Source organism: Callospermophilus lateralis, unplaced genomic scaffold (genome assembly GCF_048772815.1).
Source record: "Callospermophilus lateralis isolate mCalLat2 unplaced genomic scaffold, mCalLat2.hap1 Scaffold_74, whole genome shotgun sequence".
NCBI lineage: Eukaryota > Metazoa > Chordata > Mammalia > Rodentia > Sciuridae > Callospermophilus > Callospermophilus lateralis.
The window spans coordinates 4,282,436-4,354,524 of NW_027515420.1; the positions used below are offsets into that span (position 1 = coordinate 4,282,436).

General features: G+C 37.7%; 1 protein-coding gene across 1 annotated transcript; it reads right to left on the reverse strand.

The window, feature by feature from the left end:
• Window positions 1-208: 208 nt before the first annotated feature.
• Window positions 209-58,915, reverse strand: LOC143389910 (protein crumbs homolog 1-like). The gene is given in 11 exon segments (XM_076842640.1): window positions 209-487; window positions 34,385-34,511; window positions 38,101-38,229; window positions 40,737-41,181; window positions 41,184-41,642; window positions 46,955-47,120; window positions 48,655-49,162; window positions 49,257-49,296; window positions 54,578-55,246; window positions 55,249-55,533; window positions 58,825-58,915. Coding segments are annotated over 11 exon segments (3,198 nt in total).
• Window positions 58,916-72,089: the final 13,174 nt, after the last annotated feature.

Sequence of the window (72,089 nt, forward strand, 5' to 3'; positions counted from 1 at the left end):
TTGCAAAAGATACAGTGCTCTGGAAGATGTTTGTGCCATATATGAGGCTGAAATTAATGGTGCAGACATAGTTTAATGATTGGTTAATATAAAAAAACAATGGTGTCAAATCAAACCACTATGAAAATCTTTAAGGAGATCAAAATTATCCTTCTCACAGTTCCAGTGCAATCCAAGTTGAATTAGTTTCTCCAGGTATGTCCAAAAATCACTCAAGTCCAATCATCAGTTCACCGGGAGCCGACCCCTTTCTCAAAGGGGCACCATGCTTCTTAATCAACCTCTCCAACATGGGGGGCTGCCTCATGCTCCACATTTCCACTCGAGAGCCTTCCTTCTCTTGGCGGCAGGGGCTGTAGGTTCCCTGAGTTGCCCTTTTTTTGGAGGCAATAATAGAAGCAGCAACAGCCAGCAAGAGGATGAATAATAGGGCTAACGTCACTGAGCCAATGGCAGTGAAAATGTCGGAGATCAAGTCATCTGCCAACTGAAGGGATTGAGACAGTTAAGAAGTGAGTTCAAGAGCAATGTTAACTTAGGACAACAGAACTCCACTGGAGTGAAGAATAACAAGATCAAGTTGGTACCACTCAGTATTGTAAAAAGACCAAGGTGTTAAAAGACAGTTCTTATTCCTAGATCATGTGAAGATGACCATCTGTCTAGCATCTGATTCCTGTGGACAGAGAGTATGATGTGAACTATCTATTGTACTCAGTGTCTTAATCTTAGTGACTAAGGTCATTCATGTGACATCAAGGTCAAGAAATGAACACACGTGTGTGTGTGTGTGTGTGTGTGTGTGTGTATTTCTAAATTCATAGGATTGCATTATTTATGGTTTCTTTCCTCCCTTCCCCAAAGTTTGATTTTAGATTTAAAAAAAAATGTGGTTTTACAGTCTTTCTTGGGAAAGGAAGCAAATTAAATTAGTTGAGCCTTGTGGGAAGATCCCTAGAGAAGAGGGACTGAAACACTAGTCTCTCAGGCGATTTGGATTTGAAGTGACAGTTGAATGCTTGTAAAAAAGCGCATGAGTTCAATGCCAATCCCAAACATCTAGTAACAGAAAGCTGTAGGTGGAGCCCTGGCAGGAGGATCCGAATCCTGAGATCTCGTGGGTTTACAAGTCGCACATGGTTGGTTTAATGTTGATGCAGTGTGATTACAAAGCACTTCTTTAGAAAACCTGAATTCTATCAGTTTGGCAATAAGTACATGAAACTGTGATTGAGTTGCAGTGAAATAGTAAAGACAGGAAGCAGTCACTATTTGAATTTTAAGTGATTTTTTTTAGGAGAAATATTTCCAGCAGAGTAAATATAGGAGTAAATTCCCTTACCTTCCCACTTAGCTTTCTCTATGGTCCCTGTGCCATTGCCAAACCAATCTACCATTACAAACAGAAACTCCATTTTAAGATTCTATGCAGTTTAAATATCTTTGCTATCCTTAGTTTTCATTGTTGTTATTTAATTTTTTCCTGTTTTGGTTCAAATTATATAATGATATAATTAATATAATACAGTGATGTCTTTGTACTGTTGTTTTGGGTCTAATCACTGAATCTTGCTCATATTCATTAGTTTTTCTATTCATTCAACAATACTTACTATTTACTATGGGTATTACTAGAAAATAAAAATACGGAAATAAATTAAAGTTTGGAACTTGGAACTCAGATCCTAAGGATAGGAGAAAAAGAGGAAACACACCCACACATACAAATAATCATAGTGCACTGTAAATTTGTGTAATGATTGTGCATTAATTTGTATTGGGATATGGTGGAGTAAGAATAGAATGAAGCTTGTGATTGTTCTTTGAATTATGAGTGAAAGTTCAAGGATCATAAGCAGGAAATGCTATTTGGATGAAATCATTTGAATTTTTCAAAAGCCAGGGGATAGAAAAGTGCTTAGAATTTGTGAAACAGTAAGAAGCCAAAAATGACCAAAGAAAGGTATTGCCCATCATCTCCATGTTTGAATAGGGAAAGGATATAAATCATTGATAAAAGATAAAACTATAAAGGAGATAAATTTTGTCAAGGAATTTGAAACTACCTTAAAATCTGGTGTTTGTCCTCTAGTCATTTTTGGGCTATTGGAGATGTTTTGGAAAGGACAAGACATAATCAGATCTGGATTTTATTAATTTGTCTCTGATATTAGGATGAAGGATTGGAAACAATAAAAGTAGGTAAGAAATTAGAGGTAGAAAAGTTAGTTCATTTATCGGTCAAGATAAAGAATGACCTAGGTCTAAGGTTAGCCAAGAAGTGAGGGTTGAAGGGCAAGAGTGGATGAGGGGAATTTTGGAGGTAAATTTGGCATCACTCCACATCAGATTGTACGGGAGTTGGGGACAAGCATAGGAGAAGGATTAAGATGGCTGAGGATCCCATGTTAGATGAGTACATGGATGGGATGTCATTAGTTGGGAACAGGACATGGTAAAAGAAACAGGCCTGTGTAGGAAGACTATGAATTCACATTAGAAAAAGCTAGTTTCAAGCACCTAGCACATTCAGGGATATGGTGCTATTAGGTAATTAGAAATACTATAATCGCTTCCCTTCTCTTTTATATTGCTGTGAAAAATCCTGAGTCAGAACAACTTTTCATTTTCAGGTTATTGGAGCTTTAGGAGTAATACATGAAGAGTTTCACAGAATCCAGTAGTTTTTGACGGGGGAAAAACAATTTTAGAGAGCAAATTCCCATTCCATACTGCTTGGTCATGCTTTTGTGTGTAATTACATGTGTTATTGACAAAGATAACTCTGGTCTGGGAAAAATGAACAGAGTCATAGAGTTGGCCTTGAAGGATCAAAAGTCAGGGACACAGAAGGGCAGATGGAACCTGACCAGCAAAACCCTTGGTATTATCTCCAGACCTTTAGATAATGCACTCCTAAATCCCTGGTTGTTGATTTAATCTTAGTCTGTCCAGTAAATGGAGTCAACTTTGGGAGTACAGCTGTTATCCTGGATGAGTGAGCTGGGTGTGTCCACAGACAGACAGGCAGAAATGATTTGGCTTGCCTCTGTTTTCTAAACTTTTCTGCTCTCTTATTGTCTCATTAAGATGGAAACTGCTGACAGTGGGGAAATGAAGTCCAAATACATCCTCTCATTTGATGCATTGCACCTGGGAGGAAGAGGGGCTCTTGGGCATAGGCTCAGAGTCCCTGTGAGTGCCATGATTCAGGAGGCACCAGAGAGCTGATTTTTCACTTGTGATTTGTGAGGAACCAAGAACCTTGCCTAAAGAGGCTTTACTGTACTCAGATGTAATAAGAACACAAGCAAATTCAAGGGCTAGAATCTAGCTCCATCTCTGCCACTCGTTGCTGTCATTTAATGAAGTGGTTAAGGGTCCAGTCTATAGAGGGAGAGACCTGAGTTCAATTCATGATCCTGACACGTACTTGTGTGAATACACCAGCAACTTCTTTCATCCCTCAGAGAGTCATTTTCATCATCTATAAAATTAGATATTAATAACCACTTCAAGGGATGGGACTAAATGAAACAAGGTGATGTGAAATAGACAAAGCATGACTTAAAGGAAGTTCTCAAAACATAAAAATATTAGTAGCCATTAACACACCATTGACCATTCTCCCTTATTCTATTTATTTATAAAAGATAAACTAGAATTTCATTAGGATTTTGCAGTATGACCCAGTGAGCCAACCTATAAAGCCTAAATTGCAAGTTTAGGCCTCATAGTGTTTTTGATGAGACAGTTCCCTTAGCTGTATCAAGTAAGGCATGTCATTAAGCTCTGGAGTCAAGTGGAATGAGTAGGATTTTGAAAACCCTCTTGAAGATCCTCTACCTTTGAAGTCCCATGGTTGAAAGGCTCCTTTTGGTCTGCTATTCTTCAACCATGCTTAAAATATACAGCCATGGAGTGGATCTTTTGATAATTGAAAATACTGTGACATGTGAACTGAGAATGATGGGAGCCTCCAAGTGTGGGAGAAGACCTGTTTGGACGGGTGGTACTTCTAACGCTGTGCTTTTGACTAGCTTTTTCCTGAAAAGATATACCCCATATTAGCAATGACTACCATGTAAAATTATTTTTCTCAAGGATGACAGGCTTCAAACTATATTGAATTATTATTGTTAATTTCTTTTTTAAAAATATGACTCTTTAGCTGCTGAATAAATAAGTATTTCACTTTGGTTTTCCCCCAAAGTGGGTTCACTGAAATCTTGACTGGTTTAGGGCCTATCTATAACCCGAAGCCAATTTATGTTATGGCACTCTGAGGTGAAATTATCAGCATTTATTTTTAATCTTTTTAATTGACTACTGTATGTTGGAACCATTCACCAGTGCATCTTTTAATCCCAGAAAAGAGATTCTGTACTGTTTCTGCTGAAAGCAGACTGGAGACAGCATTTTTTGCTAAACAGACAAATGGGTTTGTATCTAGTTTTGTCAATTTTTAGTACATTTGCTCTCTATGTGTTGTTTTCCCATCTGTAAAATAGAAAAGAAATAATTCTCATGTCTCAGAATTGCTCTAAGATTCATAGCATTCGGCTGTGTGGAGAATGAGAACTTGGTCTATGCTGTTGCCCTTCTCTATTATTATTCAGTGAACTTTCCTGCTGGCTGCCCTTGCCCAGTGTGGATTTCAGGGCTCCTGACACCCACAACCCACACATTAATGAAGAGTTCATCTAATTCTGAAAATATAAAATGAGCTGACCTATCTGGAAAGAAAAACATATGGGCCCATTTCTATATCCTCAGCATCAAAAACTGCCTTTCATAATATTTAGGGCTGATGACAGTGTTCAGAAGACTGTGAAAAAAATAAACACATTGAAAGAAGGCCACCCCCGTCCCCAGTCAATATGAAGCATTACAAGACTGTTTGGGAAAATTGACCTCACGTTTCCCATTGCATGGAAGTGAAGATGTTAAAGCTTTGACTTAAAGTGAGAATCGATTCAAGAATTGAGGCCACTACCATTGAGGTCATTCTCTCATACCTGGTTTTATAAGATCAGCAGAAATGTGTTTGTGTTTAAAAACAGTGGTGATATTTGAGATTAAAATTGGCTCCTGGAAAACAGTGCAGTGGAGTGAATTTCTTCAAGTCCTTCACAAAATTCAGCTGTATGTCAGTTACAGAGGAATACGTGGAGACAGTTTAAGGTGGGAAGTTAGGATGTTGAATGCACAGGTGATTACAAGCTGCAGTCCAGCTTCTCTATATGAGTTTCTGAAACTAGTTTGTGTGTGTGTGTGATGTATGTGTGTGCGCCATTGTGTAGGTATTATGAGCATACACTGTGTGCTATTATAAAAATTAGTGATCAGTGGGAAAATTAAGCATGTTTTTAAAACACCACTTAGAATATTTATCTTGCATCTGCATATTTAAAACAAAATAAAGATAACTTTAACTCTCATCTCCCATTCAAAACAAAACAAAACAAAACAAAAGGAAAAGAATATTCCATATTTAATGTTGGAGAGCAGTTCTTGGGAATCACTATTCTAACAAGTAGAGCTTCAATTTTATGGATGGTGAAAACCTCCCATGCAGACCTGAGTCCTTGAACTGTATCTTATCAGTGAATTACTAGAAACAGCCATTTCCATAGTAATATTGAATATATGCCAGGACTCTGTTTTTAAAATTAATATCACTATGGCAGCTAATTTTTAACCATAAATACACTGTCCACTTCACAGTTATAAAGGATGCAAGTAAAGTATTGAGAAGCCAAGGAGAGGACGAGGGAGGGGTCCTGGGACAAAGAGGGGGCAATTCAGCCTGATGCTGTGTTTATAGACAGAAAGGCTTTGGAATGTGCAGGAGGAGGCTGTGGCAGAGCTACGTGCCTTTCCCTAGGAGCCCAGTCCAGCATCAGAGCACAGAGCAGCCAGGCATTTTCTCCTGGGCACTGCCCATCTCTTTATCTCACCACCCTGCTTCTCCCAGGAAACTTGAAAGCTCTCCCTGGGATTGCTTAGAACAATACAGTGGTGAACCCCAGTCTCTCTAAGGCTATGTACAACTGCAGTTGGCAGCATTTGAAACTCCTTACTGGAGAAAGAAGTAATCTGACATAAAGTCTGTCTCATGAACTCCCACCACATCATTATAATTCCTTAAAATCTTCTGATTGGGGGTCTTCAAGGACAGCCAGGAATGAAAAATCAGGCTGAGATGGGTTAATTCAGGCCACCACAGCTTGGAAGGTGTCGTCCTGGGAAACTTCCCATGTGATCGCCCTACGAAGCCCTGCTCAAGAGGCCAGAATAGCAACTGTGAAAATTTCCTGTCAAAACGCTGGAGGTAAATGAGATAAAGGAACTGCGCTAGCATAGAGATATACATTTGGAATTCTAGGTGCAATTAAACCATTAGCCTCTTTCATACTTTAACTCAAGCATGACACATTTCCTCTTATGACCTTTAAGGAAAAAGCTGAATTATATTGAGACTTGAGATGTGCTGTGAAATTCGGCACAAAGCGACACATTTGTTCTTGCATTTGATAAATGATTGTACGCGCGCTCTGTGTAAGCACCACGCTGGCTTGAGATCCAGTGTGAGCCCACGGGTTCCTGCCCTGCCAGCCCAGGCACTGGGTCTGAGTTCTCGCCTGATGCTTCACAGACGCCTTCTTGCTTTAGAACCCAGATTGCAGGCAGAAGCACACAAGCAGCTAGAAGCTTGGACACACTGCCTTCATATTTTTCCTCTCTGGAAGCAGGTGGTGTAAGCGATATTATTGTTTTCTTTGGAACCCAAGAACTCATGAATAAAAATTATCTCTCTTTCTCTCATACAAGAACCAAGTCCCAGCAGTCCAAACTCAGATTTCATTATGTTTTGTAAATTTATTATTGAAAGATAACAGCTAAGCATTTCTTCTGACCCTTTTGTCAGGGGTTTGCCAGATATTTTACACACAGAGACCACTTCGATTCCCCTGCTAACCCAACAAGGTAGATCATTCTATTTTGCATCACCTTCTCAGGGAGGCCTGCTCTGACCCCCCTCTTTAACTGCAGCCAGCTTTCTCTTCTGCACCCTGATATCTGTCTAGTTTACCCATCGACCCTTTCATCTGTAATGAAAGCTCCGTGAAGGCTGAGATGTTTGCCTTCCCTGTTCCCGCCTGTCTCCCCACCACCTGGAACAGTGTCTGTCCCACAGAGACACAGTGATTAACAACAGGGAACAGGGGAGGTGCTGTTTCTGAGGTACTGTTGAGGAACACTGGTATGGTAGATAAGAAAGGACACAACTGAGGGAGGCACCAAGCGGGCACAGAGATGGTTGGGTATTTTCCTCTTTGTGAAATTAGACATAATCTGTGTTTACCTTTTTTCTGCCCCTAATATCCTGGGCAGGTACATCACCTGGTGACCCAAGCAGGAACTGCTAGTGAAGATTAAGCAATAAAGTAGCAGCAGCCAGCTGTGATCTTCTACCTGCGAATCATTCTTTCCATGGGTTAGGTGAAACTCATGGACACACTCTTGGCCCATCTTGGTTTCAGAAAGTTCTGTGAATGTTCTTGCTTCCTTTCCCTTTTCTTCTTCTTTTTCTTTTTTTGTTTTATTTTGGAAAAGAGTCATTGCTAACCCAAGATTCTGAGTGTGTAAACTGCATGGTGCTGTGAGCTACTAAACACCTGGAGCTTTCAACCCTGATCCCTCATGTCTTCACTAGCCTGTGCCCAGACCCTTTCCCACTTGAGTCTTCCACCCACATTTCACATTTTTGCATCCCCACAGTCATAATCCTGGTCTAAGTCATTAGCAATCTTTTTCCTGAGGATTAAATAGGTCCTCCATCTACTTTCTCTTCCCCTAGAATCTACACCCTCCATCCAGCTCAACAAGAACAACAGTAGAGGAGGAAAGTGTATTCGGGGGCTCATGGCTTCAGAGGTCTCAGTCCACAGACAGCCAGCTCCATTCCTTGGGGCTTGAGGTGAGGCTGAACATCATGGCAGAAGAGTGTGGTGGAGGGAAGCAGCTCACATGATCAGGAAGCAGAGAGACTCCACTCACCAGATACAAAATATATACCCCAAGGCATGCCCCTAGGGACTCACCTTCTCCAACCACACAGTTAATCCCCATCAGGGTATTAATGCACTTATTAGGTTAAGGCTCTTATAACCCAATCATCTCACCTTTAAACCTTCTTGCACTGTCTCTCTCACACATGAGCTTCTGAGGGACACCTCATATCTAAACGATAACAAAAAAGGAAATGAAAGCCAAACCTTGATTACCAGACTTAGAAGTCCATGGAAACTAACCCAAACATATCAAACCAACATTTCTAATCTTTAAGCTGATCCTTTTTATTAATGAACTCCCATCTGGTTATTATCTGTCAGAGTCCATCTACCTCCATTCCAACAAAGCACCACTCTTTCCATTTCTCAGCGGGAATCACCTAATTCTGCCAATGTCACTTCTCCATCATGAAACATGCCATTTATTCAACCATACCTCTCTTCTTTTTAGAGCACTACTCAATCTTTCCTTCCTGTTTGCAAAGCACCCCCAAGGAAGTCTTTGTGACTCTACTCTCTCTAGTTCCTGATACAGCAATATCCAGCATCAGCAAGTAATTGGGAAGACCTATAGCCAAGGATGTATGACATGGAATGTACTCTTGAAGTGCTGCTACTGTTCTTTGTGAGTTAAGCCAAATTCTATCCTTTCTCTTTAGGACTGTAAGGAAAGAGTACCTGTTTATCTATTTACTCTGGAACTTTCCAATAATACAAAATGCCGAGCTTTGCACAAAGTGGCTAATCAATTGTTATTGACTCATACACTTGTAATGCTCATTGCTCTGTTAAATGCATTATTAATTTCCTTGCAGTCATGAGTCCTGTATAGCCCAGAAAATGTATTGGTGGTGAATTCATTCTTTTGCTTATTCATGCATTTATTCATTCAATAAATCTTTATTGAATGCCTTCAAAGTTTCAGACATTGAAGTTTCTGGAGGTCTGGAACTTGAAAGGAAGGTCATCGTCTTAAAAAAAATAACCTTTCTATTTAATAGTAGTGTGTATGGGTGGGGGCAGCTACAAACAACCATTGTCTTGTGGGCTGTGTTAGGTGGGAGGTGAGTAGTAGGAAGGACGGCAAGTGGAAGGAAGGAAGACCTCCTGGTGAACCTTGAGAGGAAGGTAGCTGCCGGGAGAATGAGGTAAAGAAGGGAAGGGTGACCAGGTACAGGGACACACGCCTGTAATCCTTGGGATTAGGGAGACTGAGGCAGGAGGATTCCAATTTTCAGGCCAGCCAGGGCAACTTATTGAGAATCTCTTAATAAATAAATAAGTAGGGCTGGGAAGGAGCATTAGGCAGATGACAACACCCATGGTCCCAATGCTTTAAGAGGAACAAGAAGCATGACAGCGGTACTGGTACATCTGCTTGTCTGGGCAGGATGAGCTGGTTACAGATGGAGAGGTGGAAGCAGGGAGTGGCAGCTCAACCTGGAAGGTGTTTAGGGAACCTGGGCAGGTAACCATGGAGACACTATCTCAGGAGGAGTTGGAAGTGAGGTGGAAGCCCATTTCATGTACATTCTCTGCTGGTTCTTTCCTAGTCCATTTGACCTGGACCAGTTAGAGGAAACACATCAACTTTATTATTTCGGTTCTTCTTCTGTGTACATGCCAAAAGTTCTCTACTAATCTTTCTTTTACAGCACAAGAAAGATTCGAGTTTCTTTATATCCCATCTCTTCCATAGTAGGTATATTTTGAGGAGGTGATTGAAAAATATGCAAATTTTTTTATACACAATTTCAAAAGGAAGAGAATATTTAATGAATTAAGAAGGCAGGGGGAAAGGCTGGGGTTGTGGCTCAGCAGTAGAGCGCTTGCCTAGCACAGGCGAGGCCCAGGGTTCAATCCTCAGCAGCACATAAAAATAAATAAATAAAATCAAGGTATTGTGTCCAAATACAACTAAAAAATAAATATTAAAAAAAAGGAGGCAGAGGGAATGTTTGAGGTTTCAAGATACTGAAACACAACAACTGATAACCAAATGCAATTGATTGAATACTGGATTAAAAATAATTCAAAAAAGGATGCTATTTGAACTATTGGAAAAGCCTGAATATGGAAAGTTTATGAAATGTTAGGTTCCTTGAATATGATAGTAGCATTGTAACTCTAGAAAGAAGTCTTCTTTCTTGGGATATGCTTACCAAAAAATTACATAGAAAAATGTTATGTTGTCTACAACCTACTTTGTAATGATTCAGCAAAAAATGTATGTAACTAACAAAACAGCAAAGATAGCAAAGTGTTTAAAACTTGGTTCATGTGGGTGAAGGGTAAATGTGTTCATTCTACCTTTCTTCTTGACTCTGTTCAGATTTGAGCCTTTATTCCAGAAAATATTTGGAAAATAGTATTTAAAAAATGATTTTTATAATGAAAAGTTTCTTTAGCCCCCAAAATATGCAGTTTTTGTTTCTCCCACTATCTGTTCCTTGGCTATTCTAGCCCTTTCTGATTTCTCTTTTCTCTATACTTTTATCACACAGTAAGTTTTATTCCCATTGATGGCCAAATCTATCCTTCCAGATACTAAGGTATGGGTCACATCAGATGACAGTTCCCCCACCTATTTGCCCTGAACCTTGACTACCAGTGCCAAGCAGCATCAGGCACTCACTGTGTGTTCGTGGGCTTTCTCATGATCTACTGGTATCACCATTTTTAACCTAAAACCCAAACCATGGCACTTTTTCATTCTGATTTCTTTCTTCTTTTCAACTTTCTTCAGCTGGTTAAAAGCTGTTATTCATTCATTCCCACATTACACAGGAAAAAGATGCCAAATCCCTGACATCCTTATGGCTTATCACATATTCCTTCGGCAAAGGTAATCTAGTGTGTGTCATTGTATTTATTGCCCCCAAATCAAAACCAGTTGCCAAAGTAATGAAGGTCTATTGGTTTGTGTTGACTTAATCCATGTCAGAGGAGCTTTAAAAGCATATAAGGATAATTTGACCAGTAAAAGAAAAGCCATAAAAATGATTAAAAAGCCAATAGATATGCTGAGAACACCAAGCTTATTTTACTGAGGATTTATGGTCAACTTATCAGAAAATTATTTGGTCCAAGTCTACATTCAAGTACTTCCCTCTGTAATTCAACAAAGATTCTAGTCTCTGAAAAAAACAGCCTCCTATAATGAGATACCCTAGTCACCCCTAACTTGCAGCACATGTAGTTTAATTTTCAACAGTTGTGAGACTGCAGTAAATTCAGTTTTTGAATCACTAGTCCCATTTATACCTCAGCCCTGCATTAAATTACCAGAGCATAAACTGCACTGGAGCAAAGCCAACTGTGTTGTCCCTTCTGACATACCTGCACAAGTGTTTATTTATCAAATTGAGCTTAAATACCAGACGAACCCCAGATGGTAGAAGTGCCAACTCCCACTGTGTCCCATCCAACAGAAGTGGATGCCAGGTCATCATGCCCCGCCATGTCATGCCAGCTTAGCCCCAGGCCCAATTCTGGAGGTTGTATTTTATCAACCAGACTCAAATTGGCTTCCCCTAGTGTAGGTGATAAAGTGTGGCATCAGGTCACCCATGTAAAATATATTACTTTAACTTTGACAGCTTGTCATTGAAGTCCTTGTTTATATAATCTATTGTGCCATTTACTCCATTCTTATTTTAAAAAGCAAACCTAGAAATAAAAACCCTTTCTTTTGCTGTTTTGTTGATGAATGTCTATTCCCTGCTCCTTCCCTTAAATAATCTCAGAAGCAGCCATTTCTATTGTCACTGTCAGTTTACATCAAATTATCAGGCTTCCAGTTTTAAACTCTGCCTCACGGAAGATGAAGCACACACAACATGCTTTAATGGGAAGCCTTTCACTGCACAGCCTTCTCCTTTCCAAAGAGTTGTAGACTCAGTATGTCTAAACAGAGAGGGATCTTGTGGAGCTATGGCTGGGGAGATCTGAAGTGAGCATTATCAGAATCTATGAGACAGCAGCAACCAAAATCATCAAGGTACCTGAAAACTAGCAAAGACCAAAACTTTCACACTGTGAGGATTTGTTGAAGTAATATTTACTTTTAGAGATACAAAAAAAAAGTCTTTCTGAAGTTGGGCTTTCAAATCCCAAATAAGCCATATGGGGAAAACTCTGTAAGTTTTAAAGATAGCAGGAGGGGAAAAAGCAAACAAACAAATAAACAAACAAACAAAACATTGTTTCACTTTCCTAGCCATTTACTAAGTACCCAAACACATGACAGGGGGAAAGATATGTTTATATTAGTACTAAGCATTTCTTCTTGGAGGAGACCAAAATAAATTCTACCAGCATTTTCCTACTAGCTTAAAAGTACTGCCAAACTAAAATTGCTCTTTCTCTATATAAAGATTTAGCACAGAATTTAAAAGCCATTATAAAATTAGTTCAGGCAATATACGCAAAATGGTTACTTTATATTTTGGGATTTCTAAGTCTATATAAAATATGTAAAGTAAATATGTATGCATAATGTCTTCACCTTCTTTAAAAAGAGGTTCTTGCCCGAGAAAGGATGGAAGGTAGAGGCATTAGGAAGTTTGATACTCTCCTAAAAAAAGGCTCACAGGGCAAATTACATAAAAACTCTTCTTTTCCATTGGCTGTTTTAATAAAATGAAAATCACATTCATTGCTTCCTACCCATTTCAGAGACTTATTTAAGAGGAAATTAGATGATCTGGCTAAAGTGCTTTATTATATTTTGGTTTTACAATTTATTAGTATTCTCAAAATACAAGGTTCTTTTTCTGGATAATCTCATCAATTTTGGTATTTTCTCATATTCTATGTCATACTGACATTTGAATTATTTACATTATTTTTTCTGAATTTTTGAAGTAATTGCTAAGATATTCCTCTTCCTAACTTTAATAATCTAAAACCTAGGAAAATTTTGTTTCCTTAACTCCCAAAGGAACTTAGAATTGAGAATTCAAATGATAAACTCAGCCTCTTCGATTTTGCGGTTCATCATGATTCCCTCTTCTTTTTTCCCACACCCCAGAATAACACTCCCTTCCCTGCCCCTTTAAAAAAAAAATTTCCCTTGGGTCTTTAACTTTTCTATTCAATCACCATTTAGATTACTTGTCCTCAGGGACATGGCTGTTAGGAGCCCCAGGAAAAAAATTGTGATTACTCACTGGTCTCAAAAAAATCCTCCCCAATCCTGTTTACAAGGATAGATGCCAATTCTCCAAACATGCTCCATGCTCATGTTCTTTTCAGGGTCATTCTGCTAGCACAGCACAGATTAAACACACAGCCTCGGTATTTTCAGTGTTGTGAGGAGACACATTTACATTCCGCTGACAGCACTGGGTGTAAAAGGAAGCCATCTGCTACGATTCAACATCTTCACAAGGAGTAGCTACAACTTCGCAGAGAAAAGCAGTCACTCATGAGAGGGCTCACTCCATCCAAGTACTCTTCTTTGTGGTGGTAGACCCCAGCAGAAATCAGCACCATCCTAAAAGGCATTTTTATTCCTAATGGTTCTTAGAAGTTGGTCTTTTTCACATGGTTTCATTGTTCTCTTAAAAGATGTTAGCTGATACTTTTAGGGCCCTTTTCCTAGTTTCAGGAACCCTAAATAAATATATTAATTTTGCTACAAAGATGACAACGAGGTCTTTGCTTATTTGTGCATTCTATCCAGGCAATTAATCTTTTCCAACATCTAGTTCATTTTCTACAAAGGAATCATTTCTGGAAAATCCTTTTTCTAAATTAAAAGGTGGTATATAGGGAAAAGAGAAAAGTCATTACAAACTGAAGACTGAGTATACTCCCAGCATTTTGATCACCCTGTTTTAATTATCACAACCATCTGAGGAGATAGTGATTATCTAAAAGAGGATTTAAGCAATTCATCCTAAGTCATCCAGCTAGTAAGCCACAGACTTGCCATCTAAATTGTTAGCCCTTGTTTGGTTTTGCCCTGGGACATGTGAAGTAGAGCACTGTATAGATGGAACCCCAAATCTACTCTGTAATTTCAATTGTCACCCTAAGTTGGCATATTTATTCATGGAGAGAAGAGAATCAGTGGTTATTTTATATTTCATGTCTCTTACTGTGTACAGTGCTTCTATAGCCAGTCGCATTTCCCTGCTTGTAGAAGTTTGTTTAATAACTTGAAGGCTTCACACGTGAGAACAAGCTTCAGTAAAGCATGCTGATGGGTAGGTGGGCTTCTTTGGTGAGTTCTAAGAGGGTGCCCAGCACACAGTGGGTGTCTGGGCAGTAAGCTGTCTCTACAGTGCCTGCCTGCGTAAATGCTGAAAAACTCATCAGGAGAACAAAGAAAAGGACCCATAATTCACAACTTTAAGTCCTGTGCTTTTAATACCCAGCATGTCTATCAAGAAATAAAATAACTAAACAATGTAGACAACCTGCCGGGGTTGCTGCTTGTATAAAACAGCCATGTGCTATGCTCGCTCCAGTTTTAACACAACATTAGCAGGCAATGATTAAGAAGGTAGCTATTTCAGTGCTTCACAGTGTCAGAAAACAAGGTATCGAGTCATCAACTCCCTTTTTAGGTGCAGCACTTTGATTGCAGCCATGTATTGCTTCCAACTGTAAATATTAACAGGGAAGCAAAGAGAGAGCTCTTCCATTGGCCATGGGCTGCCTGAGCTCAGCATATTATATGACACTTTGGCATTATTTGCTGAGATGTAGATAATTTTACTTCTTGTTAAAAAGTTTCTGTGTATTTTCACTCCATCAGCAGGTTCTTGAATCAATGCCTACAGGAGATTTGATTAACATCAGCATAATTTGACTTTGATGGAAAGTTTGAAATTTATTCATAATTAAAAACTATACATCCATTTCCCAATTTCCCAGTAATGGCAGCCAATTCTTTTGGGTATCATAGTATTTATACATGGTTCCCTAAAATGCATTGGTTTCTTTGTTCTGACTAACTCTAGGAGTTCATGTTTTTATAAGGATAAAGAAGAATATTTTGGGGGCAAACTAAAGAGACCTTTCATATTTGACTCCTGGAGTATTGGAGAACTGCAGAGTGATTTTTACTCCTTTTGAGACACTGACTTTTAAAATAATTTTTAATAAATGTAATATTAAAAAGGGACCTGAACATTATTTATAAGAAAATATACACATTTCACTACATAAAAAATTAAGTATTATTATTTATCAAGTATATAAAGTATACATGGACAGTGCCTGAATTCAATGAACGCCTGTTGAGGTGCTGGGGTTATGGCTCAGCAGTAGAGCGTTCTTCTTGCATGTGCAAAGCCCTGGGTTCAATCCTCAGCACCACATAAAAATAAATAAAAGTTATTGTGTACAACTACAAATAATAAATATTTTAAAAAAATAAATGCCTGTTGATAAGGATTGTGATACAGTATTTAAATGCACTTGTCTCATTGTGATGGCACATTACTGCATATAGAATGTCAGAAGAGAAAAGTTGTCCCATATTCCCATTTACAAAATCAAGTAAGACAGCAGTAACCATGTATAGTATGTTAAAAATCTAACTACTTTTATTTGTAAGGATATACTTTTAATCTTATGGAGCAAAAATTCGAATTGGCATGTTCTCTGCCATGAACTTTTGCAGTTCATAACATATCACATTTTTTAAACTTAAGATAAGATTTCAAGGCCTGCACTTTCCTATATACAGAAAGCTAGAGTCAAACAACATACCATTTCTATTTTCCCTTCATGTTGTTAGCTTCTGCGTTAATAAAGATCCAAATTGTTTTAAACTGAACTGACAAATTAGATGGCATTGTAAAACAAATGCGGAACTTCTCCATATGAGTGATGATCAGTCCTGACACACCTAGGTGATACTTGAAATGTTTTCCAGGCAGATATCTATAGACCTATGTGTCAGGCCTAATCTAGCCCTCTCTGAACCAAGAAAACTCAGTTGGAGTTTGTGGTTATGAATGCAGTCTGCAGGTATTGGAATGAGTAAATTAGTTTATAGTCTTCAAAAGGGAATGAAATCAAGGATGGTGTCTTTGTTATACTCTGTTCTGCCAACAGTACTACGTGAGTTACACTCAGGATACAACCTACTCTCTCTCGAAGAATATTTAATTCAAAGAGGTAGAGCTCCTTGCTCAAATGCTTTGCCATCATGTGACTACACGTCACCTTCATGGCCCTTGTAACCTATTCCCAGGCCCTTTACATCCCAGAGTGTCTCTTTCTAGAGGTGCACATATTTTTTCCACTGGAGGAGGAATGGCTTGTCCTCCCCAGTCATGTTGAAATCCTATGAAAGACTCACTTCTGTTTCAGGCAGAAAACTGATAATATGCAATTATGTACAGAAGCCAGATCTCTTCAGCTCACCTCACTAGGTGAATGTGAAGCTTAATGTCATTATTTTGGGTTCTGGAAATAAAATTTTAAATTGAGATGCTTATATTGGTTTCTATAATTTGAGAGCATTTATATTGGTAATTAAGTGGCAATATGGTTAAATCAGCCAAACAAACACAACCTTCAACCTCAAGAAGCTGCAAATTAAGATAATTTACATACTGCCAGCTGTGATTAACTCTAGCATTTATAGGATTTAATAGTAAAAATAAATAGATACAGATCCTGCTAAGGCCATACAGGAAATTTTACAATCTCTTTCCCATTTTCTTCCTCTTTTGCTCCTAGAATTGTTCTTAAAAAAATTCACACTTTCTTGGGCATTGTTGGTCTCATGGAAACCTTGTATTTTTGTGAACTATATGTAATTGTATCTATTTTTAAAAACTCATTTTAAATTTAAGAAATAGAAACACTTTTAAGAATTTCTGGTAAAAAAAAAATCTTTAAAGGTTTCATTTAACAAATTAGAAACCCAGAATTATATATTGGATTGGGAAAAATGAGGATTTAAGCTTGAATTTACTAAGTGACTTTCAATCAATCACTTAATTACTTCAAACCTTAGTTTTTGCATCTATAAAGTGGAAGTAATGGAACTACTGATAGTTAGGATTAAAGAGATACTGAATGGTGAATCCTTCCCATCACCACTAGAGCCCCAAGTCAGAGGGGATACATCTCCATGAAGGAAGAAACGCCATGGGAATCCTGCCCATCTGATTCCTGAGGTCGGGGGCAGTGTTCCTGTGCACTGGGCTAATGTCTTTCAGACAGTGAAGGTTCTGCTTTTATAATATCTGGCTTCGTTGGCTCTGAAAATAGATCCCACTAGTCATAGATATGTTCAGACTGCCCACCGTTCAGTATAGTACACATTTTGTATTGATCTACTCAATTGGGACATTTTCTAAAGTTAGTTTACATGGTTTCTCCATTTTATGTGCTTTAAGATAATGAACAATAACATTAGTCTATTTCACCAGAGACTGATGATCAAGGAAATTTGCTCAGGATTTTTTGTTTGGTTGTTTGTTTGTTTTAAAGGAAGGGAGATTTAAACCGATTATACTCAAACCTTCCCAGAATAAAACATGTCTTTAGTCCTTTGATAGAATTAGAGAAAGAGCACCACAGGCCTGGAAATGTTAATTAATGAATAAGAACATTAGAAGGAATTTGAATGATTTTTTTAAAGGGCTCAAAAAAATTATGTGTAGAGAAAACTTTTAATTAGACAAAATCAAAACCTGGGCTTCTTTAAATAATATGTATATTTAATAGGAGAGTTAACAGAGCAAATTTCTCCAAGTGTTTGCTCAAGAAAAACTTTTTGTCTGCATTGTATTATTAACACCGCCCCCCCACTCACTATAACAATGAACCATCTACATGGTTTGAGTTCCTTCATGGAAGAATAAGTCTAAGAATATGACTGAGGATTTATTATTGAAGATAAAAGCATCATTAAGGAAAGTTGCTACATTTTGACATAAAGTCTTGCTATGTTATGAATATTCTGTCTCCCTGAAATTCAAGATGATGGTATCACTACATAGGACCTTTGGAAGGTGTTCAGGTCACAAAGGTGGAGCCTTCAGGAATGTCCCTTCTATCATGTGAGAACACAGAAAAAAGACAAAATCTAAAAATGGGAAGCAGATTCTCATCAGATACCATACCCTCCAACACCTTGATCTCATATTTCTCAGCTTCCAGAACTGCAAGATAAAAATTTGTGCTGTTTATAAGCCACCCAATCAATGGAATAGTCTCATACAGATGCCTTCCAGTCAGTAAGTGGGAGCCAGCAATAATCACAAGCTGCAGGAAATAGTTTTGAGGAAACTATAGCTCAGGCCTAAATCACAGAATTCTGAAAGATTCTACTACTCTGCCTTAATTTTCACAGAAACTTGAGCAATTTAATCCATCCTCTAGCCCTCTGCTTTGTTTACCCACTTTATATCCCATTATGGCAGCATTCTTTGCCTGTTCCAGTCAGGCCTATCTAATCTCTGCTCTTTTCCCATATAAACTTTTTTTCCCACTATTACGTTTTTACTTGGGCCATTTTTTTCTCTTTTGAATGCTCTCCCAATTTCTGTCCTATAAATAATCTTCCTCATATTTCTTGGCCTTGTTTAATTCCCATATCCTCCACGAAAACTTCCCCTGTTGCAATAGCTTGTAGAGATCAGACTTCTGTGAATTTATGTGTGCTTTTACCCAATGACATAAATTAGGGATTGTTTTTGATATGTTTTTAGTTTCTTCTTCTTCTTTTTTTGTTCCCTACAATGAGATTACAGTGTCCTTGAAGTTATTATGGTAGGGATTATATATTGTATTTCTAACTTTCTGCTTATTTTCCTCCCTCTCTGCCTACATCCTACCCATCGCTGGAGGCATTGAAGAAACAAATGCGTAGATGAAATGGTCACTTTGGGAAGATGCTGGCATTCTTTTGGTTGCAGGGGACATGCGGAAGGCACTGTCTCCTACAGTTCTCTGCATTTCATGGGACCTATAAAAGGGCAGAACATTGGATTTCCTGCCTTGAGGTAGAGAATGTCAGCTTGTCCCACAGGGAGCAGTTACTGTACAGGAAGGTGGCTTAGAGGGAGGCTGAATTGGCAGGGAGGAGGTGGGAGTGCACAGTACAATCCCTGCTGCTCAGCTGAATTTGGAAAGGGGAGAACATTTGGAAAATGTTTTGTAAGTCTGGATTTTTTTCCCCTGATAACTAGATTTGTGAGAAATTATCAATTTTGGTCTTTGTAATGGTACATTGAGACCAAATGCAGTCGTCTCTAGCCCTGTCCCTGAGCTATTGTGGCCACACCAGCGCTTTTTCTACTCATGAGCTCTTCCAGATCTTTCCTGGATCCTGCTTTTTTTCTGGAACCACCTGCTCTTCCTTGGCATATTTTCCTCTGTCCTTGCTTGGGACCTTTTCAGCAATCTTGATTATCTTTTTGGGCCAGTGCCTGAGATTTCCTTTCTTCTCTCACATTTACAAGCCTTGTTGAGGAATCCCTAAGGAAGTCTATGGCTTTAATGATTGTTTTCCAGGTTTCCCTTTCTCTACCTTCACAAATGTAAAAAATGCAGTTATAGAAAGAACTAGTAATTGATCAAGGCAAAGAGGATTATTATGAACACAATATGGCACTTATATTGTTTCTTAAAAACATGAGTATTCTCAGCTCTTTCTGCAGACAGGAGCACAATTTGTAAATTTCTCCAGTGAAAATAATTTTAAAACAACACTTCAATGGCAAGGAAATAATCAAATAAAACATAAATGCAGGTCAAGAGAAAATGTATTTTCTGAAGAAAATTCCTATGCAGTCTTTAAGTCCTGAGTCAAATGTCCTCTGTGGGAAGATTTTTCTGTGCTCCCCACTCTTGTAAATATTGTACTTTTTTCATCTGTGCATACCACATACCACTCATTCATCCATTCCTTTATTCCTTCAGTAAATAATGAAGCTCTCCTCTGCCATGCATGATTGCCAGGAACTGAATTTATAAAAGATAAAGAAGATATTTTCTCCTGTCTCTTTGGTTTATGTTCTCACCAGTAAAATGGAAGAAGTTTTAAGACTTCTGTGAATAATGAATAAGATAATGTGCATAAGACCATAGAATAATTTCTGGCTCAGAGTGACAAATCAGCCTTCATTAATTAGTGTTATTATAAGATGTTGTGACAGAGGTGTATTTAATGTTCTGGGAACAAGACCTTCCAAATACTGATTGTGGTGGGGGAAGCCAGGAAGTCTTCATTGGAGAATTTTGAAAATGTATATTTGACTAGGCAAAGAAGAATGAAATGAGGAATTTAAAAAGAATCATGAGCAGCATATCCTTTAAAATATCTTTTCAAAGTTGCAACAGTGGTCAGTTCTTACTGACTTAGATGAGGTAAACTAAAAGGATGTGGTTTATAATGATTTAACCATAGTTATCCAACTTTGTAGGGAAATTACGCCACTTCTTCTAGATCACTAAAATTTTGAGCAGTCCTCTCTATTCTGACATCATATAATACTCTTCTAAAAGCAGAGGAAGTCTAATTGAATATTAGTTGGACAACTGCTATGAGAGTGTCCTTCATTACAGGTTATATCTTCATGGATCTAAACTGCTTCTGGGATTGGTTCAGGGAAGAGCTAATTTATATCAAATTTTAGTTCAATATGAATAAAAAGCTGTCTGTGAATTTGGTTCTTGGATAGAAATATTGGAGCGTGTGACATACAAGACACTATCACCAACAAAGAGGTTAGTAGGGACCAAATCTAATGTTAGGCATCATTTCATCTCTGTGACCAAAATATCTGACAAGAATAACTTAGAGAAGGAAATGTTTATTTGGGGCTCATGGTTTCAGAGGATCAGTACCTGGTGGGCTGACTCCATTTGTTTGGGCCCAAGATAAAGTAGTGCATTATGGTGGAAGGGTCTGGTGAAGGAAAACTCAGCCCCACAAATGCCAACTGGAAAGTAGAGAAAGAACACATCATCAGGGACAAAATGTAAACCCTCAAGTCTCGCCTCCAGTGATCTAATTCTTTCAGCCCCACCTTACCTGCCCACAGTTAATATCTAGTAAGACCATTTAAATTATTAGTTCATAAAATGGATTAATCTACCTATTATAGATCTCATTATATATTCCTTTCACCTCTGAGCATTCTGCATCAGTACAGGACACATTGGGGGACACCTCATATCCAAACCATAATACCTTGCCGTTTCCTTCTGTGAATTTGTTAGGGAAAATAGGTCCATTTTCTGTAATTAATATGCATTATCATTTTTCATCTTAAATTTAGTAACTTTGAAGAAACTGAACACACATACACACAAGCACACAAACGTACACACATGCCCATGCACAGACGATTCTAAAGTTAGAAATTGCTGTTTTGGCACTTACTTCAGAACCACTTCTTTGATTATGTCAGTTAATATTTATTATCTTCTTTATAACCAACATGATGTTGGCTATTAAAAATTTCAAAGGAAGATATTGGTCTTAGGATGTAATTTTTCCCTGAGTTTTAGATATCAACTAGAGTGATATTTGTCATTTACCAGACACTAATATATACTTTGCCACCTTGAATAAGAAATATAAAATATCGTTGTTTTCCTTTATAACACTATCTTATTATCATAATAGGATTATCAAAGGAATATAAAGGGAGTTAGATGAAAGAAACATGTATTCTCTTTACTTTAAATAAAATGTATTTACTTACAGAACTAAATTAAACTCAGCTAGACAATGGAGCCATCATAAATGTGCTTTCCAAATGATCAGGTAAATTTCAATGCAAATAGCCTATTTGTTTTTGGATATCATGTTTAACAGGATGCTTCTTTTTTGTAGACAACTAGTTTAGCAGATTTCAACAATTTACATAAAACAAATTTATGATTTAGTACTCACATTGTGAGAAAAAGGTAATAGCAAGACTAATTTTTTTATCTGTAAAAAGAAAAATTTTTAGTTACAAAGGTCAGGGAAATTATATATATGTATTAAGTCATAGATCTATAATCATATACATTATATAATATATAAAATATTTAATCATATACACTATATGAATGAATCATTCATATATTATATGAATAAATATTATGAGTCATGGAAGCTTTCAGTAGAAATAATATTAAAACAATCACCAACTTCAAGTGACCTTGATATTTTAAGTTTTTTAAATATTAAATTTTGCTATGTATCTAGTTTTCTTTATGCCAAATCGTGTATTCTCACCAAAAGGATTCAGCAATGGGTTTAATGAGATACAGCCTCATTCATATAAGCAATGTTACTTAAGAGATGCATATTACATAAAAATTTATACACTCCATTCTTGAAAATTAAAATTAAGAGAAACTGAATTCATGTCATATTGTACTAGACAACAGCATGTTTCAGTTTTATACTAGCAGTTTCAAGTTTGGTTGATTACAACTCTATTTTTGATAGATAGAACCAAATGCCAAAAGTTCTCAACAATAAACAATAAGGGAAATAAGTAAATTAAAACTAACAAGAGGCAATCAATTTTATGGTTTGCTTTGAATGATTTGACCAATTAATTGATTTGTAAAGTGTATACTTGATTTCTTGAACTATCTATGATAGACTTTAACTGCGTTTTAAGGAGAACAGAAGTGTACCACATAAAACAATTAATTTTACAGTATGGATAATAGGGTATGTCCCAGTTAGCCCAAAACAATATCAGTTTAAGCTGTTTTCCTAGTTCCCTTTCACTTTTAAAGTATCTCAGTCTGCATAACCAATAATATGGTCATCCTTGACATAACCAATGTACATCATTATGGGTACATTGCAAATATCAGCATGATTTACGAAAATGGACAATTCTATGCATGGAGGTATGTCTGATTCTCTTAAGTTCTTTGAAAGCAGGAACATCCTTTGTGTGTATTTTTGTTGCTTATCTTGCCTATCTCAGAGCCTTGCCTACAGTAGGACCTCAATAAATGGTGGAAGAGTGAATAAATGCACTATTTTAAAAATGTGTTTCTTTAAGTCCAGTAGTGTATGTAGCAAGACAATCATCATTTCAGGGAGATCTCGGTAGAGGAGTTGATTTGACAAGTGACAAAAATGCTGTAGAATATGGTTAGCTAGTCACCTCAGTGGCAAACACCAACCTGGTTATTTTCTATACTTGTTTATGGAATAACAAGAAAAAATTCCATTTGTTACACCCACCATTCAGGAGTCTCACTATATTTTCTCTTTGTGTTCTATTTTGAACACATAAAGAAATGCGTTGTGAAGGTGAAAATCTATGGTACATGATTTCTGTGAAGTCTGTGGCAATGGACTCACATTAAGAAATGAAGGACATTAATTATACTTGGTGAAGCAGAAATCATAATAATGTGTGAAAAGAGGAAAGGAAAACAAGTTAGTGAAGTAAATCAGACCTGACTTCAGTGCCTGATAATGCATCAAAATAACACTTAAGAACTCATTTTATTATATCTATTTTTTCTCCATTTAAAATGTTTATAATACTCTATTAAGTAATTTTTTTAACTGTGGTGAGAACACTCAACAGGACAGCTACCTTCCTAATGAATTTCCAAATGCACTATAAGGCATTGTTAACTACAGGCACAGTGTGTACACAGATGTCTAGAACTTATTTATCTTGTATAACTGAAATTTTACATTCATTTAACAGCAACTCCCAATTTCCTCCTCTGCCCAGCCTCTGGCAACCACCATTCTACTCTCTGCTCCATAAAACTGACTATTTTAGACATCTATCTATAAATAAAATCATACAGTATTTGTCTTTCTTTTTTTCAAATAGAGAGAGAGAGAGGAGAGAGAGAATTTATAAATATTTATTGTTCAGTTTTCGGTGGACACAACATCTTTATTTATTTATTTATTTTTAATGTGGTGCTAAGGATCGAACCCAGTGTCCTGCTCATGCCAGGCGAGCTCCTTACCACTTGAGCCACATCCACAGCCCAGTATTTGTCTTTCTGTAATAGTGAATTTCACTTTGTGTAATGATTTTACATTAGTAAACTTTTTACTTAGTGAATTTCACTTAGCTTAATCCATGTTGTAGCAGGTGTCAGAATTTCATTTTTTTTTACATTTGAATAGTATTCCATTGTATGTGTCTACCATTTTCTTTTTTTTTTTTTAATCCATTCATCCTTCCAAGGACATTTAGGTTGTTTCTATATCTTGACTTGCATTGATAATGCTGTAAGGAACATGGAAGTCTAGAAATGTCTTCGAATCCTGATTTCAATTATTTTGGAGATATACCCAGAAGCAGGATTACTGAATCCTATAATCATTCGGTTTTAATATTTTGAGGAAGTTTCATTCTCTTTTTCCATAGTGGCTGCACTGTTATATACTCTCCACAGCAGTGCACAGGATTCCCACTTGTCTGCATTCTCACTAGCCCTTGTTATCTTGTTTTGTTGAGAATAGCCATATAAACATGTGTGGGGTGATAGCTCATTGTGGTTTTGTCTTGCATTTCCCTAATGATCGGTAATGTTGAACATCTTTTCATATATGTGTTGGCCATTTTTATGTCTGCTCTGGAGAAATATCTAGTGCTATATTTATTCCCTTCTGAATGCTAATTAGTAGAAAGTCAGCGAGAAGTGACAGTGCTTTTTTATATTATAATTTGAAGAGAAAGTCATTCTGTGTGCCTCCTTCCTGCAGGCCAAATTCAGAGCACAAAGAAATTGCCATCAGAGTAAGACTGTTGTGCCATTGGCCAGTGCTCGGTTTGCAACAGAAGCCTGAGGAAGTGGGCCAGTCGGCTCTGTCCTTGACATTAGCCTTTACAATTAAGCATAACTCTAACCCTCTCAGAAACCATTTATGACTCTGTCATTCATAAATGACTCCAAATCCTTGCTGCATTTATTTTTATTTTCTGCTTTACTATCTTGGGTTAATTAGTTCTATAAGGTTATTATTTTTTTAATGTTGTGAAGAAGATGTTCTTGTTACTTGCTATGTTTAGGTAGATCTCAGTGAATGCCTGTATCCTGGAATTTGGGAGCTTACCAAACAGGTTCCCTCAATCATACCATCCATTAATTTCCAGGTGTGTTCAGGCCCTTCACTGAGCTCAGGTGAAGAGGAACTTTGTCATTAGATGCCCACTCCTCAAATCCCCTATATCCGATGATTCTAGTTGCCCTCCTCTATATCATCTTTACTTGTTATTTCATTTTAGAAATATGGCAACTACTCCAATAGGACCAAAGCTTTAAGGTTGAATGGAGAGGAATAAGTAAATCATCATCAAGCCATTTTTGGTAATAATTCAAATTTGGGCCACAAGACAGGAACCCCTACTAATTATTCCATATCCCTTTCCTGGGTCCCAACTGACAGATCCTGACCATTTCTTTAGCATTACATTTAGAAATAGAAAACTTGATTCAACCCCAGGACTGTCACTTCCTAGATGATTGACCTTGACCAAATAAGGGAAACTTTTCAAATTTCCATTTCTTCACTTTTAAAATAAAGATAAAAATATCGGTCAGAATTTTTGTGAAAGAAAGAAAATCCTGAAGTTGTAAAATTGATAGACCTTCTTTAATTGAAAAAGAATACAGTGTAGGCGTGGCTTGCTTTTCCCAGTTTCAATAGTATCATCTATTTCTTTTGTACCTTTCACAATAATTATTTTCGGGGTACCAATTGAAGTAATTTTATAATTTTTTTGCCCTTCTGAATGCCAAATGAGAAAGTTCAGAGCAAAGCATATTTTCTTTCATTTTTTTATTAAAAATAAACAAACAAGTTGATAGGAGTAATTTTTTTGCACTCAATCTATTGGATTTGTTATTAAAGATAGTGGTGCATACTGGAAAGACATGGCTTGGAATCAAGCACTCCTAAGTTCTAAATTGTGCTAAGATTTAGATATCTACTTTCTGTGTTAACATTGGGCCAATATCTAACCCTTCTAAATGTCAATGTCCAAAATAAATGTCAATGACAAAAATGTCAAAAATACATTATGTGTTTATCTCATAAGGGTGCTGTGAATATTAACATAACTATAATGGAAGTTCCCTTCAGATCATATATCTTTTCATTTTTTCTATTACAAAATCAAGCCAGACTCAGCTTTTCCTCCTACAACTTCTTAAGATCTTAGGACTGAACAATGATGATTCACATTTGTCATGATACTGCCTTAGAGTAGTACCTTTAACATCCTCAGAATAAGACTATAATTTTGATGAATACAGGTCTGATGTTGATTCAGTTTTAGGTATTTTTGTTCTTTAAAATTCAAAATACCTGTAGAGAAATTGCCAGACTGTAGGGTACTCTAAGAATCTCATTCAGAATCTTCATTGCAAGTGGGAAAGGAATTTGCTCTTTCAGCTTTGGACTATGGAAATGATATTGAACTGAATACTTTAACAGCTTAAGTAAAGCACCGCCTGCCCCACCTTACATTCTTCATCTTTTATAAACAGAAGTTGAATTGGATCATTCCTGAAACCCTTTTAAATATTTAATTCACTGTGCTGTGTTAGTAACCCAAAATTTAGGGGAAGCAGCCTCCTGGCACATATAGGTACTTATTATATAACAGGTTGTACCATATGAAATGGTCATTTTTGTGGATCTTAAATATTAAACACACACAACCTCGTATAATTTAGTCTAATATTTCAGTGCCATGTACTTCATTGTGATGGTTGAAAGACCATTAACCTAATCTTCCAATAGGGATTGCCCTGTAATTTAAAATGGAATATGTTTCCAACATCCTTTTAACATATGACTTAAAAAAAGAAACACCATCCAAATAAACTTTCCAGATTGCTCTTTTTTTTTTCTGGCTACATGTCTTGATTCTATTGCATAGCCTGTCTAAAAATGATTGATGGTGGAGCAAAGCAGACCTCCAGGTTTGCTCAGAAAAGCTTGTGTACCCATGTGAAACCCATGACAAGACATCCAGGCCCAGCCTATTTTTGCTCTGAATGATAGAGTTACCTTTCAAATGGTAATTGGAACAGAGTTAATGGTGTTAGGTTTTCAATTTCCAAGAAACCAGCATAATAAATCAGTGCATCAAGAAATACATTCTTAGGAAAATTTCTCATTTTTTAAACATTGCTTCACTATAACATGGTCTAATATATTAACGATCTGAAAATCCCAGAAGTACCTTTCACAGTCCTTCATTTCTCCAAAATATCAGGTGAGCTTAGTCAATTATTTAGCCCTCAATACTGCACTTTATTTAACTAAAAAACACAGATTTTATTTCTCAAACTAGCTCTAATTCTGCTGTCATGGGTAATATATATAGATACCACAATCTTAAGAAATTTTATAGGTACAAAGTGCATTAGTTGTGCTTACTCAGCTAATCATGGATGTTTAAGAATTGTCAGATCCACGCATCTTTCTCAATCACTATACAAGTATTCTCTGTGCTATTTCTGACATATTCTCTTGGAAGGTTTCCAGGGACAGGAGTTCACTTTGGTGCAGATCAATTCTTAACATTATTGAATAGTTCTAATGTTAGCTGACTTTCCCTTAGGCTGACTTAAAATCATTCTAAAATTTTTATCCTTTTGTCTTTTATTTCTACTCTCTGTGTTTATATTAAATGAATAAACTTCTAACTTCTCACAATAACCACTGAAATATGTGAAGGAAGTTTTATGTTTTCCTTGCCATCTCTTTCTAGAGAAAACCTTCCTTTATCCTTACACTGTTTCTAAAATGCCTGTTTTTAGGTCCTGGCAGTTACCTTCAAACTTTTCCTTTAAAAATAAATTCACAAATAAAACCTTGTCTTCTGAAGCGACCTGGCCAATGCAGAAGTCAGAAGGAAAATTGCATCTTTTGTTCTGGGACCAAATACCTATGTTAACACAGTCTGAAATGGCCTACATAAAATCACAGCTTCCACTTTTGATAACCAAGTTTCTCCTTTTAAACCAACCTCTTGCTAAATAACAACTATAAAACTGGATAGAATAACAAAACTGCAATTAAAGAGTGCTGGTGAGTAATCAAAAATATGCATTAAACTATGTGACAATGGAACTTAGAAATGAGGAGGCTACTGGGTGATTTTGTTTGTTTGTTTGTTTTCCCCAACCTGTTTTCTGAATGCAGTCCCAAATCAACACCAAGCTGATTAATTAAATCCAGGAGTGAACTTTGCAACCTTAGGCTTAAAGAACCAGGGAAAAGAGGTAGGTTTCACCATAGCAGCTGGAAAGGGAAGAGGAAAATTCTGGAAAGGACAGTGCTAGAGAGGTGGAGCCCCCAAATTCACAAAATGACTTCTGCTCAGATTTTTAGCTATATCCTGAAAGGTGCACAGGTAAAGGAGACTCCAAGCAGTCTGGCTAAAGGTGGAAGAACTGAGTGATTTCAGCTATGGCATCAATAGGTGGCACCACTATAAGAATGGGGGTTTCATTTAGCTAATTGATCACTCACTAAAACAAAATGCTTCTTAAAGGAATGGAAAAGAATTCATAGTTTCTATATAATCTATAATAACACATGATCTATACTGCCCAAGGTACAATCCAAAGTTACCAGAAAAAGAAACAGAAAAATGAAATCCCTTGTTCAAGAGGAAATTTAATCAGTGGGGGCCAATCTCATGATGACCCAGGTGTTGAAATGAGCAAATAAGATTTTAAAACAGCTATTAGAATTCTGCTGATATAATGAAAGAAAAAAAATTGAGACTGACATAACCACTACTCTTTTGACATTATTATACCACTAGGAATAAGTGCTATTTTATATTATCAAAGATAATGCAACTGAGTAATAAGTATATCATGATAACCTTTATCCTATATAAATCAAGCATTTACCCTTGCTAAAATCAACATATGAAGGTAAGAAACTAATACAGTTACTTCTCAAGATCCTCCTGGTTCTGTAAAGTGATAATTCTTTCACCAGCATTTGTAGAGCCATGTCAGTTTGTGTTAGACGGTCCTTGCATATTATTGAGAAGCGTTTTCTGTGTTTAGATGATTAGATTACCAACAATGAGCACTAGAAGAGAGGTACAAAGTGACAAGAGAGAGAGAGAAATAAAATTGTGAACAACTTCTAGGGAAGTCAGGGAGAAGATCCTGGAGGAGTCATATTAGATCCATAATTTCAAGAAACAGAGTGTGTTGCCAGGAAGAAAAGAAGGAAATGGGAAGCTAGTAAGGTACCAGTGGGTAAAGGAGGAGCTGTGGAAAGCTTGAGGGAGGTGAGAGTTTCCACACAGCTGGAGAGGGGAGTCGTGAGAGAATGGATAAGAAATGAGGCTGGTGAGGCAGCTGGGGTTATATTTATGAAGGGCTTATACCGAAATTGGATGCGGAGCCCAAATTTACAGTATCCAGATGTTGTGGGAATCCCCAAGCAGGCACTAGACTGACGAACCTCTTGTCTGCCCAGGAAAAGACCAAAGCGAAGACCCCAGCCAGGAACATTTCCACAACTCAGAGAGTACACAAACTCCCACAGCGGGGGAAAATCCTCTAAAAGTTGTGTTCACCCACAAAAAATAGAATCTACAGAGGAAAATCTGTTGTGAAGAAAATTCCACAGAAACAAAAACAGGAAGATGAGCATTCTGAGAGTCTGAAATATTAGAAAAATCTGAAAGAGATTATTAAACAAGTTCTTAGTATTTTGAAGAAAAAGAACAGAAATCATAGTGAAAAGAAATAGGGCAGGATGAAAGAAAAAGTTGATTTGTAAAATGACAAACTATCCAGCAGTTTAAAAGATAATTGAATTTAAAAAGCTATCAATGGATTCTACAGAGTGGAAAATAGATCTAAGGGGAAGAGAGATGTCAAAAAAACATGGAGGAGAGAGCACACAGAGAGTGATAAAGAGAATATAGGGATGATGTGACAAATAGATGACTCTGAAGGTGGACTCTGTGGTCACCTTTTCCTAGTCTCTATTGAGACTCTCTCTGTGTGTGGACATGTCCTGTGATGCTTCTAACCAGAAGCTTTGTCAGAATGTGACAAAGCCAAGGGATATTTGTGATTACATGAGCATGATTACATGACTACATTTTATTAGACTGTCTTGCTGGACTCTCTCCCTTTTTGACTTTGAGAAAGCAAGGAGCCATGTTGGGGAGCCCCATGAGGCCAGGAACTGTGTGGGCTGTCTCTGAGCCATAGTCCCAAGACAACTGATGTCCTCTGTCCTTCAGTTGTAAGGAATTGAACTCCACCAACCAACTATGGGAACTTGGAAGTGGATTTCTCTTCTATGGAGCCTCAAATGAGATTACATCCCCAGTTGATAACTGCTATTGATAAGCTCCTAAGCATAGGACCCAGGTGAGCCATGCCTGGACTGACTCCTGCACACAGACACTGTATGATAATAAACCTATAGTTTTAAGTTTGAAAAGATATTGTTATACAGTAGTACATAAATAATACAAATGGGTTGTACATATGGACCCATGGAGATAGAGAAGATAAAAGTCAATATATCTGTAACATGAAACTCAAATTTATATGCTCAGTTCAGATTTGTTTCTTGAACTACAGAATGAAATTTCCATACTGATTGATTAATAGATATCCCAGAAAACCTTACATTTTTTCATTTCTCAATAAGTGAATATTTAAAATATAATATTCATCAAATGTAACTCATTTTCCCTTATCATCCGACACCTTCTTTTAAACAATCACAAGGGATTACCACTTCAGACTTGGTTAATTTCTCCTCTTCCCTATAACACCTTCAACTGTGGAAGGTAAAGCAAAGTCTCCTTTCATTTTGTCTGTGTCATACACAACCTCTTAACTATGTTTTTCTGGGTCTAGTCTTTTTTTTTTCCTTTTTGATCCATCCTCTACACAGCAGCCCAGGGGATTTTTTAAAGTGCTAGTAAGATTATGTATTTTTTTTCTGTTTGAAACCTTTGAAAGACTTCCCATTGTTCTTCAGATGAAAAGCCAACTTCTCCACCATGGAGTGTAAGGACTCTCTTCAACTCAGTTCTATGGCCCCAGTCTTACCATGTCCCCATCTCTTTGTGCTCTTGTCACACTGTCCAACCTTGACCTGAAACACTCTTGGCTGTTCCTTCTCTCCTTTCAGAGCCTGGCTTCTGTTTAACCTTTGAATCTCAGCTTAGGTTTGGGGAAACGTTCCTTGACCTTCCACATCCATCTTTAAAATTAGGTGAAATGCTCCTCCTCTGCACACTCTTCCTGCTGGTGCTCAACTCCACCTCAGCACAGCCCTGGGACCTGCCCCTCTGTCTTCCTACATTCCCTGTGAGAGCTTTAGCTTGTTGTGAGCAAGCTTGGCATCTAATTCATAGTCATATTCCCAGCACCTAGCCTTGGGCCCTGCACGTATTATTCATTTAGCATGTGTTGAATAAATCAGAAAACTGGGGCTGGGGATGTGGCTCCAGCGGTAGCGCGCTCGCCGGGTTCGATCCTCAGCACCACATACAAACAAAGATGTTGTGTCCGCCGAAAACTGGAAAATAAATATTAAAATTCTGTCTCTCTCTCTTAAAAAAACTGGAAAGCTAACTTAGAGAAGTGAAACAATTCATAGTAGTGATACTATTAGCAGTTGAGTAAAATTCTTCACTGTTTTCCTACTTAAATTACCATACTCAAATTTTATTTGGCACCATTTCTAAAAAGTTTCAATTAAACATTAAAAAATCACAGCTGAATAGCTACTATCTCAAACCCACACATTGCAAAAGGATCTTTCAGCAAAACTTAGTGAAGAGTTTATAAGGTAAGAGATTTTGATTTACCTTGTGTTTAAATAAAAAACATGATTTTTTAAAAAATCATGTATTTAAAAATGGCTTATCACAGTTTTTGGCACAGAATAAGTTGTGTAATAGTGTTAATTAGATTTTGTTGTCTCTCCTGGCTACTAAAACACCAATTTCTTCAAATTTGCCTATTCTGTTTCTCTTTATTTCAAAATAGAGGGTAACAAAACCCAATCACTATGCACACACACACACACAAAGGAGGAAGTGTGGCCCAAACCAGTAATATATTTTTACTTAGTCCAGTTGTTAAATCTGAAAAATGAGGAAAATAAAATTAGTTTTTATGCAGATAAATGCAAGTTATGTTTTAGAAGTTTGGTCCAGAGTAGTGTTTGAGAACTTCTGTTACTTAGGTGAGATGTCTCCTCCTAAAAGCTAGGTTGAACTAAGGCTAGGTTTATCAGGGACAATATAAATTAATAGTCAGAACAATTAGGGTTGCAATCAGTAATAGATTGCCAACTAGATGATTACTTGCCAGAGAGGGAAAGTGCAGGGACTTGACCTTGATGCCACAGTGTTTATTTGCAGGGACAGGTGGAAAAAGAGATCATGTTCCAGGAGATTGGGACTAGTGCTTATGTGTTCCTTATGTGGATTATGTGTGTGTACGCATGCACATTTGCACACATGGACCTGCCTTGTGGATATCTGACCATGCAAGGCACAGTTAAAGAAAACAAGACAGTCTCATCAGAGGGAGAGAAATAGAAGGTGCAGGAGAAAAGGCTTTATTTTTCTATGCAAATGTGTAAAAGCCATAGTCACACACAACACAGTTGAAACTACAGAAAAATAAAGAGAAAAGATAGTATGTTTTTAAAGTCAGATATTGCATGACAAGAACACATTTGGAAAACATAAAGCAGTTGACAATTACAGTGACAATAGAGGCTTCAGAATTGCACAAAGAGATTGTGAGTTAATATTTCTTAGATATATTTTTGGTAGGAAAAAATTACATTTGGAATGGCCTATGAGTTTATAATTACAGATATGTCTAGGAGGGAGTAAATGTGAAAACCACGTGTGTGGCCTTTAGCTATATTTTATCTAATGTTTATTGCAAATATTTAGAAATGCAAATGTTGGGGGAAAGCTTTCCCCATGTCTCTTGCCACAAAATCTGGGATGTGAAAGAAATGGATGCATATAAAGAATTGATTTCAAAATTATATACTTTTGGTTTGAAGTGATTGCTGGTACTCCATCGAATATTTGCTGGATAAATATTCAATTACTATTGTAAAATAAAATGTAATGTGTTTTGCTTTTAGATCACACTATTTTGTTCTCCTGATTGTCTGAACATATATTTAGGTTTACCTTGGTCATTTCCAGAGAAAAACAATGTTCTTAAAATAATTAGAATATTGGATATCATCCAATGAATAAATTATGCTTACATATTCAAACCAGGGAAGCTCCCAAAGACATTGACACATTCACAAGATGACATTTAGTAGATTATTGTTATTTTACTTGTGTTCTGAATTAATTCATAAGATCCAGTATTTTTCCTTTCAATGAACACAAACAAAGCCTCCTTTGGATAGATATATGTACACAAATATATTTAGCATAAGTGATAAAATGTCAGTGAAAATTTGATAGAAATGCCAACTAAGGCAGAAATTTATCAACAATCAATTTTTTGCATGGATAAAAGGGAAAGTATTGCAAAAAAATAAAGAGAGAAAATGTTATCTGTTATTTTATGGTAAAAGAGAAGGTCTTAAAAATCAGAAATTACACTAGCAAAATATAATTTAAATATTAATACCAGAGCATTCACTTTGTATAATTTTAGGGATATAATTCTCTGCTTTTCCTTTATACATTTATCACTTATCAGAGAACTGGCAACAATTCATTTGAATGGCTTTGAATGAAAACATACATGATATAAAAGAGTTTAGAGTAGTTTTCAAATTTTTGTGTCATAAATAATAGATGAGAATAAAGAACATGTGTGAAAATAGAATTATAGTGAATAGAGGAACTGAGAGCAGGAAAGTATGTCTGTAAAAAATGGAGTGGGGAGAAAATGGTTTCTTAAACCACTCAAATACGGAAGTATTAAAAAATGATAATATATTTATTTGTAATAAATACATTCAATACTTCTACTTGTGTTAAGACTTTTTTTTTCATTTCTTAAAGCTAGAATAGGAAAATATTTTATACAAAACCAAAGTACTTGTGATATGCTTAATATAGGCCTTGAATTTATTTCCATTTTTAAGATGGTTTTTACTTAAATTTTTTTTTTTCTTATTTAGAGGTCTAAAGTGAATCAAGGCATGTCCTGAAACTCCAGGGCTTTTACACTGGGGAATGTTGAAATGAGGGCTAGTAATCCTCCTGTTCGCCCCACTCCACAACCGGCTCATCGTTCATGTGCAGATTGAGGTAGGAAAGAAGCTGAAAGAGGTTCTGCCACAGTAAGAGGGACACATAAAAGGACAGGCCGCTTACGTCCAGCTTGCAGCGCTCCCCAGCGAAGGCGACATCTCAGAGGCACTGGAATTTGTCGAGTAGGTCCTGGCACAGGCCTCCGTTGAAGCAGGGATTGGAGGAGCACTCATCAATGTCCTTTTCACACCTTTGAAAATAAACAGAAAGAGCAGAGACTCAGGACATGGTTTAATAAATGGGCTGTGAAATGGGGAACGCAACAGTTCGCCTCATCTACCCAGGACCGCACAATCTTATCTGCCCATTCCCACACAATTTATATATATATATATATATTGGATAATATGGGAAATGTTTCTTCAAACTCCTTCGGTCAGCTGTGGTTTTAATAGAAATTATCTGTGCACACGTATGGGGGCAAACAAATGCACACGCTGGATTAATTAGAATGGGAAAACAGGTGCGACTATTTAGAAACCAAGGGAACATGGGCCATGCATAGAACAGTTTCTCCCTTAAGAGCACTAGTGGGTTTGCCACCTTATAAATGCTCAGTTTATTAGGTGCACTTAGAAGTCAGGAGGTGAGGCTGCACTTTGCCAACCTAGAGTCTGCAGAGCAGACCTACATTTTAGCTGTCAGGATTCTAGTACACCGGCACCCTCAGGTGAGCCACCCAACAGACACAACAAAACAGTGAACTCTGAGAGATTTTAAATTACACTGAAATTCCATTTTTTTTAAATTGAGCAAAAGTGGGTAATTAGATTATTTCACTTGCTAATAAATCTGTTTTTTTTCAAAAGCTAAGCATAATTTTAGTTGATCCAATAAAATGCCTTTCAAAGGCAAATTTTTCAAAAGAAATTTCAACATCAATTCTAAAGTAAATTGAAATTTTCCTCTTTTCTGGACACCACCACCACCACCACCACCACCACCACTACTACTACTACTACTGCTATTACTATTCTTCTTCACCCCCCTCCTCCTCCTCCCTCTCTTTCTCCTCCTCCTCTTCCTCCTCCTCCTCCTCTTCCCCTCCTCCTTTTTATTTACCTTAATCTCCACCAACATTTTTTGTCTTTTAGTTCTTTTAACTCACCAAATAAAACCATAAAAATTGTTTGTATTCATGGTATTTGATATATGTGTACATTGTATGTTTAAGTTAGGTTAAACATTTCTCTCTCCTCAAAAACGATTCATCTCTTTCTGACAAAAACTTTGAAATTCCTTTCTTCTAGGTTTTTGAAATATACAGTACATTATTGTTACCTATGGTCAGCAACTTGTTCTTCTTTATATTCATTGATTAATTCACCAACTACTCATTCAGTCATTCAGTAGGTTTTATCATGTGCCAAACACTGCTCAGGCCTTCAAATAGAGCAGTGACTGAAACATCTGTATTACTGTAGGAAATTCATATAAAATTTCATCTTCAAGAATTACAGCAGAGCAGCTTATAATGTTGAAGTTTGATGTAAACAATTTTTAATGTCCTCTACCTTCCAAAACATAGAACTTCCATGTAATCAACTCACAGTATAGAAAAATGAAGATTTCTTCCAAGAAAAACAGTTCCTTATCCCATTGAACACCAAGCATAGCTGAGACATTTTGTTTTCCTTTTTTGGCTTAACCTACTGGGCTGGAAGGAGTCTTTTCTGATTAGATCTGAGCAAAACTTGACAATTCACAGGAGCTTGCCAAGCACTCTCTGTCCTGGGTGGGCCAACATGTTCACATCATCCATCATCCAACCTGCCAGGATGACACTATAAAGTTGGAGGTTTCTCTCCAGGCAAGAGAGAAGGCAGTGTATTAGAGGGCAGTTCTTCAATATCCTTGGGTGTCCCAAAAGTCTCATTTCCCTAGTCCTTGGGAGATTGTCCCAAGTTTTCTAGTCTTCCTCTAGCTACTCTTTCTCACCTATTTATATTTTGAGCTAAACAGTGAATAACACATACACATGTATAACAAGCAACACTGAAGCTTTAATTGAAAGAATTTATAGATGGAAAGTCTAAATAAATCCACTGGTATCCAAAGGATTAACTAATGATGAATTAAGTCTTTGAAAGTACTGAGTCTACCTGAGATTTGCTATTTTAGAAATCATGCTGTGCCAGACAATATTATTCAGATGAGAAGTTTATTCAGAGAGAAAGGAAAGTTATGAGCTTTCTTTTTCATATTTCAAATCAACAACTTAAATTTCAATGCAAAATATAATTCAAAAATAAATAAATACATTTAAGAGGCACGGTCAATATTTGTTATACATAGGGGCAAGGTGTAACAGAAAAATAATCCAAGATTTCAGATGAGCTCTGTGCATTGTGACATCAACAGAAGTGGTGTAATTAGGCCAGGAAGTGATCAGCACTTAAAGGTGTTTTTTCAAAATTTAGGACAAGGAAATAATTTTGAAAAAATAAATAAATAAACCTTTTGGAAGACATATGGAATTGGAAATCATCTGGACCATTTCTGAATTGATAACTGCATGAAATAGATTTGTGAAATGGAAAGTGTGACTTTAGTCTATCTCTTTCCACACCTATACACTCGGACTGCCTATGCCACCTAGAACATTCCGAAGGGTAATATGCTCCCTGTTTGTTTTGTAAAAATGGCAAAAGAGCTGTATCTGTGTGATGCCAAAAGAGTCAGCTGAGAAACCAAAAATTCAAATTAATCCAAAGTGTAATTGGAGCAGGGACATTCCTATTATTTTACTATCTGTTCTTCTGGGAAATTTTAGTTACAATCTCTTTGTTAGTTATGTTGCTCTGTGTAGAAAGTTTGACCAGAACGACCTTATCCTGGATGGAACATGAGATTGGGGAGTAATTTTTCCATTTACTTTTAATTGTGGTGAGCAAAAATTTATTCATACAATTATGCCAACATATCCAATAAATGATTGGAGGCTTCCAAGGCAGCTCAACCTTACCGCTACATACATTTGAATGGACACCTGATTTGTCACTTAACCTGTCAGTCTTACCTTGTGCATATGCAAAATAAGAACAGTAAAACCTACCTTGGAGAGCTCTAAGAATGAAGGATGATATCATAAGGTTCATGACACACAATGATAAACAAATGCTTGACTATTTCTCTATAATGTTGATAACCTATAGAGTTCTGGTTTGCAACTGCTTGGGGGACACAGGTTCCTTTGGGAATCTGATACATGTTATGAAGAACTTGCTTTCTCCCTTGATCTCACCCTCAGCCAGTCACACACATATGCAAATTTCCCTGCATTTTCAGCAGGTCACAGATTGTCTAAAGTCAGTGACTGTCCCTGTAGAAAGTGAGGAAGAACTGAAGGCATTGCTCTGGGAAAGACAGAATCAGATGGGTAAGGTGTACATACTTTTTGGATTGTTGGTAATTCTAAGAGGCAGTCTTTCAGGTGCATGTCATTTTACTTCAATAGCAACCATATTTGCATTGTGTATTAGAGTGAGTGGGAAAACTATGAATCCAGATGTACTTATAAGAAAGAAAAATAGCACATTATACATTTTTAATAAAACATATTTCTCTATTCAAAGTTCTGGCTAATAAAATGTTCTCTACTTTGACCTACACTGCAAATTTACTTCTTTTTTATTGCTCAACTCTGCCTTAGACCTATATTTCAGCATAGATATTCCTATGGGAACTAAGATGAAAAATTAGAGGAGAAAATGAACTCCAAGTAATCCCACTGTTCTTTAGCCCAGATTTCTCTTCCAGAATGTTCAAAGGTGACTTACCATTCTCCGGTAAAACCTGGCCAGCACATACATTTTAATTCAGTCTGAAACTCTGTGCAATTGCTTCCATTGTAGCAAGTGAGATTTGTATGTTCATTCCCACAGACTGTTGAGGGTAATCTTCTGTATCTAGAAAGAGAAAAGTAACAGCCACAGCTGTTCATCTTGTTTATTTTATTCAAGAAAACTTTTTTGAAGAGTTCACATATGAAGTCATTGTCAAGCTAATTAGGTACCCAGTCTGGAGGCTTTCTAAGTGCTGAATTGTGCTGCATTATACCAGCACCACTTTCTCCAGTAAAAAAATTCCTACTGGAGGGTAGTGTAGCAAACCTGGCTATCCATCTTCTATTCTACACAGTTTTTATTCGGGAGATAAGATCTATGCCATGGGGTGGCAATAAATTCAGAGTTGGAAAGGAACTTGCTACAGTTAGATTTGCCACCGCTCTGCTAATAAATCAACAAAGGCCATAGGAAAATTGCGTCTCTATAAAGGCCAGGAAAGCAAGGACAGCACTGTGGTACCCAAACACTCATACAATTTTTCTGTTGGCTTTCAGAGCTGAACTCCAGTTGCCCTGCCAAGACTTGCTGCTCTCTCTCCAATAATTCATAGCTTTGCAGAATGCAAGCCAAGTGCTGTCCAGGAGGTTTGTATATAGCACTCATGGCAACTGCATGTGGATTCAGCCTGAAACTCTCTTCTGCAACAACAAAACTGCACGTGCTAAAGAATTCTTATAAAAGGCAGAGCAAATTGTTAAAAGCTAAGCTGAACATCATGGCTAGACAAAACCCTAGTTTCAAAGGACTGATGTTCAAAAAGATTTTAAGAATGTTGCTTAGGTCCTTTGGCCCACTGTGTATGTGCTTGGTATCAGATACAGAATAAATATTCAGGAACTGTAAAATGTATTCCTTTTTGTCCTGTCATGTTTGTTGCAGCTAATGTGGAGAAACTAGACTAGATGATAGTAAGAATGTCTCATCACAAGAGCTAATCACTTCTACTTTTAAAAGAAGATATAAGAACATTTCAAAAGAGTCAAAGATGTCAACCAGCTTTGAAAGAAGTCAATTAGCAATGCAAATATGAAGCTCTGTATACATCTTAGGTTTAATAAACAATTTCTGAATCTCATTAGAAGGTACTTTTGAAAAGTTTATACATTAAGAACTTGACTTTGATGAATTAGGCAAAAAAAAAAAAAGTTCTAGAGAATAGTTACTAGGGCAAATGTACTTTACTTACCCAAATTCACTGTGGAATGCTACTGATTTTGATCCTGAATAATGGCAAATAAGTGGATGAGCTCACGGAAGTAACATCTAACTGGCATGTTAACACTTAGCAGCTATCACTTTGCTATAATATGCTCTGAACAATAATAAATGTTACAAAGATACATCCACATTTTATGGAGATGGATACATGTTATGTCTGCTATAAGATTTATGTAATTAAGGTACCAGCTCTGAATTAGTGTAATGTCTCCAATGTCTACAGGCTGCCAACCCACTCCAGGTGTTCTTGCTAAAGTCCTGGAATGTATTACTTGTTAATAATAACCCTCTCACCTACCCATAATGACTCAATTATTTAGTAAATTTAAAGCAGAATAAGTTGTAAAAACAATAATGGCTTCTACATACATGGAAATATTGAAGCAATGCGACTTAGTAGGAAAATATTCTTTCTTATCTTTGTTTACACAGCATGAAATAGTAGTGGTTGCTAGAACTAAAATACTGCTTTTGTAGTTTCAGAAAAAAATTGATAAATACTTTGAAATGGGCAAGAGATCAGTGATTATCTTCAGTGGAATACTGGATGTTATATAAAGGATCTCTAGAACAATCTGATTCTATAGTAGTAGATGTCTTAAGATTTTCTTTACTAAGCAATATTACAATTCTGTAAATTGTAGAAAATTATATTAATACAGAAGAATCTTGCTATTGACATGCAAGTGAATTTGTAGCAATACAACTGATTGTCATACTTCAGGAAAGATTTTCTCAGATCCTAATTTTGTTCTCCTGTGGAATAGTAAACAGTTTTGCATTTATTAGTAGATCCACTTCATCATTTCTATTTTTTGTATACATCTATATTCTGTATATTGTCCTTTGGACTGCTTTTAATGTCTCCCTAGTTTCTGCATTAATTAATAACTAATAAAATCATCAAAACATGTTCATTTTATGTTTGAAAATAATAAATTCAATTTTTTGAAATGATAATGTAGCCTTTTCAGGATTTTATGAGATTTATCCGGTGAAGTAACCCTGGGCATTATTTTGTTATTAGACATCCTGCCTTCCTTTACAACCCTGAAACTCAGTTTTTGTATTTATTGTAAATATATTTGTTTCTTGTGACCATGGGCTGCAAGATCCTGGAGTTATAGTTCATGAGACATATTCTAACAAAGGTGGCTGAGGAAACACTGTCTGGTTGAAACACTACCATTAATACTTATAGGTCATCCCATCAAGATAAATCCCATCTTTAGATGATCAAATTGTTTGAAATGACCAAAACTTTTCCCGTTCAGCACAGTGTATATGCAGGCCTTGAGAAGAGAGATTCCAGTTTGATAAGAACCAAGCTTCATGGACATTATGCTCACCTGCAAAATTTTCCCGTAAAGTTTTCAAAACAGAGGCAAGAATAGCCATTAGACTCACTAATGCAGGTGGCCCCATTTGCACATTGGTGATTCTGGCAATTTTCTATCTCCATTTCACAGTTCACACCTGTGTATCCAGGCTCACATCTGCAGTGGTAGGCTGCGACTCTGTCAGAGCAGTTGCCATGGATACAGGGGTCTGAAAAGCATTCATCAATGTTGAGTTCACAGTGTGTCCATGACCATCCCAAGGGACAGGAACAGTGATACGAGCTATAGATGTCTTCACAATTTCCTCCATGCAAACAGGGATTGGAGTTGCAGACATTTAATTGTAAACAGCCAGTAGCCACTGAATTTGTAGAGATTTTAAGAAACTGCTCTTCCTGAGGTTTATTAGTGAAACCATGAGCATTTTCAAAGTAAGAGAGATAAATCCCTCCTATTCTATTGTACTTAGACACCCCTGCAGGCCCTTCCTATTGTTAAGAGCTCTGTCACCCACATAAATGTCTGTATTGTCCTTCAAAAAGTTGAGGTTTCCAGTAATGATTGCACTGGTCACGAAAGGTGTTTGATTGTCCACTTCCATTTGCCACCTGGAGGCCTGGGCCAGTGGATCTATCATGGAAAGAGCCACTTGGTGCCATGTGCCATCATTCACTGACTGCAGACTTGTAAGATGTAGCACATAAAAGCTGTTGACACTTTACAATTGAAAGAATAATCTGGACTCTTGAATTCTAATATTAAGAAACTCAGGCTCTTTTTCTGCATGCAATATTATCACATTTGCATCTTTTGTTCTGAATCCAAATGTGATATAGGTGAGTTCTCGGGTAATGTTCCCATTACTTCTGAACAATATTTTACTGCTTTGTCCGATAAAAACAGCATTTGCAATACCTAAAGAGAGAAGACAACACTAATTAGCAACTTTATTCAGTCTATAATATGTGCTTAATTACCTGCATCAATAGTAGTGATCATCATGTTAATGATATCATGTGTTGATTGTTTGACATGGTGGGTACTGTGCTAGTTGTGTTTTTTTAATTATTTCTAATAAAAAACTCTTGACTACAAGTATGGTTATTATCTTCATTTTACTAAAGAAGGAATAGAGACTAACAGAAGCTAAGAAGTCTGCTTATGTTTATTAATTAATAGATAATAAAGCCACAACATAAAACATGGATGGTCTAATACCAAAACGCAAACCAGACTTTTCTTTTTCATTGATATTCTAATGCATGCCAATTTTTATTTTCCACTAGAACCCCCAAATAAGGCACTGATGATCCATTTCATATGCAAAGAAATTGAGCACCAAGAAATTACAAATCCAGCTATAGCAACACAGAAGTCCAATAGTAGAGACTGGTTTCTTATGAAGCTGACCAACAGGGAGGAAAAGGTAGTATTCCTGCTGGGTGCAAAGGTACACGCCTCTAATCCCAGCTACTCAGGAGGTCGAGAAAGGAGGATCACAAATTCAAGGCCAGCTCAGGCAATTTAGCAAGACCCTGTCTCAAAATAAGCTTTTAAAAACTTTAGAGCACCCCTGGGTTCAATCCCTAGGACCCCCGGCCCACAACACACAGACATGTGCATTCCCAATGACTGGGTTACCTAACCTGGTAAAAATCCAAACTACCCACTCTCCACCTATCACCAAATATTTTTGTGTGACTAGGAAAAAAATACACAGCCAAATCAACCACCTTTACCTCATCATGTCCATGTACTATCTGGAAGCAGAGCAGTTTGGGGTAATCATTGCATTTTTCTATTAAAAGGTTGTTAAATCTATAAGATTATTAAATTACAACTTGTTCTCTGGAAATGTTTGAACTTATCTCAGTCTCCTGTTTGCATTCTTGAGCAAATAGGAGAAAAAGTGCCCCATCTTTCCACCAAGTCTGAAACTTCACAGTCCCCAGATGCACTCTGCTTCTCATCCTGTTAAAATGGATGCACTTTCCATGACCCTGTGCAAGGCCAACCTGGTCAGCAATGTGTTGGGTCCCGTTTATTTTCATCCCTTTTAGGTACTGTTCAGACATGCACCCTCTTTTCTATCATGCTCATTATTTTCTTTCCCTTTTCATTTCCTGTCTCTACAAATATGCTGCAGTTGTTTCAATCTTAAAAAATAGACACAAGCATGAGGCCCTGAAGAACTATCCCGACTCCCCGACCCTACTTCTTCCTTTGCTTTTCCCCTCCCCATCAATACTCTTCTAATGGTTTCCTATTCTCAAGGTCTCCACTTTCTTATCTACCATTTTCTCTTTAGTACATGCTACTCAGGTTCTGTTCCAATCACCTCACTAAAACCACTCTTGTTAAGGTCACAGTGACCTCCACGTTATCCAATCCAGTAGTCAATTTGCCATTTTCATTTTTTTCCCACTTTTCAGTAGCTATTGACCTTGAAACACTGTCATTACTCAATGTGCGAGGCAATATACCCAACCACTGTCATCTTTCATATAGACTAATTACTTATTAGGGTCCCTATTTCTGTGATGCTGAGGGTGAATCCAACCACCACTCCTTAGCCCAAGACCTCTATTAGTTGCCATCATATCTAGAAAGCCTAAGTCTTAAACAATACTCACAGGAGGGTTTTTTTTTTTATGCTGCTGAGGATTGAACCCAGTACCTCGCACGTGCTTGGTGAGTGCTCTACCGCTGAGCCACAACCCCAGCTCCTCACAGGAATTTATGTGATATGACCCCTGATTAACTTCCCAATTCCAATTCCTTCCACTCTCTTCCCTATTCACATATCCTGCCACTCACTGAAGACAGCAAGCTTCTCCCTGACTCAGATCTTTTATACTTGCTATTACTTAAACCTGGAATATTCTCCCCTAGGCCTTCCTGTACGTGGCTCCTCCTCAGCGTTGATAGCTGCTCAAATGTCACCTCCTCTGGGAAGCCTTCCCTGACTATCCAATTTAAAACAACTTTTGCCCTGTGTTCACTCTCTGTTTCACTCTGGGTTTTATTTTCTTCATAACTCCAATTACATTTGAAGTTTAAAATTGTATACTTGTTCCTTGACTGTCTTTCTGTTCTATTGCATGGGCTTTTTGAGATCAGAGATCTCTGTCTAGAACTTTGCCTAACACACAATAGGTGCTCAGGAAACTTTAGTAAATGAGTAATCGATGAAAATAACTTTCTCCTTTATTTTGGAAATGACATGATTATAAATCACAGCAAGAGAAAATTAAAGTGTATCATTCAAGTTTTATTATTTGACTAAATTAAAATCTCATTTGATTTCATTGTTTTTGATTGTTGAGGTTTTTTTTTTTTTCCTCCAACCAGGTTTTTGGGTAAGAATTAAGGAGGGAAAGAGCAATGAGTGACTCATATTTTAAAGTAAATGTTAAAATAACAAATCTCTGAAATCACTTCTTGAGATATAGGTAAAAACCACAATGCACATGACATTTTTCCTTTGACTTTTCTTTGGGGTACTTTGCCATAATAAACACACCTGTATCAAAGGTGAGTTGTAAATTTTTAAATCTTGGTTTAATCCTAGTGGGACACAGATACAGATGATTAAAGATCTAAAGGCCAAACTTAGAGTAATGTATGAGCCATGCTCTCAAGAGTATGTTGTTCTGTTACACTTAATCTTCTCAATATATTTTATTTGAAAAGAAAATACAATACGGTCATAAGATCACACAAAATTTAAAGTATACAAAGAAGCAAAAATGAATCCATGGTTCATATCTGTCAATTATGAAACTGATATACAATTCCTATTGTAAACCTCCTATTGATTTCCATTTCTGTCTGCACTAAGATAAGTCATACTTCGAAAAGAAGGCTGTTGGGATATTTTGGGGATGTTGGAGCCAGCTTCTTTTCCTTTTGTAGTAGTCATGGTACAGCAGTGAAGATTCACTTGTTTCTGATACACATGTGGGCCAGTCCAAACTGCTTTGGGTATATACTGTTCTTGGGCTGCCACTGATTTTTGAAATCCTACTCTTTTCATTCCCCCTGTGGAAATGTTCCAAGTGATTTGAACGCTGTTGTAGAACACAGCTGGGACTAACAATATTAATATTTCTATCAAAAGAGTAACAATAAAATTAATAGTTCATTTTCATTCATCATCGTTTTCAACAAGCATGTCAGAGATAGAAGAATGGAAAATGTTGCACTTAAAATCTGTGCTGAGCTAGGAGTGTCGCTCAGTAGTACAGACTTGACTAGTATGCACAAGGCCCTGCTGGATCTAATCACCAACTCTGCATAAATAAATAAATAAATAAATAAAGTTCTGTGTTGGTTAGAAACCATTTTACTTTCTATCAACTCATCATGCTTCTATTTGTATGTAGTAGGTATTTCCTAAAAATGAGTTATAAATATACACATTCCTCTAGAAAATTTCCTCAAGTATATCTACAGTTTACCATGTATCATATATATCTTTTAAAATATAGAAACATAAAAATAAATGTATTCTCTTGTCTTCAGTTATGTCAGGCATAGTCTAAATGAAATGTCGGAACTGACCTTCAGCCACTCTCACATCTAGTTCCATTCCATTATTTTAGTGCAGTGTTTTTAAATATATTTTATGTATATTTTTATTGTAAGAAGATAATATACTTAATATATAGAGCAGTTAAGTGAATAACTGATTTGCAGAAAAATAAGTAAATTCATTCATTTAACAAATATTTATGACAACCTACTATGATGTTTGGCACTCTTCTAAGGGCCAACAGTGACTTAAATAACTACATAGAAAAATTTCTTGCACTGTGAAACTTATTTTCTACTGAGGAAAGAGGTAATCAACAAATAAACAAAATAAACACATACATGTATATCAAAATACTCAAGAACAGGTCAGGGGCAGTGATGCACACCTGTGATCCCAGTGGCTCTGAATGCTGAGGCAGGGGGATTGCAAGTTTGAGGTCAGCCTTAGCAACTTATGGAGGCCCTAAACAACTTAGTGAGAACTTCTCTCAAAATAAAATATAAAAAGGGCTGTTTCTCAGTCACACAGTTCCCCTGGGTTCAGTACCACGCCCCACAAAAATATCAAGGAATAGTAAGAGATATAAAGAAAAAAACAGGTAGGAAGACCCTGGCATCCAAATTTGAATGAAATGGTGGAGAGAAACTGTGAAGCTCTGGGCTGAGAGAGTGGAAGAGGTTTATGGGGCCTGAGTGATGAGGTAAAAGATTGGAGTGAGACAGCAGAAGTATTTTGAGCACAAATCTTCAGAGGTTTGTTTTGTTTTTCTCAAAAGAAAAGGAAGTAGAGAAATGGGAAGCCACAGGTGGGAATTTGGTCTGTGCGTTATTGGGGAAGGGAGGTCATGGGATATATTTTGTAATGAGGAAATTTGATGGAATGTTTATCTGCTAATGGAAAAACTGTTGATGTTGGAGAGTAAGAGAGAAATTCTAGGAGCAAAATCTTTAGCAGCAGAATCTTTGGATAAGGGGAAGGGATTCAAATTCAATTTAAGCAGAGGATGGGCTATATCTTGGTCTGTGCGCTATTTGAAGTAAGAGAGGAGACAGCACAGAAATGACACTGTGGTTACTTTGTGAAAACGTCAAAAAATCCTAAGTGTGGTGTTCAAATCATTAACATTTGAGAAGTTGTGCTCTGTAGCACTGAAAGGGGCAGGGGAACCCTTCACATAAAGGGATGCAGTCCTGGCCAGTATCACCGGGTACCTAATGTGTTTGATTATATACATAAGAATATGCAATCATCACAAAGAAACCTATAGATTTCGGTACCCCTATTTCACAGGCAAGGAGGCTTTATATCATGGAGATCATATGAATTACCTGAAGTTAAAACGGCAGTGAGCTAACACCAGCATGTTTATTCTGTATTTCTAATAATGAGGAAGGACAGTATCACCCGGTTAACTCTTTAGACATCAGCTTTAAATGACCACGGACTCAGATTTGGTATTGGTATTGCTACATTCTCCATTTCCCACCCAGACACACAGGCAGGATAAAACAAGAGACTAATCTGGATTTTTATACTACTCATATCAGGTTAATTATACTACTCACAGAAGGGTGAACAACCATCCACTTATTTAATAAGTTGACCATGTCTGTTTATTTTTTTTTTCCTATCAGAACAACTTAAACGTGCCAAATTAATTGGAAGGATAAAAGTCCTGAGCTCTACGTACATTCGAATCCTTTGGGCACCAACCGGCACTGGGCACTGGGAGGGCAAGGGCTGAGTTCACACCACCGAACTTCTTCACAGGCTTTCCCAGCTGTATATGCAGGGCAGGAGCAGGAGAAGTCGTCCCACAGGGAATAACAAATGCCTCTGTTTTGACAGGGATTGGTCTGAGCAGGGGTAAAAAAATCATCAAAATCATTGGCAATTAGATGTGGAAATGTTAAAGGTGACAACATATATCTGTTATTTTAAAATGCCAATTTCCCTATATTTTCAGATTTTAAACATTTAACATGGATTTTAAGTATATGGAATAAAACTGAATGCTACCATTGCCCACTGTTTTCTAAAAGAGCATCAAGGAAAGATAGCAATAGAGAGAGGGGATGGGGAAAGAGAAAGGGGGAAAGAGAGAATGGGAAAGAAAAAGAGGAAATATAAAATCAATGTATAATACAAGGATGCTTGTTGAAATGTAACAACGCTTTCTGTATTTTACAAATTATCCCATATTTTCACATGCAGTAATTATTTGCAATAAGAATTATTACTCTTATTTTTACAGATGAGGGTCTTTCTGTTGTGGAAATGAAAATGAAGCTTGGTAACTAGATCCTCTGGGTCCCAATTCAATGCCATCCCTCACCATTTGCTCTGCCTCTGAATCAGAGACTCATTGTTCTTAATTCAGGTCTTACAAGTTCACTCACAAAGTATTCAAAATAAAAATATTTTAAAAGAAAATTTTTTAGAGCCTGACTGTGTGTATCCCAGGACAACTATTAGCAAACCATTCAGGATAGTTACATAACTTTATTTTTATTTTTATCTCTTATTTTTTTTTTTAGGGCTGAGGATTGAACCCAGGGCCTCACCCATGCAAAGCACATATTCTACCACTGAGCCACACCCTCAGATTGTTACATAAAATTTAGTTTCTTTATAAATAGTATAAAAGGGGATAATAATATCTGGTTTATACAGTAATCCTTCAACAGAATTAATGGATTAATCTATGTAAAATAGTGCCTGGCACATTAGAAGTGCTCCTATAGTAAATTCATAATGATTTCTCTGTGTATATTTAGGACTAAGGCTAGTCTGTGACCATAGTTGGAGATCAGTAAACATGTAACACACATCAATATGCTTCCTTCTTTTCCTCTGAAAGCTCATGCAGAGCTGACAGTTTCATATAGTTAATGTAGCCCTTAGAAGAGCATATAAAGTACATAATATAAAGCATGGGTTCTGAGAAATTTCAGAGGAATTCAAATTTAAAAAAAAAAACTCTCAGATTTTTTTTCTTGCTTAAGTAATAAACGTTCAAAACAGCAATAGCTTGGTATTTAAGATAAAGTTAATTGACTCTTTCAAAAGAGTTAGTTCAGTTAAGCCTATAGAGTGCCATAAGAGTTTAAGAATTAGAATATTAATATTCTTAAGAAATTTGATTGATGTGGGGTAGGAAATATGTAACTGAAGTTATTATCATTGTTAAATATATCATGATGCCAATAAGTCCACTAAAATTTATCAGAAATCATGCAGTCTGTTGGGAACATAGATATTTAACAGGTCTATTGCTGATGGGCCAGTAACATTGTTGTCAGGTACAAAGGAAGGTTTTATTAAATTGCATGTTAATAAAATAAAAAAATTAGCATACAAAATGTTCAGAGGTGGTACAAATAACCCTACCTTGCAGATGGTGTCTCCCAGACAGCCTTGAGTCACATTGACAAGAACTGGACTGTGGGATGCACTGTTTGTGGAATTTGGAAAGAATTTCAGATTTTGGTAATTTAATCTTACATCCTGGATACAGCCTGTGAAGAAGCCACCATAAATTTCAGTCTCTTTCTTGTCAGGTAGGCCACCAATGTAAATGACATCTCCTCTTTGGATTTTCCATGTGGCAGCAGAAATAAATCCAAGGTTTTGTGAAGATTGATACAATTCAATTTTATTTGGCTTGATTTTCAAAGTCACTAAGTGGACATTTCCATCACTAAGAACAAATTCTACTGTGAATTTGGGAGAGCTTGGAGTCAGCAGTGCTAATCTTCCATGCTCTAGCCAGACACGAATGTATTGGTAAGTGCTGTTTTTCAAAGTTAGAAGTAAGCCTGACGGATGATTTGTTCGGACAAACATGGAGAGGCTGAAGTTCTGTCCATAACTCCTGTCAAGATTAAAGACATCAAATGTATGAAAGATGATATATCATGAGCTCTGTAATGTTTTGAACAATCAATAAAAAATAAATAAAACAGGAAAAAAATAGATTAAAGACAGCATATCCAGTGGAGTCATCCTGGCCAAATCTGCCTGCCACATACTCTTTGATGTCAAAATAGAAGAGGAGAAACAAAGAGGAAACATCTTGAGACTCAAAAGGAAGAAGGTACAGAAGGGGAAAATTTTATATCTACACACACATACACATTTTTTATGTTCAGGACAGACTTACTGAATAGACTAACAATTTGGCCTCATTTTCTGTAATTCTGAGTTTACTTTTTCCTGAAAACAACTGCATTTGAGTCTGTAGTTCATAAATGAGGCCATCGAACACAAAAGAGAAAAAGCTAAAGAATCTCCCCTTCACTGTCTAAAATGCTGGGGCTTAGTGGTGAAATGTCAGACACTACATTACATTCCATCTTGGAAGAAATTTGAGATTTTTAAGCATATTGTTCAGGCAGGCTTCATCTTTGCTATTTGTAGGCATGCTGGAGCCAATGAATTATTAAACCTAATTTTTTTTTTTGTAAAGGACAAAAATCAAGAATTTGATTAGTAAATACTCTGGGATGATACCCCACATAATGAGGCAGGACAGAGGATCAAAGGAAGAGGAAGACTCTTCCTTCGGTGTCCTGCTTTGGAGGAGAAAAGGAGAGAGAAAAGGGAGCAAAGATGAATATTGACCCCTTTAGGCCTTTCTTATGGTTGAAGGAGTTAGAAATGCGCAAAAGAGGCAATATCAGTGATGCACTCCACCTCAAGAAAACTCAAGACGTGTAAAAATGAAACCTGCATTTAAAAACATCGGTGAGGTAGTAGGAGCAAATATTCCTATCCTTATCAAATTTATATACTAGTAGGGATAAACATACATGGCACAGATAAGAAAGCCAGCTGTGTAGCATGTCAGCACACTAGAGATCATTTAGTATAAAACAAGTCATAGAGAAATAGAATGGGAAGATTTGAGAATAGGGATGGGATTGTAATTTTAAATGGAATAATAAGGAAAGAACTCTCTAAGAAGTAATATTTGAGCAAAAACCCAAAGAGAGGGACATTACTGCAGTAATTCAAGAGAGGAATAATGATACCTTGAATCAGGAGGTGGTGAGAAGTAGTAGGAGTTTTAAAATACTTTAAAAGTAGAACAAATAGAATTTTCTAAATCAAGTACATCTTCAAGATTTTGGACCAGCAACTAGAAGCCTGGAATTTCTATTTGTAATGATGGGGAAGAAAACTGGAAGAACTGATTTGGGAGGAAAATTGGAGTCCACATAAAATTAAAGATGCCTTATTAGATATCTACAAGGAAATGACCACTAGGTAGTTGCCACAGAAATTCAGGGGAGATGTTCTGGGATAACTATAATAATTTGGTATTTTTCATCGTACATGAAGGATTTAAAGACAGAAGACTGAATGGTACCATCACAAAAGTAAATATATAGGGAGTAAAAGAAGTGGTACAGGGACTGAGCCTGTCGGTTCCAGACATTTGGAGGCAAAGGAGATGACAGAAGAGGAATCAGTAAGATAAGGGAATCCAGTTAGACTGATACCCTGTAAGCCCACTAAGGAGTATGTGTTACTCAACTGTGTTTGCTGTTGTTAAAAGGTCAAGTGAGAGGAAGACTAAGAAATGCCCATTACATCTTGCTACCTAGAAATCAATGCTGAACTTGACAAGAGCACTGTCTTAAAAATATTGCTGTCTTTGGGTTTTTGCATCCCTGTCCTAGAAGAAAAGCACATCTGAAGTGTTTAAATGTCATCATATGGTTTAACTGAAGTTTCACCAAAAGTTAGATGTATTTTAGTTCAGCTGAGCTTTAGTGAAACTTGCTTAGGCAGCCATCTGTTTGAAGACCTCCTGCATAACAGGCTGTATTTTCAGAACTCTGACTTGATTTCCTATGGAACATTGCAGTTTGAATCTTCATTTGGAGACTACCTGCTCCAGGCAACTACAGATAGCTTTCAAAGTGTACTGTTGGATAAAATAACCTCTTTGAAAAGGTTAACATCTCCGAATACACTGCAGCACTTTCATATATGATAAAAATGCTTAATAAGATTTGGCTCTTGAAGCTTAAGGATTGAGGATACACACAAAATCATTCAATCTCAGAGGTCCCTGCTGATCAATCTAGGATCCCTGCAGTATCATTTTGCAGACCTCAACTAAAAGACAGAATACAGATTTGTTCCCCCCCCCATACACCTTGAGAAGCTTGACTCTTTAGTAATCTTATTCTTCAGAATCATATACAGTTAGTCAGCATGTATGATGTGCTGCAAGATTTTAGAAATACCTGAAGCCAAATTTGATTTCTCGGTGGAAATGGAAGGGATAATTCTCATACATGTTGGTGATATATGTCCTGAAGATCAGTGGTAACATATGCTGATGAAAAATAAATTTTGAAATGCTTTAATGATTGATGGAACACAAGATAAAATTTAAGGAGAATAAATAAAAGGCGCTTAGATCAAAAAGTGCCTCATAGGTTTTTGGGAGAGAAATAGGATTCTATGACATTGTGAATGACAGTGACTCCAAGTGAGATACTCATGTGATGTAAGTACAAGAAAAGTGGCAGAGCATCAGTCTAATGTTAGGCTGCAACATAGAAGCATGTTATCCAGAATAAGGGAGGTTGAGGTCTTGTGTCACCTTGTATCATCAAGCACATCTGTCACATTTTAGGAAGAAGACAGACAAGCAGGTTTACCACCAAGAAGCAGGTGACGACATGTCTGAAGATCATGCCATATGGAAACTTTAGAAGAAACTAGGATGTGTAGCATGATAGATGTGAAAGGTTTGATATTTCTAGATGCTCTTCTTCAAGTATTTAAGCATCCTTAGGAAGAAGAGGTGTTAAGAGTTATATGAGCATATCTTCAGGAATTATAACATGACCAATAAATGAAAGCTTTGGGGAAATCACATTTCCTTTAGACACAAGGACAGAACTGTTCAGGGAAATTTTGACAAGAAAGAATGAGTGAATTCACCATTCCTGAAGGTATTTAAGCAGAGTTTTGGGTCAATACACTTGGCAGGCACAACAGTGTAAAAAAAACAAACAAACAAATCCAATCATGGCATGAAATTTCTTCTATATATGTGAATTTGTAATTCTAGAAGGATAAGATTCTCAAAGTATAGGTGTATAATTGAAGATAAATATAAATTGTTTTTATAAATTAAATATTCTCCCAAAGGAAAGATATAGGTGGTGCATTTATTCTGAAGAATATCTTGGAAACTCTGTGTTCTTACACACAATCGACCCAAGGTAAGCTGGGACCACCTTACAGACAGTTTTGGGTCTAAGCTTAGGGAAACCCTTCAGAGTTCAGGCCAATTTTAAAAAGATTGACTTTAAGATATTACATATCCCTATGCTTTTTGTATTTAGTAAGTCAATAAAATTCTCTATCAGGTGTGCTTAATATTTGCAGTGTGTAACAAGGTTGGGAAATGTTTTCCAAACATCATGATTTGGGTGAAGTTTGTGTCTTTCTGCTTGTTAGTACCTATCCTCCCTCTTGAATACACACGTAACAAAGAAAGTCCTTTTTTTCCAAAAAAATATTTCTTTTACAAATGAAATTTAAAACAAATTTCTGATATTCAATTAATGGTAAAATTCTAAGAGCATTTACAAACATACAATTGCCAAAAGATGTGTAATTACTGCATTTAAGCATCTTTTGTAAAAGGAATATGCTCCACACAAAACATTTCTCATAGACAACAGCCAACATAGAATATTTTAGTTTTATGACTAAAGGTGATAAGAAAAATGTAATTTTTCTTAAACTTATCCCAAGTATTCAAAAAAGAAAAGATTTTACAGAACTTGTTATAATCTCTTGAAGCCAAACATTCTCACGGGGATTGAACAGTTTTAAATATTGTAAGGATATAAGGATATGGGGGAAGTAGAGGGACTATAAGCAATTCAGGAACTTGGCTTAAAAAGTTCATAATTTTCCAAGTTGGAAAAAAATGCACTAAAGAAAACCAGAGCCCACTGAATTGGCATCTCTTGAATCTATCTGCTGGGACAGTGAGCATCGCCATGGTCAGCATTAACCTCGAGGGTCACTGCATCTGGAAGTCAGTCAAAGTGAGTCAGCATCTGTTTGTTATTTTGTATATGTACTAAAAATATTGCCTTGGGTCAATTAAATTTTTCTTCAAAAAGTGAACCATCTCCTCAGCATAATTTCCCCTTTTCTCCTTTAAAAAAACAAAAAACAAAAACATCACGAAACAACTAGCCATTCTGTTTAAAATATTACATAGTGTGAGTAGATGCCATTCCTCATTGTCAAACAGTTCCATGATTTGTAATGAATATTGTGGGCAGGGGGAAACCCGTGAATAGTTTCTAATAATTCTTAGCCATTTGAACATTGAGTAGGGTGTGGGCTAAGACTGGTTTTAATTTTATTTCATAAAAAGCAGAGAAGACTATTTACCAGATGTTGTCCTACTTGAAGTTACTCTAAAATCTTGGAGTAAATTACAGCTGAATTTCAAAGCGGTCTGTTACAATTACCTCTCAGACTTTTTCAATGCATGATAATAATAATAAAAAGAAACAGGTATGTATTGATCACTATCAACAGCAATTTTTTACATGATGCTGGAAATAAAGGATTTTGAAATTTATTTAAAACCATGATTTGCTAGAAAGATCAGATCAACTTGTTTATGGCATCTACCAAGTTTTACTATTGTTACTTTTCACTCCCCCCCATCCCCACTGACTCTCTCTCTTCCTTCCTTCCTTTCTTTCTTTCCCTCTGTAAGACCTCTATCTGTTTTTTCCAATGCAGTTCTGGCAAAATTTGTTTTTGTCACTTTGCATGAAATTAGTGTTCTGTTAAAGTGCTAAACTTATGCATGATTTTGGAGCAAGTATGAATTGCATAGAAAGAAGATTGAGGAAGTGAATATTTACTGGGACTCTACTAAGCACAACAGACTATGCTAATAGGTGGCACTGACTAGTTTTGTGAATAAAGTCCTTTTACAAATGAGATTTACAACAAATTTCTGATATGCAACTAATGGTAAAATTCTAAGAGCAGGTACAAACAGCAAAATTAAAACCCATTTGAATAGGAGCTATTTGCTTATTGTTTATTTTTCTGACTGAGAGAAACTCAGGTCTCCTCTGAATCCACTCAAAATGAACACACAGCCCTGCACTCTTCTGTTTTCTCATTAGTGGGCAAACAGCAGCGTAAGTTTTGAGGTTCATTATACTTCATATCAGTAATAGCAAGGCTGTCCTTGTGATTGCTCTGCTCTGGGGCACAGCATTCCTAGGCACCTATCCCCTTTCACCTCTCAGACAGTTGGGACCTTCATAGGGCCTGTAGCAGTCACACTGGTAGCTGAGCCACAAGTTGATGCAGCGTCCTCTATTCTGACAAGGTTGACTCTCACACCAATCCTTCCTCACACAGCCTGCCTTGACATTTAACGACAAGCCAGATGAAATGTTCTCCCAGGTAATGGGATTCAAATCAAATTTAATGTCTGGGAGACAGCCTACAAACGAAGGTGTGGATGGGATATTATAGATGTTAAGCAGAGTGACTGCATTGCTGGCTGATCCCACTGGTAAACCACCCAAAAAAGAGTTTTGAAAACCACATATTTATTGAGTCCTTTCAAATGGAGAAGGAGCTTTAGTGATGCATTTCTCTGTACAAGAGCTGCTGGCTAAGGTAAGGGTCACAGTCTCTGCAAATATTACCTCCACTGAATGCCACTCTCCATTGCTGGTGCTGTGGGAAATGTACAGAAGCACTTTTGACTGATTATGAACTTGAATTGATAAGTGAATGTAGCCACTTAGCAACTCCATCTTTACAAATGTGTCCCTGTTCCCTTGGAAAGGTAGAAGTGATGTTGGCTGAACAGTCTGAAACCTGAAGGCTATGTTACAAACTGAGTCCTTGGTTGTATGTGGACCACTTGTGACCCATAGAAAGCCATTGCCCTCAAATAAAGTGTGGTGAGAGTTTCACACAATGATCCAGTATATCCAGGTAGACATAGGCAGCTGAATCCATGTTGGTCATTTTGGAAGTGAGGTATGCAGACTCCATTGTTTAGACATTGGTGATGGGTGCAGCCCAGGAGAATGTCAGAACAGTTCTCTCCTCCATAAAATGTTCCAGAAGGGTTGTCAAATGGGCAATGGCAAGTATAATTCCCAGGTAAATTCTCACAAGTACCACCATTTTGGCAAGGGTTTGATGAACATTCATTGATGTCTTCTTCACAATGAATTCCTGTTAAATAATAAACAATAGGTTAGAAATAGGTATATTCAATATGATTATATGACTGCTTTGATTCTACACCATGTACAGTCAGAAGAATGAGAAGTTATACTCCATATATGTTTGCTGTATCAAAATGCATTCTATTGTCATGTATAACTAATTAGAGCAAATTTAAAAAATAGATATATTCAGATTAGAAATAGAAATTTCACATAACTTTCATGTATAATCTCCCAGTTTAGAGAAATCTGAAATTCAAAACTGTAAAGGAATAAAATATAGTTCTTGAGGAAGACTAAGATCAATTTGACCATTCCATGTACATTGTAATTAGAAGAGCATTCATGATACACTTTGAATTCTTTCTGTAGAAATAGATCATTTGTTGATTACAGTGATTGATTCAAACTACCACTGTCAGATATACATTGAGCACTAAATACCATAAAAATAAAAAAGGGAAAATATTGCTCTTGGAACTAATCCTACATATAAATGATTAATTTGTGGATGTTTTTTGCAATTTATAGTAGTTAAATAATAAGTTTATCCATTTATTTCACTCTATCCTATTTGGAAATAGTGATGTTTCCTTCTATCTTGTTTGTGTGCCAGATAACTCCTAAAACCAAAATTTGAAAAATACAAAGACCTGGACATCTCACACTATGGAGCTCTTAAGTGGATGGAAGTTCCCATTTCCTCCTTCCCAACAATTCTAGAATAAAACAAGGCATCTATCCCATATCAAGCCCCTGCTTAAAATTTTTACTTAGTTTTCCTTTAGTCTTTCCTAACTCCAAGACAAAGAAAGACATCCAGTTAAATAATTATTCGAATTTATTTAATCAATGTAATAGGAAGAAATATAATACCATTTAAGAATTATGATGAATTCAAATGAACAAATAATGAAAACAAAATTTGATATATGTGGAACACTTTATGATTTCTTCAATACCTTCCTCCACAATTGTCTGAGGTGCTCAAGGCAGATATTCCTAGTTCATTTTCACAGAAGAAATGGAAGTTTAGGAAGAAGAAAGTCTAAATACCAAAGCTAATTTATAATGTGACCCTAAACTATGTTTTAAAAAATCTAAAGTGATATTGTTTTTTATTTGACAACTTAGTGCACTCTTCTTTACTGTTGTCACCAGTACATATACTGCAAATAATGTGTAAATCATACAAATCAATTGAAGGGGGGAAAATATATTTTACCCAAAAGAGAGTAAGACTGAAATCTTTAATAGGCACAAGGCTTCTTGATGGAAAAATCCTTTTCTAACCAAAGGATCCTGATGCATTAAGCAGCTCTGCCTTTTCTCATACATGAATTATTAAGTCATGCCATCATGTTTTTACATGTAAAGAATAAACATCACACTCAGATTAAAGAGCTTTGGCAATAAAGTTCCCAATTAACATAATATCTGAATATATGTTTTAAAAAATTTAATCAAAAGGCTGTTAGATATGGTGTTAGATATGAGTTCCAGTTAGGCTATATGATCTTGAACAAGATACATTTAGTTTCTGTGTCTTAACTTCCTCATCTACAAAATGGGGTGAATAAGAGTGTTTCTTTGTATCGTGGGGTTTTTTAACCGATGAAGTAAGTGAAAACATATACAATACTCATATCATCATTTGGATATAAGTTCTCAGAGAGTGTCGGCCATTACTAAAAGATAATAAACAAAAGAATTAACCCTCTACTGACAACATTTGAATAGTGCTGTGATCATTGAAAGAGACAATCTAAAATGTGTGGCCTAGGTAGTACCCCTCAATTGCACAATTTTACATAATGAGAGATTTACACGGATAGCATGTTAGTGTAGAATCTCATTGGATTGTGAGTTCTGTCATGCAAGGGAAAATTACTGTTTTATTCATCAATGTATGTCTAAAACACAGCTTAGTGGTTGGCTTGTATTTGGCATTGTTTGATTAGGTTTTTGAATGAATTAATCAATAATGACCGTCCTTAAGTAATAAACACATTTAATCTGATCCAAACTCCAAAATGCTCTTCTTGTGTATACTCCTGGATATAGGTAGACAATGCTAATCTTGGAGTATCTGATGCCATTGATGTACCATACATTTAGAAACTTGATTGTATTCTATTATACTTATATGTTACTGTACTTGAATTACTTCTATATAGTCCTTGTTAATTAAAAAAATTAAGCTCTGTGAAAATAGTAAATGCACTATAAACTAAAATTTCTGACAATGCCTTCACAGTGCTAAGGGCACATGATTTAAAATGTTTGATGAATAGAACAGAGTTGAACTGAACCAATTTGTTACTTAATCATTCTTAATACAGAGAACTGACAAAGGTATGACACGTAAAGCTAAATCCTAAAGGAGTGTTCTAATGCAAGTTTAATTTTACTGACTTTATAAATAAGTTAAACTTTTATATTAGAAGATATTTTCTTAAATTTGATTTTCCCAGGATTTAAAAATAATTAATCAACAGTATTTAATTAAGAGGAATATTGAACAATTTGTGATGTGAAGTACAACCAAGCAAAATACTATTATTTTTCTCTCACTCCATTGTTAATATATCTAATAGGGGAAAGATGTGCCTTGCTTCTGGATAATATCTCCAGGAGACTGCATGATTTTTCTGCTCACTCTTAGATAACAGAGTCATGATCATTTAAAACAACAACAAACAAACAAAAAAACAAATGGTAATTAAAATGGCCAGTCACATATAATTATAAAAGTCTCAATGCAATTCACACTAACCTAAATCTCTTTTTCTGATAGGCCAAACTTAGGCTGTCTAAAAGAAAGACCTGAAAAATTTCTTCCCTCTGTTTCTGTTCCTTTACTGTCTCTATCTCCAAACTTCTAAGTGTTCTGACCCTTAGAGGACTAGCATTTGTGGGAGGGAAGAGAATTCAGGGAGTAGAGTTTGCTGAAGGGGAAGACTGGAGTTTGTTTAAGGGGAAGAGGATACAGGGAGCTTTTACCTGACAAGAGCTAATGTAGCATGATTCATGTCCACTGAGCCTAGAAGGTCCTTAAAGTTTATATTTGCTCTAGGGTCATTTCTGAGTTCCTTGGAGCCTCTTCTGCTCTGTTCCTGTAGGGACCTGTGAAGAAGGGAGACCTGGCCTTTCCGATGACTAGCTGTTCTCACAGCTCCCTTCTCCCTCCCCCAGTATGTATTGGTTTACAGACATTGACTCCTTTTTCACAACTCTCTCTGTCCAGGTGGGCTCCCTCACCTTTTGACAGAGGCCTGTTGGAAAGGTTCCCTTTTACCTGGTCCACTCACAGACATTCCTATCATGGGTTGCCCATCTGGACCTCGGGATTCCTGTACCTTTGACCTGCAGTTGAGGGGAGTGGACATTTAATTTCCGGCACCACACAGAAGGAATTCTCTCTTCCTCTCTTTCCTGCTACCTCAGATTACCAGTCACCCCCATTAGATTCCTTAACCAGGTAGAGAGTCTAGTCTAAACGGATGATTTCTTTCCCCACCCAATGTTTAGGGGACACTGAAATTGTTCTTGACACAGCCTTATTTTGCTTGGGGTTGGAATGTAGCTTCTAACTCTAAATTTCAGGGGTTCTATGTAATTCAAAACATAGTCTCTTGAAAGAAATCTCTCTGTAGACCCACTGTTTATAACTACCTCTGAAGAATCTTTACATGATACTGAATGAGTATAAACATTTCAAATTCCTGAAATCTATTATCTTCATTTATTGTGATTTTCTCTTTTTTTTGATGTCTATAACTCACTTTAGTACCCTTAATTGACCCTTCAATTTACCATCTCTCAAATTTACAAAATACCTGGTCTGTGTCCTATTCACAGAGGATTGTGGGAGAAGCAAAATAGAAGAGTATCTACTTCAATATGTTTCAATATGCTCATGACATCATGGAAGAACAAAAATGTATATTTATAAAAATACCTTGTAGACAGTAGGCTCACAGTTGGTGTGGATAACATGTGAACATCAAACTCTGGCAACCTTACAGACGATTTCACAAAGTTTCAAGTATGGGTCAGACTGACAAAAGAGTCATCATATACAAAGAAGTGACTAAAGAAAACACTCTTCAATGGAAGAAAATTTCAAGGCATTTTGAGATTGACAATGAGTTGTGCAATCTGGTTGGCAAGAAGGATGTATGAAGGAAAATCAAGTCGGAAAGACTCAATGCAGCCAGATTGGAAGTCTGGGAATTGAGAAAGTTTTTATTTTTATTTTTATTTATTTACTTGTTTATTTATTTTCTGGCCGTGGGAAACAATAAGGTAATTGTTGGATAGAATACCAATGTGGTTTCTCGTAAAGATCACTCCCACTGGAATATGTAACAGAATGAAGTGAAGAAAAACTAGAGACAGAAAGACACTCCAGGCAGCTATTAAAATTGTTCACACAGAGGACTATTAGGACCTGAAATAGGATGCTTATTTCCTCACAATTTACAGCTCTCTTTCATTTATACTTCACCAGCAAATATGATGGTAGGGGTTTCTTTTCTTTTTTTATTTACTACTAGATTTTTTTCCTATAATTCTTCTACTTGATCTTCCATAAAACTACTACCAAATCTATCTATCTCTCTATATGGAGAGAGCTAGAGAGAGAGAGAGAGAGAGAGAGAGAGAGAGAGAGAGAGAGAGAGAGATGCTAGTTTTAAATTCTGCCATCATTCAAAACAAATAAACAAACAAAACAATAAAAAGGAAGAAAGCAAGCCTGTATTAGGGTCAAATGTCTCAAGAACAGTAAACAGAATTTGAAAAGTGTGATAATAACAGTGATTTATGTTCTTGCTTTAAAATAATCAATTCTATTGACATCTTCAAAGTATAATAAAGTCCAACATATTTATTTAAGGAACCCAGCAAACTAAAAGTAGGAATACAGATTGAAAATCCTTTCATTGGTTATTTGACTGTCTGAACAAAGAGAAGCTATATTGTTAACAATAACAAAAGGATTACGCATTATTTATGGGATTATAAGTGCCATTTGGTCTTCTTAATTGGATATTTTAGTTGACTATGAATTCATTGTATATTTTCAATTTTTATAGTGTGAGGCATGTTACTTGAAGCTTACTATCATTTTGTTTATATGAAGTTAATTTAATTAACTAGAAACTGTCACTTTATTTTATTTTACTAAAATTCTTTTAGTTCTGATTCTGATAATACTTTTCTTAAAAAATAATGATACAGAAAATCTCTACTACCTGGTATATCACATACACTAATCAGAATAAATTGTATTAATGGATAAAAACATAGACTTTATGTACAATATAAACATCACTGGCTATGAAAATGACTTTTGAAGTTATAATCAATGATTATTTTAAGTTATTTCTACAAGTCATAAAAAATGAGTTTCTTTTTGATCTGTTTCATTTGACCAAAGTATTTTCTTAATTTAATAACTAAATTCAAGAATAAATTAAATATAAAAACTAAGAGCTCAAAGCATGGTAATATCTACTTTCCCTTACTCAACTGTTCTACTTTTCACATGCTAGTAGCACCATTATAATAAACCATAGTCGCCAAATAAGCATCTTAAAACTGTAATGATGGCACTAATTTTATATAAAAATAAGAAAATAACAGATTACCTATGAGCATCACCATTAAAATGCGAAAACCATGTGTCCTGGCTCCAAACATGTCTCTGAAAAAAGGAGGAAAACCCAACCTCACACCTACAAGGTGGATAGAGCAAGTTTCTGACGATTTTGTAGCATTTCCAAAAGTGTTCTTGTTCTTCAATGCCTCTCTCTTCCCCTTTGGTGGCAAGTGTGAGGACTCAGTTTTGACTCATCACTCCCAAGCAGGATCAGCAGGGCTTAGTGTAAGACTCATTTGTGCCAATTACAGAAACACTTGTTATTTTTAGATACAATCTGTGCTTAATATGTGGTGCCTTCCCTTTACAAGTCACACTAGTGAATGTTAATCTGATCACAACACTGAAGGAAACTATTATTATGAAAAAAAACTGGGTTTTGAGGAATCTAAACACAGACTACTATTTTGAGCAACTTCTATGATGGAAAATTAGGGCTAGATTTGCTTTTCTTCACAACAATAGAAATGCTGTTTTTTTTTTTTTTTTTTGCTTTTTTTCTGTTTTGATTTTGATTAGTGGTTAAGAATTTCATGATAACTTCAAATCTATTTTTTTTAATTAATTTTTATTGTAGGTTGTTCAAAACTTTACATAGTTCTTGATATATCATATTTCACACTTTGATTCAAGTGGGATATGAGCTCCCATTTTTACCCCATATACAGATTGCAGAATCACTTCAGTTGCACAACCATTGATTTACATATTGCCATTCTGGAGTCTGTTGTATTCTGTGCCTTTCCTATCCTCTACTATCCCCCTTCCCCCCTCCCCTACCCTCTTCTCTCTCTACCCCCTCTACTGTAATTCATTTCTCCCCCTTATATTTTCCCTCCTTTCCCCTCACTTCCTCTTGTATGTAATTTTGTATACCCCTGAGGGTCTCCTTCCATTTACATGCAATTTCCCTTCTCTCTCCCTTTCCCTCCCACCCCTCATCCCTGTTTAATGTTAATATTCTTCTCATGCTCTTCGTCCCTACTCTGTTCTTAGTTACTCTCCCTATATCAAAGAAGACATTTGGCATTTGTTTTTAAGGGATTGGCTAGCTTCACTTAGCATAATCTGCTCTAATGCCATCCATTTCCCTCCAAATTCTATGATTTTGTCATTTCTTAATGCAGAGTAATACTCCATTGTGTATAAATGCCACATTTTTTTTATCCATTCGTCTATTGAAGGGCATCTAGGTTGGTTCCACAGTCTTGCTATTGTGAATTGTGCTGCTATGAACATGGATGTAGCAGTGTCCCTATAGTGTGCTCTTTTTAGGTCTTTGGGGAATAGACCGAGTAGTGGAATAGCTGGATCAAATGGTGGTTCCATTCCGAGCTTTCCAAGAAATCTCCATACTGCTTTCCAAATTGGCTGCACCAATTTGCAGTCCCACCAGCAATGTACAAGAGTACCCTTTTCCCCACATCCTCGCCAGCACTTGTTGCTGTTTGACTTCCTAATGGCTGCCAATCTTACTGGAGTGAGATGGTATCTTAGGGTGGTTTTGATTTGCATTTCTCTGACTGCTAGAGATGGTGAGCATTTTTTCATATACTTGTTGATTGATTGTATGTCCTCCTCTGAGAAATTTCTGTTCAGGTCCTTGGCCCATTTGTTGATTGGGTTATTCGTTATCTCATTGTCTAATTTTTTTAGTTCTTTGTATATTCTGGATATTAGGGCTCTGTCTGAAGTGTGAGGAGTAAAGATTTGTTCCCAGGACGTAGGCTCCCTATTTACCTCTCTTATTGTTTCTTTTGCTGAGAAAAAACTTTTTAGTTTGAGTAAGTCCCATTTGTTGATTCTAGTTATTAACTGTTGTGCTATGGGTGTCCTATTGAGGAATTTGGAGCCCGACCCCACAGTATGTAGATCATAGCCAACTTTTTCTTCTATCAGACGCCATGTCTCTGATTTGATATCAAGTTCCTTGATCCACTTTGAGTTAACTTTTGTGCATGGCGAGAGAAAGGGATTCAGTTTCATTTTGTTGCATATGGATTTCCAGTTTTCCCAACACCATTTGTTGAAGATGCTATCCTTCTTCCATTGCATGCTTTTAGCCCCTTTATCAAATATAAGATAGTTGTAGTTTTGTGGATTGGTTTCTGTGTCCTCTATTCTGTACCATTGGTCCACCTGCCTGTTTTGGTACCAGTACCATGCTGTTTTTGTTACTATTGCTCTTTAGTATAGTTTGAAGTCTGGTATAGCTATACCACCTGATTCACATTTCCTGCTTAGAATTGTTTTTGCTATTCTGGGTCTTTTATTTTTCCATATGAATTTCATGATTGCTTTCTCTATTTCTACAAGAAATGCCGTTGGGATTTTGATTGGCATTGCATTAAACCTATAGAGAACTTTTGGTAATATCGCCATTTTGATGATGTTACTTCTACCTATCCATGAACAGGGTATATTTTTCCATCTTCTAAGATCTTCTTCTATTTCTCTCTTTAGGGTTCTGTAGTTTTCATTGTATAAGTCTTTCACCTCTTTTGTTAGGTTGATTCCCAAGTATTTTATTTTCTTTGAGGATATTGTGAATGGGGTGGTTGTCCTCATTTCCATTTCAGAGGATTTGTCGCTGATATACAGGAATGCCTTTGATTTATGCGTGTTGATTTTATAGCCTGCCACTTTGCTGAATTCATTTATTAGCTCTAATAGTTTCTTTGTAGACCCTTTTGGGTCTGCTAGGTATAGAATCATGTCATCTGCAAATAGTGATAATTTGAGTTCTTCTTTTCCTATTTTTATGCCTTGAATTTCTTTCGTCTGTCTAATTGCTCTGGCCAGTGATTCGAGAACTATGTTGAACAGAAGTGGTGAGAGAAGGCATCCCTGCCTTGTTCCAGATTTTAGAGGGAATGCCTTCAGTTTTTCTCCATTCAGAATGATGCTAGCCTGAGGCTTAGCATAGATTGCTTTTACAATGTTGAGGTATGTTCCTGTTATCCCTAGTTTTTCTAGAGTTTTGAACATAAAGGGATGCTGTACTTTGTCGAATGCTTTTTCCGCATCTATCGAGATGACGATATGGTTCTTATTTTTAAGCCTGTTGATGTGGTGAATAACATTTATTGATTTCCCTATATTGAACCAACCTTGCATCCCAGGGATAAATCCTACCTGATCATGTTGCACAATTTTTTTGATATGTTTTTGTATCCAGTTCGCCAGAAGTTTATTGAGGATTTTTGCATCTAGGTTCATTAGAGATATTGGTCTGTAGTTTTCTTTCTTTGAAGTGTCTTTGTCTGGTTTAGGAATCAGGGTGATGTTGGCCTCATAGAATGAATTTGGAAGTTCTCCTTCTTTTTCTATTTCCTGAAATAGCTTGAAAAGTATTGGTATTAGTTCCTCTTTAAAGGTTTTGAAAAACTCTGCTGTATACCCATCCGGTCCTGGGCTTTTCTTAGTTGGTAGTCTTTTGATGGTATCTTCTATTTCCTCAATTGATATTGGTCTGTTTAGGTTGTCAATATCTTCCTGACTCAATCTGGGCCAATCATATGACTTAAGAAATTTATCGATGTCTTCACTATCTTCTATTTTATTGGAGTATAAGGATTCAAAATAATTTCTGATAATCTTCTGTATTTCTGAAGTGTCTGTTGTGATATTGCCTTTTTCATCCCGTATGCTGGTAATTTGAGTTCTCTCTCTTCTTCTCTTTGTTAGCGTGGCTAAGGGTCTGTCGATTTTATTTATTTTTTCAAAGAACCAACTTTTAGTTTTGTCAATTTTTTCAATTGTTTCTTTTGTTTCGATTTCATTAATTTCAGCTCTGATTTTAATTATTTCTTGTCTTCTACTTCTTTTGCTGTTGTTTTTCTCTTCTTTTTCTAGGATTTTGAGTTGAAGTATTAGATCATTTATTTGTTGGTTTTTTCTTTTTTTAAGGAATGAACTCCAAGCAATTAATTTTCCTCTTAGAACTGCTTTCAATGTGTCCCATAGATTCCGATATGTTGTGTCTGTGTTTTCATTTATCTCTAAGAATTTTTTGATTTCCTCCTTGATGTCTTCTATAACCCATTGATCATTCAGTAACCTATTGTTCATTCTCCAAGTCATGCATGATTTTTCCTTACTTCTTTTACCTTGCACACGCGTGGAGCAGCTGTTTCATTAGTGCCTGGGCACACTCTCCTTGTTTGCCTCCCTCAGGCCCTAAGTTTGTAGAGCTTGGGGCTGAGAACCCCCAGCAAATTTGCTTAACTTCTGGTAGCCATGCCCCCGTATCTGGTGCAAGAGACCTCAGTTGTCAGCACTGGTGGGAGCGGTATCTGGGAGACCCGCGCCGCGAGGCTCCGGCTGGCTCCTGCGTCAGCGCCGCCTCGGCTCCCGCCGGTTCCCGTGCCGCTGCCGCGGTTCCCGCCAGCTCCGGCCGGCTCCCGCGCCGGTCCTGCTAATTTAGAATCCGCTGCGAAGGAATCTCTTTGGCCGATCTTTGGTGACTTCCCCTCTCTGCTATGGCAGGCCCCTGGCTCCTTGCAGGAGTGACCGAAGGGAGAGGTGGAACTGGCTTGTCTCTTGTCTGACACAATCTCTGGTTTTAGATCCCAGTTCGCTAATTCATAGAAGCTTGGTTAGATTTCCTTCCCGCGCTCTCAAGGGGGGGAGCCCTTTCCCGGGTGGGCAGGGCGGTAAGCAGAGCCGGAATGGCACGGGCCTTCTGTCGGGCCAGGCGGGGACCCTTCTGGCTGCGCTGGGCCGCCGGGGGCGCCCACAGAGCCAGGCAGACGGCGCCCGCGTGGCTAAGAGCTGGGCGGGGTGACCCTTCGCAGAGCGGGCGGGCCGCCAGGAGTGCCAGGATGGTGGGAGCTGTCTGCCGGCCGGGCAGGGACCCTTCTCGACGAGCAGGGCCGCCGGGGGCGCTTGTAAAGCCGGGCGGCTGCAGCCTCGTGGCTAAGAACCAGGCGGGCGGGGTGGCTGTTTGCAGAGCAAGAGCGGGATGGCTGGAGCTGTCTGCCGGCGTGGCGGGGACCCTTCTCGCCGAGCAGGGCCGCCGGGGGCGCTTGTAAAGCCGGGTGGCTGCAGCCGCGTGGCTAAGACCCAGGCGGGCGGGGTGGCTGTTTGCAGGGCAAGAGCGGGGCCGCCAGGGTAGCCGGGATGGCGGAAACTGTCTGTCGGCCGGGCAGGGACCCTTCTCACTGAGCAGGGCCGCCGGGGGCGCTTGTAAAGCCGGGCTGCTGCAGCCGCGTGGCTAAGAACCAGGCGGGCGGGGTGGCTGTTTGCAGAGCAAGAGCAGAATGGCGGGAGCTGTCTGCCGGCTGGGCGGGGACCCTTCTCGCTGAGCAGGGCCGCCGGGGCGCTTGTAAAGCCGGGTGGCTGCAGCCACGTGGCTAAGACCCAGGCGGGCGGGGTGGCTGTTTTCAGGGCAAGAGCGGGGCCGCCAGGGTAGCCGGGATGGCGGAAACTGTCTGTCGGCCAGGCAGGGACCCTTCTCGACGAGCAGGGCCGCCCGGAGCGCTTGTAAAGCCGGGCGGCTGCAGCCTCGTGGCTAAGAACCAGGCGGGCGGGGTGGCTGTTTGCAGACCAAGAGTGGGATGGCTGGAGCTGTCTGCCGGCCTGGCGGGGACCCTTCTCGCCGAGCAGGGCCACCGGGGGCGCTTGTAAAGCTGGGTGGCTGCAGCCGCGTGGCTAAGACCCAGGCGGGCGGGGTGGCTGTTTGCAGGGCAAGAGCGGGGCCGCCAGGGTAGCCGGGATGGCAGAAACTGTCTGTCGGCCAGGCAGGGACCCTTCTCGACGAGCAGGGCTGCCGGGGGCGCTTGTAAAGCCGGGCGGCTGCAGCCTCGTGGCTAAGAACCAGGAGGGCGGGGTGGCTGTTTGCAGACCAAGAGCGGGATGGCTGGAGCTGTCTGCCGGCCTGGCGGGGACCCTTCTCGCCGAGCAGGGCCGCCGGGGGCGCTTGTAAAGCTGGGTGGCTGCAGCCGCGTGGCTAAGACCCAGGCGGGCGGGGTGGCTGTTTGCAGGGCAAGAGCGGGGCCGCCAGGGTAGCCGGGATGGCGGAAACTGTCTGTCGGCCAGGCAGGGACCCTTCTCCACAAGCAGGGCTGCCGGGGGCGCTTGTAAAGCCGGGCGGCTGCAGCCTCGTGGCTAAGAACCAGGCGGGCGGGGTGGCTGTTTGCAGAGCAAGAGCGGGATGGCTGGAGCTGTCTGCCGGCCTGGCGGGGACCCTTCTCGCCGAGTAGGGCCGCCGGGGGCGCTTGTAAAGCCGGGTGGCTGCAGCCGCGTGGCTAAGACCCAGGCGGGCGGGGTGGCTGTTTGCAGAGCAAGAGCGGAATGGCAGGAGCTGTCTGCCAGCTGGGCGGGAACCCTTCTCGCTGAGCAGGGCCGCCGGGGCGCTTGTAAAGCCGGGTGGCTGCAGCCACGTGGCTAAGACCCTGGCGGGCGGGGTGGCTGTTTGCAGGGCAAGAGCGGGGCCGCCAGGGTAGCAGGGATGGCGGAAGCTGTCTGTCGGCAGGGCAGGGACCCTTCTCGCCGAGCAGGGCCGCCGGGGGCGCTTGTAAAGCCAGGCGGCTGCGGCCTCGTGGCTAAGAACCAGGCGGGCGGGGTGGCTATTTGCAGAACAAGAGCGGAATGGCGGAAGCTGTCTGCCTGCCGGGCGGGGACCCTTCTCGCCCAGCAGGGCGGCCGGGGGCCGCTTGTAAAACCGGGTGACTGCAGCCGCGTGGCTAAGAACCAGGCGGGCGGGTTGGCTGTTCGCCGAGTGAGAGCAGGGCCGCCAGGGTAGCCGGGATGGTGGGAGCTGTCTGCTGGCCGGGCGGGGACCCTTCTGCCGCGCTGCTCTGGGCCGCCTGCCGCTTGCAGAAGCGGCCGGTGGCCGCGGGATTGGACTCTGAGCCCGCGCTGCCGGTCAAGTTTCACTTGTCTGGGGCAAACTGTCACGTCTAATAAACTTACTAATTCTCGGCAGGTCTCCTTTCAGCGGAATTTTGCTAGAAGATCCTCAGTAGGTAGAATGTAGCTGTTTTAATGGGTGTTTCTGATCCCGTTAATGTGGAGATATTGAAAGTGCTGCTTCCTCGCCGGCCGCCATGTTGGATCTAAATCTATTGATCTATGCAGGAAATGGAGAGAAGAAAAACTTATGGAAAAAGAGCAGGGGCTTTCATCAACTCAGACTGTGGCAAGAGTTAGAGTTGGTTCTCTGCAAGTTTCACATCTGCATATTTAATCAAAAACATTTAACAAATTGTGCATGTACTTAACATGTACAGACTATATTCTTGTCATTATTCCCTAGTCAATATGGCTTACCACTATTTAGGTAACATTTCCATGGTATTAGGTATTATGAGTAATATAGAAATGACTTAAAGTATACAGGAGGATATATGTAGGCTATAGGCAAATACTACACCATTTTACATGCTCATCCATGGAGTGTGTGTACCCAGAAGTCCTGAAACTGAGCTCTCATGGATATAAAGGGTGGCTGTATTTATGTGGTGCTTGACTTAAATTTCACCCTCTATGAAAGAATAACTATACTCCTCTGAAATCTGGTGCCATTTCATTCTTTAAAATGGAGTAATTTGCATATATGTAGTGTTTGAGAAATACTTAGAGTAATTGGTGCTTGAATTTTTATTTGATTACTTATTTATTTATATGTTCTGAGAGGGGAGACCTGAAGACTTATGGAAATTTTATTTAGTCAGTGCCAAGTGAGAAGTTATACCCAGAATGATGGAGTGGACTCCAATTCTTACCAATAAAGCAATTACTTTAGATTGAGATTTTTGTATCTTGGAATCCTTAGAAAATATAAATATGTTACCTGAGAGGGATAATAATGTTACCCTGAAGGTAGTCATTTATGTTTTATTTCTACTTTAATATCCATACTAAAAGATAATCCTTTGTAAATTTACCCTGAGGTAGCATTTGAGTTTCAAATTGTCCCTGTAACTGAAGTCAGGTAGGTTGTGATGGAAACCAGGTGATAGGGCATGAAAGCTGAACAGCATGGTGACAAATAGAAAGAGAAAAAAACTGAAGGTGTTAGCACAATATGTACATATACACAAACCTTAATAAACTACACAAATATATGTAAATTAGTCTATATATCTGATTACAATGATTTACAAAAGGAGAAGAGAAAAATGGGGATGGGACCAAAAGAACAGAATAGAATAAGAATAACAGAATATGGGCCTGGGGCTGCAGCTCAGTGGTAGAGTGCTTGCCTTGCATGCATGAGGCACTGGGTTCAATCCTCAGCACCATATAAAAATAAATTAATAAAATAAAGATATTGTTTTTGTCTAAAACTAAAATACACACACACACACACACACACACACACACACACACACCCCACATATAAAGATTAACAGAACAGGATAAATATTGTGCAGGCAAATCAAGTTTCTTGTGTTGGCTAAAGGAGACAGTTTTTCATGAATTGAGGAGAAAAGTTGACTCTCTTTCTCCAACAGAGGTTTCAAATATTTATCACTGAACCAATCAGCTAGAAACAAAGAAATGATTAAAATAATAGTGACCTAACACACCATAAAAATATGAGCCATATAGTATGTAATTCCCTATAAACCAAGCTTGGTTCTCCAGTCTCTCCTCTTGGACCTGGTTGTATTACCTGGGTTTATTGTACTGATTTTATCATGAATTGTCATCTAAATCTTTTGTGGAATGGGATGATTTCACTTTTGTTTCTTAGAATGGAATTTCTTGATCATGAATGTCTTGTGAGAAGATCTGATAAGGAATGGAGTCAAGTGCACACACCATTTTGGTGGAGAGGGGAAGAGAATGGCTATCACTTTCTATCTGAGATTAAGCAAATATGAAACTGGATGAAGGAGACATAGTTTATCACATGGAGACATATGGATTTCAATTGATAATAAACATAACAACCAAGGGAAATATTTATTAACATTATTCTGTAGTTTATGGTTTACTTATATAGTCTTCTTTATTTTTTAATTTTTCAGTACTGGGGTTTGAACCCAGAGGTGCTCTACCACTGAGCTACATCCCCAACCTTTTTTAAAATTTATTTTTTAGATGGTCTTACTAGTTACCCAGGCTGTTCTTCAACTTCTGATCCTCCTTCCTCAGCCTCCCGAGTAGCCAGAATTAGAGGCATGCACCAGTGTACATGGCTCGCTTACTTTTGTGTATATTATCTCAACCTATCATTGGAATACAGAGCCATAGTAATGTAATGTGATTTCCAAAACTTTTTTGTGGTAATGGGGCTGTCATGGAGAATGATAATATCTATGAAAAAGAAAACTTCAGTCTCTCACTTCATATTTATGTGCAAATGTTTTTATTTTAATAGGAAGAGATAAAAATACAGATGCTGATAAAAAGAATCTAAAAAAATAGTTTACTTTAAATCATGTCAAAGAGAAATTGAAGGAAATGGGATATTGAACGTGAAGAAAAGCAAATACTCCTGCACATCAGAAGGGTCTTAATATGGTTGAACATCCATCCCATCAAATTTTGTGGTTACTTTGGTTCCATCTGTGAACACTGGTACTAATAGTAAGATGCCATACGATATCATATGTATGCCTACCATAAATATGGTGGGCTGACCAAATAATAAATAAGATGTCTTGGGAGATAGCCTTTTTCCTGACATTGAAAATGAATAAATTCAGAAAGGAATACCTTAGCATGGATGTTACAGTAGAAATTTAAGAAAGGGTAAGTTATGGCATTCAATAGTTTCTACTGATTTTTCCAATCCTGAGATGCTATCATAATTTTTAAGTAATTATTATACATAAATGAATAATTTATCAATAGATAACAGTAGAAAACTTTGTTAAGTGGAGAACTTACTGAATATAAGATCTTCCAACTCAATAATCGTATAATATTTTTTAAAATCTATAAAAAGCTAATTTGCTCAGAAGGCTGTTATGAGGATTTAAATGAGGAAATTGCTCAAAGCATGTGGTTCCAGGTCATCCCAAGTGCTCATAAACACTGCTTGTCTTTGCCATAATTCCCTACCTGCATGAAGATAACTAGGTTTCATAGTGTCCACAATGTACTCTGTGTTGATTATAGTTACTTTTCACTTTTCCAGAGGTCATTAACAATAAGTGACCTCATCTATCTGGAAATGCTCAAGAACCAAGATATGTGTTAAAAAACCCTATGTTGAAAAATAAGGATTGGAAATTTGACTATTGCTTCTGGTTCTTGTTTGTCATTCATTGGTATTCTAGATACAACTAAAATAAGCTTGATTATCAAATATTTCAACTTTCAGTGCAAAGAGCAAAGAAAGGAAAAGGGAAAACTTTCATGTATCTTTCAGCTACAAGAAATGATAGCTGAGAGGTAAACAGTGAATATGAGTGGAGGATGCTAGCACGTACTGAGACCCAAATCTGAACCAGGCAGTGCAATAAGAGTTTTATTTACGTGGCCACTGAGTAATTTCAATAAATGATGAAGAGTGCACTACCAGTGTCATTTCTTAGGTGATGAAACTGAGCAAGGTTGTGGCTGGTACCCAGACTGCCTGACTCTTAAGATGAGACTTTTTTTTTTCTCTACAGTGTGGTGCCTCCAAGTAAAATAATATGATGAGCTGGCCTAAAATAATAAAAAATATATAGTCATTGCTGGGAGAAGAGGTGCTTGCCTACAACTGCAGCTGCTTGGGAGGCTGAGGGAGGAGGATCCCAAGTTGGGCTACTTGGAGACCAATCTCAGCAACAGCCAGACTCTATCTCAAAATAAAAAACTTAAAAGAGAGACAGACAGTGCCCACTTTTTCACTCTATTATAATACTACTTTGAAAATATGATAGAAACACACTCTCTAGATTTGGTATTTGTTCATAAGCAAATCCTAGCTCGGATAAAATAAACACTGAAACTAG